Below are 53,297 nucleotides of genomic sequence, written 5' to 3'. Positions count from 1 at the left end.
AATTTGCTAACATTCTTGATCTTTGTTTTACCTCTAACCCCTCTCACTAGTCATACTCAATTTTTGCCCCCTTAGGGTCTTCTGATCACAACCTTATTTCTATTAAATCAAACTGGGCACGTCCACCTCCCCCACCCCCTATCGGTGGGCACTATCAGAGGGCAAGCAGGCAATCCTTGCGAGAATTCTTCACCGACTTTCCTTGGGATGAATGTTGCTTTTCCACTCGGGATGCCTCGGTATGTGCTGACAACATTGCTTGGGTTATGCAGGGCGGTATGAGTGCATTTATCCCATCTTCTACCAAAACTTTCACATTACAATCATGGTTTGATCGCTCCTGCTCTCTTGCTTGCAGGGTGAGAGATAGGGCATATCGGGCTATGAAACTATCTCCTTCTCCCATGACCCACACCTCTCTCATTACTTCTAGGAATCGGTGTAAGGCTATTCTTCGTAGGGCCAAGCGGAATTTTATTAAAAGAAAGACCGCTGTCCTGACTAATTCTAACTCTAGTAAATCCTTTTGGTCCATAACTAAACACATCTGTAGCAACTTCTGCACTCCCTCTTTCCTCCTCTCTTCCAACCTGATGACTCTATAGCCAACTCTCCCCCTGACAAAGCCAACCTCTTTGGCACCTTATTCTCCTTTAATTCCACCTTAGACGATTCCCACTCTATCCCTTCTACCCCTGCTCCTCCTACTGAACCTATGCACTTTCCTATAATCTCCACTCGCAGGGTTGCCGGTGTATTATCCAGGTTGGATGTGAGTAAGGCGCATGGACCGGACGGAATACCCCCTCGTGTTCTGAGGGAGTATGCTGAAGCCCTGGCCCCGGTGCTTGCTCGCCTCTGTCTCAAAACCCAAACTTTTCCTTCTTCTTGGAAGCATGCCTTGGTTCAGCCCATCCCGAAGAAGGGTGACCTTTCTAATCCCTCTAATTATTGCCTCATTGCCTCTCTAAGATTTTCTTAACTATCTTAAACTCCCATTTTCTCCGTCACCTTGAACGGATCACCAGTATGGCCTTCGCCAGGCGAGATCTACTGGTGATCTGCTCTCCTATTGCACGGTCATCCTCTCTTAGGGATTATGGGGAAACTTTTGTCGTAGCCCTCGACATCTCCAAAGCATTTGACGGGTATGGTACAAGTCTTTGCTATCTAAACTTCCCTCTTTTGATTTCTCTCCCCCTCTTTGTTTTCTCATCTTTAGCTTCCTTGAGAACCGATCCATGCAGTTGTTGTCGAGGGTTCGATCTCTCATTCTTTCTCTACCAGTAGTGGTGTCCCACAGGGTTCTGTTCTTTCACCTACTTTTCACCCGAGCGGAGAGTCAAGCGTCAATTTGTTCGTCAGGAAAAAGACCACCAACCAGCTGTCCAGGTTGGTGGAGAAGTCTGTGCACGAGACCGAGAGCAGCAGCACCAGTGAGGGAGACGACAAAGACCATGACGTGGAGGACGAATTGTTCCAGGCCTTGTACGAGACCCCCATAGGAATGAAAAACACTGACCTTTTCAAGCGTTTCCTGGGGGGAAAAGCCTTCGAAAAATTTTTTTCACTAGGACACCTTCCCCAACAAGGCCATGAGGGAGTTGTTCATCAAATAAAACACCCCCATCCCCTCTAGTGCTGCCGTGGAGCGCATGTTCTCCATGGGCAAGGATGTCTTGAGGCCCAAGCGCAGCAGAATGAGCGACAAGCATTTTGAGATGCAAGTATTCTTGCGGGGTACCAAATGAATAATTAAAATTATATAATATAAATCATAATAAATGATTAAAAATTAATTAATATTTTTTTATTTTGCATGTTACTCCCATACACAGGAGAATACGCGTTTCGGGGCTGCATTTGACGTCACTGAAAATTCGTTGACGCTGACGGCATCAATTTATGAAACCGTTTACGCCGACCCTGATGGCATCAAATTTCTCGGCCGTTTACGCTGACGCTGGCGGAGCCACTTTTTTTCGTTGACGTGTACAACACTGTTCATAGGTGTATCACTAATATAAAGACATCATTAACCTTAAAATTGAGGTTAGGTTCTGAAATAGGTTTCTTCAACAAGGTGACCATTAACCTACCAAGATGTAAACCAGAATTGTTGTATTATTGCTACAGTATCCTTCAATATTGTGAATGTAATAATATTAATGACATTTTTAAAAAGAGGAGATGGAGAGACCATGGGATTTTGGGAATACTGTATGAAAATTCATGCTGCGGTGGCAAAACCAAAATATTATGAGGCCAAAGCTAAGTTGTAGGAGGGTTGACTTTACTTTAAACAAGATTACAGTACAGTACTGTACAGTGTGTCAGATACTGTAGTCAATCTCTTCATAACATTATACTGTAAAGCCATCCAATAAGACAAAAAAAAACGAAAAAATAAATACCCAGTAAATAAGTAAAACATCCACAGTAGGAAGTGACAATAAAGACATGAGTAATATTAGTTTATTTTGGTTTGTAGATTTATACATGGTAATTTAATGTAAAATTACTCGGGAAAGGCTACAGTACTGTAAATGCTTCCCTATAAAGTTGACTAACAGATCTCAAACTGTAATGAATGATATACACAACTCAGTACAGTCCATTTAGAGAGAAAAGTTGTGGTCTGGTATTTGGTTACTGCTTGCCACAACACCTCTTAGGGAACGATCCTAGAAAAGAAAGAACACATTACCAAAACAATAACTACTTTCCTGTAAGAAAAGTATAGAAGTGTATAGCATCTAATTTTTTTTTAATTTCCAAACATTTCACGATTGTAGGTACTGAAAAGACTATATAGAATTTAGTGAATGAAGAAAATATTTTCAGTAGTACCCTCTGTTAGGTAGCTCCTCATAACACTGACTACAAAAGGAGGCATCGTTTGTCCTCAAACAGTCTGATCATTCAGCCACGATGAAGTATTAACTCAATGGGGTCACCCATCAGCTAAACTGAGGCGATCAGATGAAACAGGTGCCCTTTGGGTGGGCAGGATACCCTATATAGGTCCTCTGTGACCATCATCTCACTTCTCTTCATGATAATGGCTCTGCCATCTTGTTTGAAAACCAATCTACTATTTTCTATTTAGTACCTAACTAAATGCAATCAAAATAGACACATACTGACTGATTCTCCCTCAGGTGACTCGCATACTGTTTAAGTAATACAAAAAGCAAAGGGCCCTACTCATATTGTGACACATCAGAGATCACAGCTGGAACTATTAAAACTCCCTATGATCATTGTCATACTGTAAGCTGACAGTACAGTACGTACTGTATAACCACTCTTTCTGAGTTGGAGGTAGTTGGGCACCTCACTGCCTAGTTAGCATAGTACCTCAGTCCAAATTCGTATTTTATTTTTGACTCCGAGACAAAGGGTATTGCCTTCATAAGATTGATCCTGATGTGAGGCGTCTAGTGGCTTCGAGAAAACCATACACAGATTGCTGGTTTAGGGGACTCGGTGAATGACTAAGTTTGCGGGAAGGCAAATCCACAAGATAATACTGTATTCCTTTCCTTATTCATGAAAGATTTCATTTGCTTACAAATGCTCAGAATAAAATCTGTGGCTATTATTTATGTTTGGTTTGGTCAGGAAGTACTTCTGATTGGAGATCAACTCTCTTAAGGAATTTAGGATTGAATTTGTCTAGCTGGTTTTGGATTTACAAGAAGCCACCAAATGGATGGGGTTTGCCAGATTCATATATCCCTCTTTCTGGCAGAGCCCACAGCAAGGCCACCTGGACACACACTGTCCTCCCTGGGGTTTACTGGCTTGGTCAGCTAGATATTTAAAGCTTGCATAGCCATGTTATGGTGAGAGGTGTGTTGATTGGTCAGACAAGGCCTCTAGAAGGTCTCTGCCTCCAAAGGGAAACTATTGTATTTTATCTTCTCTAATCAGGGCTGATAGATTTGACATAAAGGTGGAAGCGATTTCAGATGAATGATTAGGAATTGTCTGAGGACTTAGAATGCCCCCATTTAGCAAGGAGATATCTGGAACTGAGATCGGCCAGAAAAGATGGGTTTAGATATAAATCTAACATTTATTTTGTACCCACTTCTTAAATAAGATGCAAAACAACATTACAGGTATATTAGAATAAAAAGTCAAATACACTTATTTTGGATGATTATGTTAGTGAGAAAGCACAAGCATCAGCTAGTGTATAGAATATTATGATATCAGTGATATAGTATATGTGATGGTACTTGAACAGGTGAAGAGGTTAATCATGATTCAAGAAACATATATTGTACAGTATACTGTCAACTGCATACTTCAGAATTTTTAGAACTTGGAATTTATAACGCTAAAACACACTTGTAATAATGCTCGAGGGACTGATTCAGTTAAAATTTTCAGTGATCTTGCACAACCATCTAATGCACTAGTAATAAAAAGGCTTGCTGCACAACTGTCACTTGTCATGCTTAAATAAAAATTAGGTACCCTTTTTATGATCAGTGGCTAGTGAATGGTCTGGCATACTCAGCATAGCTGTATCAGGGATAGCCACCCAATCCTGTTTGAATGCAGCAGCTAAACAACCTATAATGGTAGCCACTTTTTATCCTCATAGTTAGATCACAATTCTAAAAGGAAAGGGTTTGTTAAGAAGATAAGAGTCGTCTCCCCTGAATAATTATCAGCCTCACACTGGTCGTACAAAACATGACTGGATCCATTATTTATTTATTTATTTATATTTTTTTTAAATCTTACTCACCCCTCAGTTTGAATGATCCTATTCCTAAATCAAGTGAGCAAGAGAAACCATTTCCTCACCATTGATGATGATTGATCCTGAAATCTTGTTCTGGCAGATCTTCTAATACAGGGAGACTTATTATGGGATTGTTGGGACCTTGGGCTAGACTCCTAAATGGCAGCCTGGGTTAATCTTTATCCTCTTATGGTAAATAAACTGACCAAATTTGCCAAAGAACAGTTTTAATAGAGCCACAAACTACCTAATTCAGCAGCCACTCACCTATTGCCATAACTCTACCCTCCTATGAAATTGACCTTGGAATCAAACAGACCCGGGCTGAGACAAACTGTCAATGTTCAATTCCAGTAAATTAAGTTCCAACCTGTGGAAGGCTGAAGGGATCTGAGCCACAAAGCTTTGGGTCAATCAGAATATAGATTACAGGATAAAACTTTAATTTCTGGCTAACAGTCCTTAAGCCAGACAGCTCTTACAATGCAAAGCCAACTTAAACAATTAAGAGGAAGTGGTGTTATAAAAGTTCCACAACTGGATAGCCACACACACCCTACAAGAACTAGCCCATTTTCGTTTTTCAATTGGGTTGATTAATTCGTTCTCCTAAATTTTTTTATGAACAGGTTATTCAGGACCTTCCTGTACAATTCATTGGAAACTTAAAGTCCCCAAACTATAGCAGTTAATTGTCTTGTCAAAGGAAATTCAAAACTGCTCCTGAGAAGTAACTGTGTGCTTTCAAAATACAGGTCAGAAATGATAACTATAGCTAAAGTTCAGAGAAAAAGGGAGACTATCCAAGATCATTTTAACAGCATTAATTCACTCAATACTTAATCATCGAACTAAACATTGACTTTAAAGGCAGTAGGTAGGAGGCAGCTACCAAACAGGGAGGTACTACCGCCTGGGAAGATATTGGAAGCATAATGTGTTGTCTAATGGTAGACCCTGCTGCTATATGGCTTTGCAAAAATTGTGACCAAGTCCCAGGTTGCTGATCTGATTTTCTGCCTCATTTACACACAATTGCAGGGTCTCAATTGTTTCTCTTGCTATTGACAACACAACATACATATATCGTTTCTCACTAATGAACTTTTTTTCAATTCTTTATGGTTCCTTATTATTATTATTATTATTATTATTATTATTATTATTATTATTATTATTATTATAGCAGTGTTTTCAGTATTATAATTATCATTATTATTTTATTTTTATTTTTGTATTTTTTATTATAAATTTTACTAATCTGAATTATTATTACGTTTTCGCCCCCCGGACCCTGATGTGGGTCGGTGACCTGTGTCCGGGTGGGCTAATACCCGTAAAAAGATACCCAGGATACACTCGACTAGAAACTGAACTGAGGAAGGGATTAGAAAGTTTCCTCCTCCCTAACTTGCAAATTAAATCTGAGAAAAATGAAGATTCAGAAGAGAGAGAGAGACAGAGGTTCTCTACTACTGTACTCATAGTAATAATATGGATACTGTATAGCACTCACAGGAGTATAACCTCCAAAACATACTTTCCCAGCCATAAAACCAAGTACAATTTGTCTAGGAACCCATACAGTCAAGTCAATTGGACTTGACCCAGGAATGGGATATCTATCCCAAGGACAGGAGATAAGCTTTAATCTCTTTTAATGTCCCAAGTCCAAACAGTAATGTTATGTTTCTTATGGTTTATGTAATCCCTTCTTTCTTTTACCTCTCTTTGGATTGTCTTTGTTGTGGACAGAGAGGTCTTAAACTACTGTACTGTACTGCAACAATGATAAATGCTGAAAATGGAATGGATTTAGGGTACTGTACTCAGTATTTAGATTGTATCTAAATACATATTTAAGTAATTATTTCGTATTTAATTCCACCCCCATTATATTTAGTACTGTACTGTATTTAAATACTTTTAAAGTATTTATTCCCTTCTCTGTCAGGAGAGAGGTTATGAGCTAGGACCATCAACATAACTGTTAGCCTGGAACAAAATAGAAAAGGCAACTTCGTCATGGAATTGATGATAGTGATCAGTAAGCATGACAGCATCTCCTACACAACATTAATTCTCTTTCATAAAGGCTAAATGGAAAGTTGATTGGTGTATCCAAAAGGATAACCACATTAACCCTGTTTGACAATAATGGGAGCTGGAATGTAGAAAACTAGAAATACCAGAGCAATGAAGTCCCATTAGACATAACTACGAGTGGACTCGGAAAACACAGGTTAGATCCCGTACAATTTTCTGTGCGTGGGCAAAAGAAAAGGACAGTCAGAGGAGACCATTTTGGTTGTCATATTTTAGTATTAAAAAATATTCTGTACAGTATATTCTTATGAGACAGTTTAGCAGCTTTAATCAAACATTATAAGGTGGATGTCATGGATACAGTTTAGCTGAATTTACCAGACCATGCCATAGAAATAAACTGTCAAAGCTAAAGGTCCATAAGAGTCCCGGCCCTGACATGGTGCATCCCAGAGTGCTAAGAGAGTTATGCAAGGAGCTTGCCGAGCCCCTGAAGATCCTATTCTGTTAATGCCTGGATGAACAAAAGGTCCCCAGTGATTAGAAAATGGCTTATGTGAATCCTATCTTTAAGAAGGGCGATCATCACTCCACGAACAACTATAGACCGGTGAGCCTGACCAGCATAATATGTAAAGAATTTGAGAGTATTATCAGAGATGCCGCAATGGAATATCCACTATGAAACAACCTTGTAAAGGATTGCCAACACGGTTTTATGCCGGGGCGCTCCTGCTTAACACAATTGCTCGAAGTATTGGATATTTGGACCCCTATTATGGAACGGGGTGGTAATATCGACAATGTATACCTAGATTTGGCCAAGGCTTTCGACAGTGTATCCCACGAAAGGCTGAAAATCAAACTGGAAAGGTACAAAATTCGGGGAAATGTCCTTGCGTGGATAGAAGACTTTCTACATGACTGCAAGTAGTGTGTGGTGGTTAATGGCACGAAATCATCATCTGTACCTGTCACAAGCAGGGTACCACAGGGCAGTGGGCCCGCTGATGTTTGTTTGTTTCATAAATGACATGCCTGACGTTGTACACTCCTCCATACAAATGTTTGCGGATGACGCCAAGTTATTTCGGGAAACCAAGAACCAAGCGAAATGTGAAGAGCTGCAGCAGGATCTCTGAGCTCCAAGAATGGTCGAAGAAATAGCTGCTGAGATTCAATGTCACGAAGTGTATGAGGATGTACTTGGAGCGTACCAATGATAAGGAGGCGTATCATATGTCCCAAAGGGATGAAGAAACTGCACTATTTGAGACAATGTGAGAAGGACCTAGGTGTGTATGTTGACAATGAGCTGAAGTTCTCAGGCCATTGCGAGAAGGTAAATCGGGCAAATAAATTATTAAGTCATATAAGGTCGTTCAGATATCTAGATGGTCTGTCCCTCGTAATGATCTTTAAGAGTGAAGTGCTTCCCCATCTGGAGTACTGTCACCCCGTCTGGTCCCCGAGATATACTAGGGACTGTCAGTTGGTTGAAAATGTTAAACTACCCTGAGAGATTGGAGCGCCTGAACTTGCCTAGCTTATACTACTACGGAGGTGTATGAGCATCTCAAGGGCCACTACTCAGTCGAGTGTCCTTACTTGGAGCTGCCGGATGCTCGCCCCACAAGGGGTCACAGCTCAAGATTGAAGAAGCCGCAGGTCCAGAAAACTGTGAGGGCAAACTTTTTCGGAGTGAGAGTTGTAAACTCTTGGACAACTCTGCCAGAAAGTGTTGTGACAGCACCAAGTGTATGCTCTTTCAAGACCAGACTTGACCAATACTGGAGCAGGTTCAGGTACATTCAGGAGCCGGTGCATGTCCAGTACTTGCCAACAGTGCGTAACAGAGACGTGACCGATCGCCCAAGCAGCTAACGAGCCGATCATTGGTGACGAGGATAAAAGAAAAGATACACCTAGATAATTCAATATAAAATAGTTAGTATCTTATGCAAATTAGAGGCAGTCCACGATTTACAAAGATCCGGTTTACGAAAATCCAAAGTTACCAAAAACAATTGCCCCAAGTTTAATTTTTTTAAGAAAAATCCCAAGTTTCGATTTGTTTTTGTAATATTTTGCAGCATTGAAAAATGCTGAGGTGCTGACACAGGCATCTCTGGGCTTCCCATACTGGACCTGGTCACTTTATAAAGATGAACTAAATGCATCATACATTATTGTATTGTACAGGTATACCTCACTATGTCAGACACATGTTCCTGAAAAGTGCGACATTAAGGGAAACAACATACAGCGAATAAAAGTTTACTATAAACCTAATGACATAAAGAAGGGTTAAGTTCCTGGGGTAAATTTTTCGTCAAAATTTTCTCACTAGAATATGAACTAAATAGGTCAATTATATTATCATGATTATTATTATGTGTTAAACATATTTTTTATATAAAACATACAGTATACTGTATCAATAAGATAACAATTACCCAAGATGTCTAAGGAAACTTTATATTAAAGGCCAGCAATGGTGAAATTGTCGAGATAAAGCTGCAGGATTGCCTGCCTCTTCACCTAAGGATGGACAAATAAAATTTTTTACCAAAAACATCTTGACAACTTTCTTCTTATTCTGTACAGAAACTTGTAGCAGTTAATAACAATTGTTATTGACTTGTTAACTGTACTATAGATGGGAGGTAGGCCAAGTACCCTGGTGATGTCAACAGCTTATTTGCCAGGGTCAAAACACCTAAACTATCTTGTTTGACCTCTATACAATGAGGTACGAATATCATTTGCTAGGTATATTCCACTCATTTTAAAGGGCTTGGTAAGGTTTTATTCAATGTAAAGAGAGACAATCATGTCGTGGCAAAATGGATACTAAGTTGGGAAGGGGACGCATCAGAGGAATTAGGTGGTTGTTTGGTGTTCTCAGGCTACCCAAAGTACAGTGTAAATGTACACTGTTAACTTTAATATTGTTCATTCACCTCGCTTATAAAGTTTGAGCACATCCATCTTAATCTAAATGGTGATGGCCTTATGCTTCTTAGCATGATGCAAGGGGTAAAACACATGCAATATACTGTAATATAGTAGAACGTCGATATAACACGAGATACGTTCCAAGAGAGGTAGCTTTAAACCGAATTCACACTAAATTGAAGTGTTGTTTCAAGGGAATAATTTAGTTGGGTACTTGAGAGAAACACAAAATACTAAAAAGGCTGAGTCTACCCAGATGCACCTCAGTCCATCTCCTAGAATAAACAAAACATTGTTTTTTGTAGTATTATGTTAATAGAAACACTCATAAATCAACACGGCTAAAATTAAGGGACGCAAAATGGTCTGTTTACTAGTGATCAGCTGACGTGAGAGGGTGTTTGCACTGGTGCCACTCACTACTCGCCTGACTCACTCAGCACTCACTTTCCTCTCAACTTATTTTTTAATTACTATATGCCATCAAAAATAGATTTTCACTCAACTTTAGTTAGGCAATTCATCCTCTAACGATGCCCGAGCCCAACTCGACCAGCTCATCATCCACATCACTGTCGAGTGGTGTGGCTGTGGATGCATCTGACATGCGTGAAACACCATTTCTACGCTGCAGTTCTTCCAGCACCTTGTTTTTCTGCTCCAGTGTAATTGCTTGCCTTGATTTCTTGGCCTTTGGGGTAGTTAATGATATAGTAGCTGGCCTCTTGGACATAGTGGCGATGGTTGATGCACGTGGTAGGAGGAGATAGTGTCACACAATATGTCCGTTCATTTCAGCGTCAGTGCGAGAACCGAGTACAGTATGTGGGAGGGTGTGAGAGGGTGGCGGGTAGCCGTGTTACGTGCCCAGAGAAGCGTCTGGTGGGAAACATTAGGCGCGAAATTTAAAATAGGACATGCCAGATTGACACGCGCAAAATAGGAAAGATTTGCTTTAAATTAAAATATTTCTCCTTAATTGTGGGTGTTGCTTGAAATAAATAATCTTAAGTTGAATCACTTTAAATCGACGTTCTACTGTATACAGCATAATGTAGCACTCCGTGACTATAGACTGTATCCACACACTGAGGACTGCAAGATAGGAAGCTGTATACACGTGCCGCGCATATCCGCACTTCTTGTATGGTGCTGGCAATATGTGTGCACACCACCATGCTTCCAACCCAATGATGATGTTTGTCTTTGGTAGCATTATTCCAAAAATAAACCCACGTAAAATCGCATAAAACAAACATGCGTAAATTAAGAAGTGCCTTAAAATCATTACTGTACTGCATGCATTTTGCTTAGTATTTTTATTAATGACCTATAATCATTATGTGCACTAAAAAATTTTCACTAAAAACATGTACTCGTACAGCATTTTAAGAGGTTTTGGGGAAACAATTTTTTCATATGAACGTATCACAGGGACTCTGGAAAAATGGGATCAAGTTTATGAAAAATCAATTCATGAAAGGTTTTTCAGGAATGGTACCCTTTTGTAAATTGGGGATTGCCTGTATATCTATATGTTAACTGATGACCACATACCATACTTACTTACCTGTAATTTTTTTTTTGTAAGTACCACTCCATACAACTGGTAATTAATTTCCTTTACGAGAAGACTTAGGCATTGGTTTTTAAGTTTACAGAGAAAGTAACACCACAATAATTTTAAAAACAAAATTAAAATTTTTGCTTAGTGCTAGAGTAAGATATAAATGGTAAAACTTCTATTTTCAAATTCTATTCCTTGCATTTCAACTAACTGTTGTATAGGACCAATAAATTTACCTTAAATGGCTGAGAATCAGCCATTTCTCAAGATGTTCTCTTTTTCTTTAGCTATTGTACTTTCAAGAAAGTCATGTGTCATATTCATAACTTAAATACTCTTGTAGTGTGATGGTTATTTGTGACCCAGGATCTTGCAGCTCACCACTAATTGGCTAGCTAGGTACCAAAGCGTGTGTATTCTGCTCTTCTCATGCTGTGTCCCACCACTCTCTCTCTCTGTTATTATACAAACTTAATTGGCAATTTATTTATATTTTTCATAATGTGTGAAATAACCATTGAACCATGCCTATAAAGTGCCAATTTGGGGTGGAAAACTGAAGATGTGGTTGAAAGTGAGACACTAGAAAAAAATGGATAAACTAGTCGAGCTCTTGCGTGCGGTGTTGACACTTATGACACTTCAACAATAACTTTATATTGTTTTGTCATAAATCTGAGTGTGAACACTGTTAAACCATGCCTTAACTGCCTATACCATGCCTCCATAAATTGAAAAAAAAAAGTGGTAAAAACTGAAAATAACCTTGACAGCTGCACTGTTCAAGGATTTGCAATGGTTATGAACACTACAACCTCTGACGAGTATAATGGAGATGCAACAATTCAGGGGTTAGGTACCAGAAGACATGAATTATCAAATCGTGAATTACTGTATAGTTTACTTGATTTAAATAAAAACATTTAGTTTGGATCAAGAGGCCAAGAAATAGCCTTAAACTGTTCCAAAACTGCTTAAATAGAAACTAATCATCATACATAATACTGTACATAGAAAAATACAGTAACACACAGATATTGTACAAAAAGTGGTTCTAAATTACATAAACAGCTCCTTCCCGTCTCATAATTTTGTGTGGTTTATGCCAATACACCAACATGGAAATAGCCAAGCTGTAACCACACTATGAACAAAGAACTAGGAAGTCAATACCACACAATAATTCATGTGGGGTCGAGAGTGGGATTTTTTATTAATATTTTTATCTATTACTTTACGATACTGTTTTATAATATCGATACCAAATGAACCTAAATAATACGTGAATTATGGATAAATTGCACAATGTTATATTAAGGAGGTCAGAGGGGCGTGCTCGGCTTGGGAATGGGGGAGGCGACCCTCAGTCCACTAACCAACTGCCTTTCCTCCATCAAATAATGCTCTAACTACTTCACATTTCTCTATTTCATAGTTCTGTATTATATTTTTCTGTATTTATTTCGAAGTCACATTTCAGTATTGAAGTGAAACTAGAGCAATGAAATAAAATTACCAAAATTTTTATGGTTTATGAAAATATAACTACAGCAGCCAGCACTCAGACACAATTATAAATATTTGACAGCGAAATTAAAAAAATCTAGTAATAGTTGTACCCATGAATTTAAGATTGTGAATTTGTACTTCACGCACTATCGAGACTCCACTGTACAGCACTTTACTATACAGTACTGTGTTAATCTTCCATGCCACCTTCACTGGGAGATTAATCCTAAAACCCATTGTATAATTTATAGAGTGTAATTAAAACCTATAATTGTCAGCTCATTTTCCAGAAACTTGGCCCAGTTGTTACTTACATATTAAAGATATACCTGTACATGATAATACATTAATTTTTTTTTCAATATGCAGATTGTGAACTTATATTTTACTAGTTGTAGAACATGCCAAACACTGTAAAAGCTAGTTTTATATATATATATATATATATATATACACAACTCCTATGCTAGCAATCTCTGGGAATATTAATTTCAATAAAGGAAGGGGGTGGTCCTTCAGTCCTACTTGTACAATCTAAAGTTCTTTGATTCATCTTTGGTCACTCCCTCACTTGTATATCAGATGATCAATCTGCACTTTCTATTTTCTACTGTCATTTCCGTGTATTGATTCCATTCTCCATCCTATCACTTCTACTCCATGGAAGAACCAACTGCCTTTAACTGAAATTCATCATTATTTACCTTCCTTAATTACTCACACTTTTTGACTACAGTATACAACTTCCTTCCCTCTAACATTTTTCAATAAATTTACAGTTCTTTAAGTAATGGACGGATCCCTGTACTCACTTCTTATCAAACATATTTTCATCTTTATCCATGGTGTACTGTACTTGGCAAACCTAACTTGAATATAGGTCACTGACAGGTTGTGGAAGAAAAATTAAAGAAAAAAATGAGAAAAGAAGAAAGAGCAAGAGTCGAGTAAACATTGAAATTTTCAATATAAAGTAACCTGTATCTTCTCATGGTACATGTTTTTTTTACTCTTTATGGTCACATTTCCCATAACTAGTGGCAATAGGCATTGTCAGTCCTTCTCAAATGGTGACCACACTTGCAAAATTTTGGTTATGTAGATAATTGTGTACCTACTAGACTGTACTTGTGATCGTATACTGGACAGTATATGATTATTATGTTATTTACCCTCGGTAGTCTATCATTTCCCCATTTCATTAGCTCGTTTCCAATTCCAGTCACTATATACAGTAGTATATATAGCAGCCATCAACCAGAGCAGCCTTTGACTTTCAAAACCAGGGGGCTTGCCTTCTAGATACTGTACAGTATCTTACACTACTAAGACAAATTTGATATTAAACCAATATACTGAAGTAAGGTAAAGAAGGGGAATTTCATGCATTTCTAGAGATAAAAGACAATTATGTAGCATTCATCTCTTTAATTATGGTTTTAGCACTTAAACATATGAATAATGCACGTCAAGCAATGGTTATTTTTGTCCCTTAAAAAAGCTGGTGTACTTGTATGTACTTCAAGCATGATCTTGGTACTTGGCTAAGATGACTACCCAGTACTTTATTTTTTTATAGTACAGGTTGACAACCCCTTATCCGAAATTCCGAAAACCGAAAGTTTTTTTTTTTTTTTTTTTTTTTAAACATGGATTAGCCCACCCAGGCATAGATCAACCTGTATTATCATCATGGGAACAATACAAAAATTCATATGACGAGTGCATTTTTCAAATCACTCCTGAGAATCTAACATAAAAATACAATTTACCAAGTTTATATGAAGGAACTTTCCTGATCCCATATCCATCCTACAATACAAGGTGCTTTACAGCATCCAATAAATACATCTGGCTAACAGTAGATCTACATAGGAACTACAGCAACAATAAGTTCTTCACCCACATTCAGCTGTGACAAAGACATCCTTTTTGGTCTACTGCTACTCCCATAACACAAGGAAAAGTTTTCTTATATTAATGCAACGCAGCTGTCCATCTGCACTTTCCATACTCGCATGCACATAATACTGGAGAAAATTAACATATACACCTGGTCTTAAATCACCTCTACCTCACTGATTCACATTTACTGTGCTATGTTGCTAACCTTGAGAGCTCAAGCACACTAATACTGAATTAATGTCATGTACAGTATATAAACATACATATAAAATATGTGTGTGTGTGTGTGTGTGTGTGTGTGTGTGTGTGTGTGTGTGTGTTTCAGATATATATCTTGTACATGCATGGATTAGTTCATATTTTTCCCTTGACCCCAATAACTGCTAAACAAAAAACAATGACTTATACATACAGAATTAGTTACCATTTTCAGCAAAAACAATGCGAGTATTTCATGGTATGGTATAATGGAACCAATGTATGACATACATGTTGACTGTTAGCATACAGTATTACATTTCATTTAGAAGCATTAAATAATGCAAAATGCCAAAAATAACAAAAGCAGGAAATGAAGTATTCCAGGAATATTAGCGGAATACACAAGTATGCTACAGACTCTGTGGAAGCTCAGAGAAGCAGAACTGAAGTCACGAGCTTATTCAACTAAAAAGCCATCATTAAGAATGACATTCCATAACAAAAAATAAATCTTAAAAATATTCAATCAATTACATTCATAGAATCAATTTCATACCAAGAAAAAAAAAAAAAAATAGATTCAAAATCAAGAAGCATGCAGTGATATATGAATTATCATGTGAGTGAGAATAAAATATTGAATAATTAATCAACTGTATTCCACTCCACAAAACTCTGTCTTAATATTTTGCAGATTTAATAATGGACACATACACCTGTATCTATATATTTATGTACTGTACTGTACTTTAATTCATCTTAAACTAATAATATCGTACCTAAGTCTTCGGCAGCATTTTAAAGCAAAGTCTCACTAAATACATTCGGTCACCATTGAACATCACACCTATGGATTCCCATTGTAGTTCTTTTTGCTGGAAGGCTGTATCATGTTTCAATCAGTCAAGCTGTTTGTTAGCATACATACTACCTGTACTCACAATGAAATATTGTATGGTAATATTTGTAGTATCAATAACCTATATTAGGTGCACAGCTTGAAATAAAGCATTATTTATGCGAGGCCAATAATTTGTTGTCACCATCTAGTACCCCACATCAGCATTAAAACGTGTCTCCATATCACCCAAACATATCAGAAGCAGCCCTTGGAGTTTATAAGCAACAAATTACTTTACGTACAAAACACGCATGGTATTGGTAAAGCCGGCTCCCTTCTGCCAGCCAGTGACCACCACCACAGGGTCTCCAGATTTGACGAAGTCACGCTCCTTGCCGTACCCAACGGCATAATCAACTCGGGCATTTACATCATCCATCCAATCCTCCAAACGTTCAGCTGGAAAGATAAAAAGAATTAATACAAATGTTCTCGAGCAGTTCCAGGAAATAGCTTTTTTTCTTACAAAACCCCTAAGTACAATTACACACTAACTATCCTTAGCCTATTTACATAATCATCTGTAAAATCCAAACAGATACATAGTCTGAAGACTAAAAAACAGTATAAAACAATAAATTACTGTACCCTTAAGCTCCTTGTTGATCATTATAGATACTAGACTTATGATACTGTGATTCACTTTAGTATGAATTTCTTTAAATAATACTATAATAAAGTAAAGAATACTGGAAACTTTTAAAACACACATATTTATGAAAAGCAATTAAGTGTAATACTGTACTGTCCGTCCATTCATGAGTACAGTAGTTTTAGATTCATCATCAAATTACTCAACCTCTGCATCTTGCATTTGCTAATATCCATTCTGGTGTACACAAGAGTACAGGAGGATTTCTTGAGACATGATCACTAGGTCCATTCACACACTGATTCAGGGAAGCTTGGCCAATGAATTTAAAATTACATTTTTGATGCAGTAATAATGTAGAAGCAGACACACTGTGTTAGAAACCGAAAGGACTTTAATTCATTTGTTATATTAATGCAAATAACATCATATCAAAATGTGTAATAAAGAGGGTTTACTGTATTTGTATGTGGAGCACTTGACCCAAAATCTTTAATTATAATTGAATAAGGGAAACTAATTACAGTATTCTTATTATCTAATCTATGACTTGAAAATTACTATGTACATCACAAAGAACATTAGTCAAACGTCAAATAGCTACTGTACCAGTATTTGAAGCAAGTTATATTGAAAACTTAACAAACCTGATTGACTTAACCCCACTGTTCAACAATGTCTGGCATTAATTTTTATTGCCAGTGCTAATGTGGATAATTCAACCCCTAAACACAGCTCTTTTTTGTTCTTTTCAAGAACAACTCCTACTTGAGAGATGAGGAAAAGACAGGTATGTACATTTCACTCGTGTAAAATGCTGATAACGTTTTCAAAACTGATCTTAAAAACGTATCATATGGTAAAATTACAGTCAAATTCAAATCAGACGTAAAAAAAAAAATTAGGTTTAAAAATTAGCATACAGTACTTTGAACTAACTACTGAACTTACAGCAGGGTTAAGCATACAGCACACAGAAAGCAGACTATGTATACACTCTTAATCACTGGCAGTAAACCATAACGTTAATCAAGTTGTAAATAAAATTCTTACAACAAATGAACTACTGTATGATGGTTTAGACTCGGAGTGATGTCCCTTAAACAGAACTTTTGGTTTTCGTTGTGTTAGTGAATTTTGTATATTCTATGTATCAAGCTATTATCACTAGCAGGTAGCTGAACAAGGATGAGGAATGCTCATGTTAAAATATACCAAACACTTTGTAATGAATTATGCCATTTCAAGATTATTACAGTACAGTACTGCATTTGCAATAAAGCTATTGATTTATATTGCATGAAGTTTAAGTTTGTTAAGCATATTCAAATAACATGTCAACCCCTTATTAAAGATATATAAAATTACATTTACTGTACAGTAACACACAAAAAAGACAAAGTTCCATCTCAAGTAGTCAGCATTTAATATTAATTTAAATTCTATAATAAGAAACGCATCATAAAAGAAGGGTTTCAATAACACTCCTGTGACATCGGTGATACCTCGGTATAGTAAATCACCATAAAAAATTAACTAAGTGCGGGAAATAATAAATATTGAATAATAGAGAGAGAATGAGTACATACAGTAAGTGTGGAGAGAATGGTTGACTGAAAAGTAGGTTCAATAAGTGAAGCACAAATGTCAGTTATAATTTGTAAAACAAAAAATGTGTTGACAAAAATCAAGGACAAGGAATATTGTATGTCAATGTTTGCACACAGAATGATGCAGTGCAAACAAACATGAATATACTTATCTACTTCATAGTAAAACCACTACAGTATATCCTCCACGAATGCAAAACTTGTGGAAACTATGTGGGAAGAGTACCGAGTAAATTTAAGGTTTTAGATCTCTTAAATGTTATACAGTACAATTATAAACTTGAAATGATTTCTTAGTGGAGCACTGGGATGTTGTGTGTATGTAATGATGGGATTACTTTTTTTTTGTCTGGGGTTGCCAGAAAGGGTGAAGGGGTCTATCTTGGATGGTCCACTACACCACTTAGGTGACCCATATAGTTGTCCTGCATTACCACACTCCATAAACTATTTCCTACGATTCCTTAACACCAAAACATATTATTATTATTTTTATTTATTTTTGCTTAGGGTGAGGGACACTGGGGGAAATTTGTGTTACATAGGAGTTATATGTCGTGTGTTGCAGTGTAATTACAAGGCAGTGTGTTTAGTATTTTGTGGTGTGGTGGTAAGTGTCTTGTATGATGGTCAATTCCACCCAGGTCAGGTCTGTCTGTTCGTTTACATTTTCACACCTATTTTCTTAATCTTATCAATTCTATACCCTATTCATCCGACATGTTAGTAGTGTTCATGCCTCTCAATTATTTCTTCACCTTGCATCCATTACCCTTGCTTTATGCTCATATTTACTACAGGTACAGTACAGTATATGATTCCCCACATATACCCATCTTTGCCTTCTTTAACAGGATTTCTTTCCATAAACTTCTCAGAGCATCTATTACCTTTTTCTTCTGCTACTGTGATTCATAAGTTCAGTCAATGTTTCACTTGCTAACACATTCACATTGCACATCCTACACTTTATTTCCATTCAAACCAAAATATATTTCTGTCTCCCTTCACCCATTATTTTCATCATTTCTTTTGTACACACTAATTACACTTTCCTAATACAAACACATACACCAACTCATTTAATGACAGCTACATCCACCAGTATAATGTTACAAGAAAACAGGAGCTGACTTGTCTCACATTTGCATCCATACCCTTATACACAAAATATGCACATCTTTCCATTACACTTGTTTTAATTTTTCTTACTATCCTATCCATGACATTGTCTGTCAATCACTGGAAATCAGTTTCCCTCTTCCAAACACACAATAACATGCTTTCCTCTCCCTGTAAGAACTCTGAGTGGCATTCAGAAATTTTCTATTTACCCAAAACACTTCAGAAATAGATAATATTACTGAGTTCCTAGGAAGACCATGAAGGATAGAAAAATGAAGTGAAGAAAATGTAAGACGTGAAGATGATCATCCAAAACGCAGCAATGTGTTTAAGTTATTGGAGAGCATGGCACTGAATGATTTTGGGGGAGGACATGCTACTGAAGGGTGATGCTGGTTTGTGTGAAGTAACAGAACTATACCAGTTTTGGGACCTCGTAAAAGAGGAGTACTATAACAGGATACAGCACAACAGTTACAAAGTAAAAGTGATTGACTGATATGAGAATGTGTGTGCATGTGAAGCTGCTACTGATTCTAGCTACCCTACATCAAGTGGTCAAAAAAGCATGAAAAATAAAGATTTAACCAAATATTCACTCAACATTAAAGGCAGTGAACAAAAGCACATTCAACGATGTGAAGATGCAAACGTAATAAATAACTTAAAACTAAGCATGGCAATTTAACCGACAATACATGAAGACGAACAGTGCTTTACACATACCGTCTTCATCCTCTGCATGCAAAAAAGCAAAATAGGGAAATAGTTATACTAAAACACATTTCATTCTCTGTAAATATGCAGCTCATAATAAAGATGTAACACCCAATTCTTATTATATACAGTATATATATTACTTTCTCACCAATCCAGTAACATTAACACAAATTCTCTACAATTGTAACTTGTGTAACACATGGACTGAGATTTAGAAAATTTCATACAAATAACTACCACTGCATACAATAGTAAATGTATAGTATTTAACTTGGAGATTTTCAAATTTCATGTCTTAGTCATCCAATGAAACTACCATAGGAGAGGTAACACAAAAGTTACTATTTTGCCTTTCATTATTTTCTTTTAATGTTTTGCTTTCAATAAACACATTCACATTATTATTTTTTATATAATATATTCCCATTCATAAATATGCTACAAGTGTATTATGCAAACTTGTCCCTTACCAAGTTATCATACAGTGGTCCCTCGGTTAACGAAATTTCGGTTAACGAATTACCTTCCATCAGAATATTCAATTCGGTTAACGAACAAAAATTCGGTTAACAAAATTCTTAAGAAAGTGTCTCGACATGCTTTGGCTTGCTCACCAGCTGGAAGATTAGTCCGCCAATACAGAAATCGGTTCTAGTGCTTACATTTGTTAAAATTGGAGTAAATATCAAGAAGGTTGTACTATTCAGTAATTTTCCAAGTTTTATATTAAAATTTTTAGTCATTTTATCACTTATTTAACATAATTGCAGTACAGGGAACTAGTCTTTGGTGCACCCAACAGCCACTTCACTCACCCACCAAGGCTTCAGTTTGTATCTCTGTTCAGTGAAGGAAACATCTTGCTCATGGGTCTCTTGAACACACTGTTTTTACAGTGCAATTATTGGTCATTCTGAAATTTATTTAACATATTGACAATATATAGTGCAGTGCAGTGTTGATTTAAAGAAAATAATCTTGAATTACACCTAGTGAACTTAAAATTTTATGGGTGAAATGACGGCATGAAGCATGGGGTGATTTCTCTTCCACCCCCACTGCCTTCTTTTCTCCCTTTTCCTTCACCCCCACGTCTAATTCCCATCATCTTCAACCAGGAGCCTTCTACATACACACCTCAAAGTAAGTGTACTTTACTGCATTTTTTTTTTTTTACTTTGTATGTAATTTTCGGTGAGCTGGAACCAATTACCCAAAATACCATTGAAACAATGGTTTCGGTTAACGAAATTTTCAGTTAATGAACGACCTTCTGGAACGAATTGTGTTTGTTAACCGAGGGACCACTGTATTTATCCAAATATCTTTTCCATTTTTCTGAATATAAAGTGTGAACTGTACTGTAAATAAATCCAGTACATTTTACAAAGTTACTTCATGAAACACCTCACATAAGGCAAAATTAGTAAAAGATAGAAGCATAATACAGTACTCATGTAATATAGAGGGTTAGGTCACAGTACAAGTACACTCGTTACATAAAATTCTGCCAAAATTTTTGCTAGACATGACAACGGACGACGGATTTTAATGACCCTACCAAGACAACCAGAATCACAATGTTCATTTTGACATCCATCGGACCCCACCCTGCAGATACTTTCTGTAGCAAGTGTACAATATATAAGAGAAGATAAGAGATTTCCAGCAACTGGACTCTCAGCCAAAATAATTATGTTTACAATGGGTTGTGGAATGTAGTGGGACAACTGGGTGGAAAACTAGCCGAGTTGACTGGCGAAGGAGCACGCATGGAGTCATATGGTGAACAGGTGCAAGATCAGTCAAATCAGGTAATGTCCAGGGGTTTGTCAAATCAACAAATGCTATGAATGTTCCTGTGCCCTGATGGTTATGCGAGGTCAATTCACATAATGCAGAGTTGTGTAAAGCAGCCTGATGATAGTGATAGAGGAGTGTGCTGGTTGGTGGGATTCATGGCAGAAATGGTTGGTTGTTGTGTTACAGATGGTTCATGGTGTGGGTGGTGTTGACCATAGGCCAGCTACCTACTGGATCCCCCCCATTATGCAGGGTCTTGTGACATGCATTTTTTTTTAATATACAATGTTAATGATATGCATGACTTGTGCTTTGTGCAAGGTATTTTATGCCATTTCATTAAGTTCAAATAATGGCCCTTAAATAAATTGCAACAGTAATAGTTAAGCACCTTAGAACTATCTGTTAAATTTGGGAAAAAGTAAAATAAAATAAAAAAATTACTTGCAAAATAAGCAATCACTCAAAGACAAGGGTACAAGTAAGAGTAGTACAAGGTTACCAGAAAAATAACTTCAAAAGGAAGTAAAAAAAAAAAACAGTTATTTACAATAAAAGCTCACACACAAGGAGTTGTCTAGCAATGTTGCAACATTAAACCCAAGCAGAAAAGCATCTATTAATTTTTTTTTAATTTATCCCTGACTCTCCAAGCAATAAATAACCTAATAGTATATCCTGTGCAACACCACTATAATTGTCTTGTTTCTCCATAATTTAACACATATGAAAACACAAGAAAACTGTTTCTCTATATCTACTACAATTAAATATTTTCAAAACACTTTTATTTAGATTTTGAAAAATTTAGCAGATGTGAGGGAATCAAGAATATACAGGGGTCAACACAAGCATTGGTGCTTTGTTAAATAAAGCAAGGCAGCCTCATTGCCGAGTAGTGCTCACTAAATATGCAAAACATTAAAAGTTATTTCAACTGTTACACAAGGAACAAGAGTTAATATCACAATACAGTAATACCATGTTATCATTTGAATAACAAGCAAATGAAAAAAAAAAAAAAGAGCACAGTTCAGAAACTCATACTCTACATCTCACTCAAACTAACATACCCTTCTGAGGCACTGGAATATAGACCAAGAAAGATAGAAAAAAAAGTAAATAAATTATATACAGTAATATATATATATATATATATATATATATATATATATATATATATATATATATATATATATATATATATATATATATATATATATATATATATATATATATATATATATATATATATATATATATATATATATATATATATATATATATATATATAGCAGGGCTTTGCAATAACCTTAGTTTACTCATCTGAGATGAGTACAACCTCAGTTCAGTTGGGGAAAAATACAAATTACTTGCCCAGCTAAATGAGTAGAATTTGTAATTTAACAAAATAATATCAGAAAACATTATTATTAATAGTTGTATTCTGTTATTTTAAATAATATAAACAATAAAAAACACCAAGTGGCAAGTACAGTACAGTACTATTACTTCCAGTAAGATCCCATACATGTCCAGGCTTTGGTAACTATGCTTGGTTATGAGTTCACAAATGATTGATTCCCTGTGTAGTACCTCAGAAAGCTCAGTTTTGAAACAGAGGATACAATAGTTGGTGGTAGCATGGGTCTAAAGAGGAGGCACATTAATTTTGATAATAATATAGGTACTGACAAGGTCTTCCCAACCTACAACCTTGAAAAGAGTTGTTTTCACACAATCAACCAATTACAACCAGCTTCCCTCATCTATTAGTTAACTTTAAAGTATATTATAATATACTCTTAAATCACATTTTAATAATGTTTTATATCTTACTATAGTCTGAGATGCCATGGTATACAGATCAAGTTCAAACAGTAAAGTACAGTAATATCCCCGTTACTCGGAATCTTCGATTCCAGAACTCGCCAATAGTCGATTTTTTATTTTTATTTTTTTTAGCCTTCCAAGAAATTCCAGGAAAAATCTTTTCAGGCATGGGAGCAAGTTTCCAAGGATGGAATAATGTGCATTTCCAGAAAATTTGAGAATATCTCTCCATTCTAGATATGGGAAGTAATTTTCCGGGAGATCCGAGAGATTGCATCGTGTTTGCGATGTAGGGACGAGTGCCGGGAGTGTGGCTGGTTAGGTTCAGTGTTCATGAGCTACAATTGGCCACTACTGTCATATGACTGTATGGGATGCCTATGATTGATTCATTGATGTATCTCGCAGCCTATCTCCTCAAACTCTTTGTTCATTGTCTGCTGCCATTGTACAAGCTTGTTTGCTCGTTCACTGTAGGCTTTGCATACAATCTGTGTTTTGCAGTACTGTACCAGCATATAATCAGCCAAGAATACCATTAAAGATGTAAAAGGTGATTATAGTAAGATGTACTGTACATTCATTGTGAAACTGTGAAAGTACCATATGTACATAGAGTGAACAGTGTATGCCTATTGTAAGCTAGAGTGTAGAGGGTGTATGTACTGTACAGTATACAGTGTGTACAATCCCTCCCCTTCATGGAAGGGAGAGGAAAGTGACACCTGATACATGAGATGGTAATAGGACAAATGCCTGTCTGCATCACAAGCTCAAGACAACAGCATCTGCTGGAGAGTACAATAGTGTATACTGTACAAAAGTAAATTTAGTTTATTTACAATATAATGCAATTGTACAGTGGTGTTTGCATAAATAAATATAGTTCTGTGTCTGTCTGTGCGAGAGGCAAAATTTAGACTTTCAGAAAATTGTCCCCATTACCCAGAAAATTTCCAGGGATGTGCAATTTTGTCTGGGGACCATAAAATCTGTCTCCATACTCGGAAACCTATTATTCCAGGAAATGCTCTGCACCAATTATTCCAGCTAATGGGGATAACATTGCACTACCCGTTTAAAAAGCATAAAAATATCTTGTACTGTACAGTATATTATGCATACATACTGAATTAATATTTGTTTCTGATTGCTTACAATTAGTTGATATCATTTCATATTTGCTTTCATGGCTGTGTGGAAACTTTTTACACAATACTTTCAGTACTTAGAAGGATATAGCAACCTTATTTATACCTAGTTTGTGTGTGATGATAACCTAGCAGCGGTTCCTAACCTCAGGTCGCGACCCAAATCTAATATGATATATTCTTTGGTTGCTATAACTATTTGGTGGGTTACATTTTAAAATTAAATAAGAGTTCATATAAATGTCTAGTTTATCATATTTCAGACAATATATTAATTAATGGAAACATTTACACAAATAGTTTGGGCTTGTGGAAATTGAGTTCAGACAAATATTACTTATACTTTTTTGTCCAACTGGAAGAGTGAAACAAAGTTAATGCAAAGCCCAGCCTAAACATTTAGACACGAATAAATTTACAATATTCTTTATGTTTAGAAATACAGGTAAAGTAATTATTTTTAACAATGATACACAATCCTCCTCTCAAAAGTGTGATTTTCAAGAAAAATTACATACTATAGCTAATTAGATTAATCAACACAAAACATAGATAAAATTAAACTTACCAGTGTAGTGAATGGGAATAATGCCTCGGTAGAGGTGGCACTGTCTAGCCACTTGAGGGAAGCGTGTCACGGCCATGATAGGGCAGCGGGGTTTATATTGTGAGACAAGTTGAGCAGAGCGACCAGTGGTGGTAATGACAATAATGGAAGATGCCATGGCTTTGAAAGAGGCTTCAACAGCTGCAATCGCTGTTGTGTGCGTAGAATCTGTTGGCAAACGAGCCTGGAAAGAATAATAGGGGGAGACAAAAGTTGATTACTGTAGTCAAAAAAACTCCTCTTGCAAAACCTTTTCTAACAAATTGTAGGGAGGCCAAAATCTAGAGCAAAGAGACTCTTCCTTACTAGCTGTTAATAGATGCATTCCGTTATGGTCTTCCTCTTTCATAATAAGGTTTACTCGGCATCTAATACAAATTACAATCACACCTCACATGCAACTTCATCCTCATAAACCACTAGACATTTGCTTTTTTGTTAATCACTCACACGATAACCTCCCAAGTGATGATGTCCTTCCCTTCTTTTAGAAATATACTTCCACATCGATGTAGTATTTCTATATAAAAGTAAGGGTCACATGGTTAGACTTCATATTCTCATGGTTTCCTTGGGTACTGCAATAACATGTTGCTGGACTGAAGAAAAGAATTGAAGGACACTGAATTAAATGGATAGTCTGAGATTTTGTTTTAGGGGATGGAGGTGCCACTGATGTGTGATGCTGGGCTGTAGGTGAAATGGCCAAATGGAATTCATGAGGCCTTGTTGTGGTGGCAGAACTCAACAGCAGAACAAGTTACAGCAGTGAGAATGGATAAAAACAGTGAGAATGTGTGTTACTTTTGATTCTGGCCATCCTGTGCTAGTCATTGTTAAAGGATATATATTGTAAGCTCTCTATATCTTTTCGTGCAGTTGTGTGTATCAATGATCAAATATTTAAAAGATCAACATTATCTATTTGAAAATACAGTAAAACACCCATTACTTGGCATCCAATTACAGTAGTCGGAATTTGTGATGAGTCGGCATGGCATCAGGTAGCAGTTATATTTTTTGAGTAGTTGGCAGAAGCCAAGTCTCTCGCGAGAACTTGGCAAGCCAACCCAGGTGTGGCACCCTGAGTCAGTCCAGGGAGCATCAATTTATGCACGTCTCCTGTCTTGGGTAGAACTGCACTCATGCAAGTTGACCTACAAAGCAGTTATTTCACCGTTCTGTGGATTTAATAAACATGCCCGACTCTGCAACATCCTCTAAGAAAGCCTCTACCACCAGGAAAGGCAAGTAGCTGAAGATGCTGGTGTATCCATGTGTAACAAGTTTAAAATCTCTTCCTCCACCTTCTATGACATCAAGAAGAGAAGGAAAAGCTTTGTGCCTTTGGCTTTCAGCAAGAAGATATGGAGAACTTGTTCAAGTCTAAGAAAACGATGAAGCAACCAAAGTGTAAGAAGCTGGAGAAGGCCATCTTCAAGTAGTACAAACAGAAGGTCTGAACATACAAAATGATGCTTTCCATTTTGCCGAGTACCTTAAACATTCAAGATTTCAAGTTGGCTCTACAAATTCAGAAATTGGCACTGTTTATGTGATAGGAAGGTTGTTGGTGAAGTGCTTAGTGTTGATCTTGGCAGCATACAGCCAGCCATTCAGGGAGACCTTCGCTGCTCTCATGAAGGACAGTGGCCTGTTGCTGGTCCAGATGTACAATGGGGTTGAAACAGGCCTTTACTGAAGTTCTGTCCCTATTTAACCCAAGCAGAAAAGAGGGAAACCTCCACTCCAGGTTGCAAAATATCCAAGGAGCATCTGTTTGCTCGTCTGTGCAAATGCAGACAGGAGTCATCGCTGTAAGCCAATGGTTTTGTGTGTGTGTGTGTGTGGGGGTCCAAGAACCCACGAGCCATCAAGAACATCATGGACAAGTTTCCCGTCCGCTACACTGCTAACAAAAGTGTGTGGTTCACCCGTGAAATCGTTTACACTTGATTCCACAAACACTTTGTGTCCAAGGTGAAGAAATTCCAAGTGGTGCAGCTGAAGACTGACCCTGTAAATGTGAAGGCTCCACTACTTTTTTACAATGCTCCAGCCCATCCTGCTGTAAGGAACTAGGCAGCAAGAAGGGGAAGATTAAAAAAATTATTTTGCCTCCCAACACAATGTCAGTGATACAATCCAAGGACCAGGGGGTGATTGTGAGCTATAAGAGGCATTACAGAAACAAATAGATGAAATGGTGTTTGACAATGAGAGTGACATGGAAAAAGACTGTGCTTGCAGTTTAGAAAACACGAAAAAGTATAACAGAAGAAATGTGTTGTTTAACTGGGCTGAGGCATGGGGACAGGTGACTAGCCTCACCTTGTTCAATGCCTGGGGCAAACTGCTGCATGACAAAAATGTAGAGGTTAATTTTCAGGGTTGTAGTCAAGATTTCCTTCATGCACTTCACAAGAATGGTGAGACAGAGTCAACCGGGGAAAACAAATTGGAGTGGCTAGAATATGATGCTGAGGATCCAGGTTAGCATATTGAGAGTGAGGAAGAAATTGTGACTAGTGTGACAGTGCCGAGTGAAGAAGCAGAACACCGTGATGATGATGATGATATAGGTGTTTGGACAATGTGTTGGATTGACTTCAGGGTGAGGAGCAGGAGATACAGAAACACTACTCCCGTTAGCATGCCCACTTCAAACAGCCCAAGATCCACAAATTTTTCAAGCATTATCTTGTAAAAAGATGCAAAAAACCACTACAAGCTGCGACTCTTTCTGGCTCGTTATTGCAGTGGCTGACACCTCAGACACTGATATATCGTTGCCCCTCACCAGTGGCTATGTTTGTCCCTCCAACTCAGACTCAAAAGAGCACAGTTTTACACCACAATCAGTGACACCTGAGTTGCCTGAACACTTATGTCTTCTGACAGTGATTAAGTGCTTGTGAAGTGTTACTGTACAAATATTCTTAAGTTTGTCAGAACAATTATTTACAATGCCTGTAAAGTGTTAATGTTACGTATAAAGTGCATAGTATTTTAAGTTCGACAGAACAATTTACTGTACTGAACAGGCACCGTACAGTTCATCTGCCTCTTACAAGCTCATCAAGAAATCACCTCTTGCTGTTGTAAGTACCAAATTCAACTCTTCCTTATATTTTATCATATACACAAAGTATATAATATATGCTCATTACCAATAAGTTGACAAATTCGATTACTTGGCAAGGCCTCAACCCCATATGTGCCGAGTCCTGGGGGATTTTACTCGGCACATGTTACAAATCCTAGAATACTTCTTTAAATAGTCAAACTTGATCAGATGTTATAAACTTATGATTATTATGTTAAACAAGTTGGTGCAATACCTGCTGAGAAAGTTCAATGAAGAGTTGCTTGTGCCACAAGGCAGCTTCAGCTTCTCGAGCAATGTTTGCCATTGTTCTTACACACACGAGAGGGTAATCTCCCTTGGCTGTCTCTCCAGACAACATGACACAGTCGGCTCCATCCATGATAGCATTGCCCACGTCCGATACTTCAGCGCGGGTTGGTCTTGGCTTCTTTACCATGGACTCCAACATCTGAGTGGCACAGATGACTGGCTTTCCCACCTACAGTAAAAATAAAGTCAGTCAAGTCCACTTTTTTTTATTACTAGGACAAGCAAAAGTTGTTTATCAATGGAGATTTGCATAAAGAAAAAATCAACATATTCCACTCTTTTCTATACTATGGAGCTTACTAATTAAATTCGTGGTTTAAACCAACAATTCTTAGAGGATATAACTGTAAATACAATAACCCATTATATAATTGTCATACTCAATTAGCTTCACTATTCATATAAAAAAAATAACTTAGTCTTGTGGCTTGGGTTCAGTGACTGTTACATTCACATGCCATCCCAGACTTACCACAAGAAAAGAATTTCAGTCACCTTTTCAACCAAATACCTAAACCCTTTCACTCCTATGAAAAGTACTATGAACGTATATTTTTGAAGAATGGATGACTGGTGTTGCCATTGGTGCACAAGCTGTTTGTTGCACAACAACAATACATGTACAGTCAACCCTCGCTTTACGCGGTCCCACTTTACGCGGTACCCTGCCGAACACGGAATGCTCACTTTCCGCGGTGTGTGTACCCTTTTACGCAGAGAGCAACGCAAGCAGGGTGCGCACAAGGTAGCCCAGTCATCAAAACATTACCGAGTTCTTCACCCGCCACCCACCACAGCCGGCCCAAGTCAGTGATAGTGAGGATATGGCCTTATATGGACTTTTGAGGGGTTTGACAAAGAGGCCCTGCAAGCCTCTGTGGTGGATAGTGATACAAGTGATACAGGTGAGGGCCAATAATCTGCCCTCTGCCTCGGAACCAACCCCCCATCCCCGTGTGCCCAGCCATCTTTTCTACTAATGTAAGTGTTAAAAAACCTAATATTATTGATATTTCTCTTAATTATTAATTGTGTGTGCATACCATAATAAAATTAAGAAGTTATTTTTACTACAACGTAGGTATTGTGTCTGAAAAAGTGGAGTTTGGGGGTCGGCCCAGTCTCTATTTCAATTAATCCCATATGTTATGTTGTTCACTTTAAACGGGCCGCCGTGGGTTCAATTGACCGTGTAAAGTGAGGGTTCACTGTATCTGAAAATGAAGGCCCGTACCAACTGTCTACCTTCTATCTCGTCATAAATCATGAAATATAACTTTGGCTTTCAAAAATTACCTTGTTGCACTTGGCTAGCATCTGCTTTTGTGCTATGAAGACCTTCTCAGCAGGAATTTCTATACCCAAATCGCCACGGGCAATCATGATGCCATCTCCTTCTTCAATAATTTCATCAATGTTCTTACAACCTTGATGATTCTCAATCTTGCTTATGATCAAGATGTTCTTTCCTTCCTCTCCTGTAAGAGAAACGCAAATCATTTCAGCTAATACAGTACCGGGTAATGACCAATGGTATGAATTACAAACTTGCTCATCTCCAGGTCACTTTAAACATTGAAATATTATAAACTTTTATGTACGGTACTAAGTATACATAATGTCTAGACACTTCAAAACAGGAAAAAATTTTATGAAAAATTAAATAGAAATGTTATACCGTACGGTGCAGTTATTCGCGGATGACACCCTAGATGTACCCAAGAATGTCTGTGGGTAGTTATAAAGTTGCCAGCATTTTAGTGGCTGGGACAGGGAGCCGTTCGTTCTAGAGATAGTAATTTCCTTTACCTGTACAGTATTGTAAATGTGGGTGTAGACACACACACACAAAACACATACAAATTGGAAAACCCTCACAAATACCTATAATCAGAAACAAATTTAATAAAAATGTGACAGTCTACCCTCTAGTCAGGCTCTATTACAGAACTTTATTAATAGAGCACAGGCTTGAGTAGAATGTCACATTTTTAATAAATTTGTTTGATTATTTGTGAGGATTTTCCAATTATTATTTATTTGTACGTGTTTTGTGTGTGTGTCTACACACATACAATACTACAGGAAAATAAATAATTTTACTTAGGGTAAACACGAAGGGAATATACATTTCTTTGTACACAAGTAAAAATGTAAACCCCCCGTCCGCAAATGTTATTCGCGGATTTGGCAATTCGCGGCCATTTTGAGAACCTAACTCCCGCGAATTTGGGGCCCCCCATGTATATAGTACAGTACCTAATTTGAAGGTTTTCTCCTGCGCACCTCAAATAATACACTGTACAGTAAGCTCTAGTGTTTCGCAAGTAATAAAGACTGGAAAAATTGCGCCAAATTCAAATTCGCCAAATGCAAATACATAAACTAATGGGAAAAATAACAATATAGACTGGCCACTCTACATCAACCTCCAATTTTCCCATTTATAACCTCCAAATGATACAAATTCTGCCTTTATTGACCTGATTGTGCTTCCCAGAAACTAGTTTTTAGGCCTTCCTCAAGTAACTTAATCACACGCTGCTTATCCTGCATCGAGTACTTGGCAAACGTAACTCCCTTATGATAGTCCTGCTTCTCCTTTTCCTTATTTGGCTGCTTAGGTGGGTCTGTCCCACCTGCACCAGTAGGACTCCCAGTAGAAGTAGAGGCCATTATCTTGACTCAACAGGTGGTAGCACCATCCAAAAAAGCACACAATAGCAGCCCGGGCAGTTGCTAGAATGGCAGGGGCTACAACACGATAGTTGCATTCTTGTAAACCTCTTATGTTCACCACCAGCAATTCGATCACCAGAACGCTTCTTGGAAACATTCTTCTTACCTTGTCTTTCCATATTCATCGCTAACACAAAAAAATTGGAGAAAACAAAAATCATGGAGCAATCAACAGAAACCGCAAGATTCAACTGATCACGTGATGTAAACCGTTATTAGTCCTCACTGCGAAAGTCTTTTTACTTATTCTTTTCACACAGTATTTATGGATAACAGCTAAATTTTCACAAAAATAAAAAGGAACAAAATTTACAGAGTACCCCTCAAAAAACACTTCACAAACAAAAGACAAGAATCAATTGAACATGTGATGTCGAACGTAAACTGTAAACATTGCATAACCCCGCACCACGCTTAAAACGTTGAGGATGGAATCGGGCGATAGCCAACATTCGTATGCAAAAGTTCGCGTTTTACAAACAGCGTTCCCCCCTTCATCAATCGCGTTACAATAAATTCCCATTGACAAAAAACGCGTTGTAGCAGAATTGACTAACTGGTATGAGGGCTGTGATGTCATTCAAGATGGTGGCCAGCATTCAGCTTACTGGATCTCGTGAAACTCACGATATTTTACACCAAATATAAGACTTGGTTACATTAGGTAGTGCTTGCAAAATTAAAAAATGCAAAATATGAGAGCTTACTGTAGTTCTCATCTGCCATGAAACTTAAAGGTCTTAAATAGCACTAATTATAAAACAGCACTAATAATAATTAAAACAAAAACATACCCAAGACATTTCTGATCTCCCTCACTCCTGCAGCATTACGGATGAAGGAAGCAAATACCATGTCTACGTCCATCTTAACACCCAGCAACAGATCACTCTTGTCCTTCTCTGACACTGCTGGCAAATCCACTGGAACTCCTGGCAGGTTTACACCTTTCTTGCTTCCCAGCATACCTCCATTCTCAACTTCACATACGATGAAGTTGTCACCTTTTGTAATATAGAGAAATGGGGGTCATATATTAGTCTGATAATGCAGAATTAAGTGCTACTGAAAATAAATTTTTGGAAATAAAGCAGTAGATTATGTTTTATACAAGCATAATTTACAGTATGTGACCATTAGTTTTCCCTAAACTCATTTTCTTACTTTCAGAATTAACATCCACTGCTCCCTCTTTGTACTCTGGGAAAATTTTTTCACCTTTCATAACTTAGATGTGAGTGAATCATGAAAATACTTATACATATTTTTTTAAACAGTGGTAATGTATTGTCAAATGGTAGACCCTGTTGCCATATAGCATCATGAAAATTGTGACCAAGACCCAGGTTGCTAATCTGACTTTCTGCCCCATTAACACACAATTGCAGGGTCTCAATTGTTTCTCTTACTATTGACAACACAACATACATATATTGTTTCTCACTTTTGAACTTTTTTATTTTTATTATTATTAATATATTATATATATAATATATATATATATATATATATATATATATATATATATATATATATATATATATATATATATATATATATATATATATATATATATATATATATATATATATATATATACTGTACTGTATATACAGTATGGCATAGATGAGAATACCCCCCTGCACTATGGTAGAGAAAGGGTAAAAATAAATTAACAAATTGCTCTATTACAAACCTATTTCTTTGGCAATGAGAGAGATGAGCCCATCATCAATGAAGATACGGTTCTTTGGCTTGACAACTTTGGTGATGTTGACATAATCAAGGTATATGCAGTCTACTGAACACTTCTCATACCATTCCTTATCAGTTGTCAACTTCACCTGAGCACCAATCTTTAACTCAATTTCAGCACTTGCTCCCTGTAAATAAATGAACATCAAACATAAATTCTCATATCAATCTTTGCACGCACACGCACGCACACACACACTAAAAAGCTAGTGGTTCTTTTCTTCTTTGAGACTAATGGCATATATTAATAAATCTGCCAAAAACTACCGAAATGATTCAAATCAGATATCAGTGATAACTTATTTGAATCATTTTAGCTGTAGCTGGAAGAAAAATCATGTTTCATAAACTGGTCAAATAATTTTTCTTAAATCTGAATTATAATTATTATAACTTACCATAATAATAATTCAGATTAAAGAAAAATTTACCATTTTATGAAACATGATTCTTCGTTACCGCTACAGTACTATGATAAACAATCCCTATTGTTATCCTGAGCTTAAAATTAACAAGAAATACATTTGCCCATTTGTTAATCTTATGTTCGACACCTCACTCCAGGGAGCTTCCACCATAGAGGGGTTACCACAACACAAGTGCCTCCATGCAGCAGTTCACTACATACCTACTTTGCCTTCTCTATTCCCCTGTTCTCTCCTGTACATATTGTTCTGCCTTTCCTTCCCCCACAATATAGGTGATCAACCAAGACACCTGGCTACACTGCCCCTATACACCCTCCTTATGTTCCTCTCCAGCTGCATCCTTCTCACCTTTCCCATTTACAGCCTCTGCCATTCCAATATCCAACACACCTCACTATTTTCCACCCCCTCTAATCTGCTAATCCCACATCCATGCCTTCAAGCAATCCATCTCTGTAGCTTGAATTTTACACCATTCTGCCCCATTCCATGTCTTATGTTTTATTGTCCTAAGATACAGAAAGACATTTTATATGGTCTGTAAGTTCCTTCTTTACCTTCATGCTTACACTCCTACCTTTGATACTTCCTACTGTACCTTCCCGCTCAATTTGTTAATCTATTAACCCTTAAATGGTGGCCAGCATTGGTGGTAGTTAGCTGTAGGGATAGCAGCCAGCATCTGTAGAAGTTGTGTTCCCTACATTCCAATTTTGAGCATATAGAAAAGGAGTATGAATCCTTAGACCCACTTAAGAGTTAACTACATCCCGTTCTAAACAAAGCATCAAGAAAAAGCTCAAAAAGACTCGTAAGAAGACACACAAGAGTACAATATCATAAAAAAACCTTCAGTGGAAATTATGTAGTCCAGAAGTTAGCTCATGTTGCACATACATAATTATCAGCCACCAAGTAACATTTAACAACTTTTATTGTCATTAAAAAAAAGAATAAGTGAACATTATTTAACTTCCAAAATTTATAATAGATACTTACACCTTCCAACAGACCAGTGCGAATTTCTGGCCCCTTTGTGTCGAGAGCAATTGCTACAGGATAGGAATAACCTATTTTCTTTGAGTAATTTTCAGCAGCTATACGGACATTATTCATAGTCTCAGAATGGTACTCGTGAGTGCCGTGTGAGAAATTCATGCGTGCGATGTTCATACCAGCTTCCATCATTTGCTCTAGCATTTCCACTGACCGGGAAACAGGACCTGTAATTTCAGAATAATTAGGACTCATTTATTCTACTAAAGAGATCTCTGTAGAAAGATACTAGTTTCAAATGTGCAAGTTTTAAACTCATACTTCAGCATAATCTACAGAAACTTACATTATATAAACATTGTATGTTTTAAATAATACATTACTAGCATAATAAAACACTTGAGTCTTTAACATAGCAAACACTCAAGACAAAATCTAAAAACTGACATGCGTATTTAACACTGGCCATAGAACACCCTATTTATGTGTGTCTTAACATAAGAGAAAATACTAGTATTCTGTAAGGTCAGAGCTGAGGCAAAACATCTCTGTTGTACAGTGGGTGAACAAGATCTAAAGGAGTTCACCTGGTTTGAGTGCTTTAAAACACTCAATGTCAATACTGTACATAATACACTACAATATTATTTACTAAGTGTTGAAGACAGTTGTGGTAAACACTAACCTTCTTGAGCAATTGACAGCAGAGATGCATAAGAGAAGGAGAGCATTGGTAACACTGATCAGAGGGAGGGCGAGGATGGTTAGCTGTTCGAGCTTTGTAAACAAGGACCGGGAATTTGATAAAATGCAATAGCTCATCTAGGGTTGGGTCTGATTTTTTTTTTTCGGGAAAATTTTTTATTTTATGACAATACAGTACAGTATATTATTAACCAGGCACCAAATGAACATAAATAATACGAGAATCATGGTGGAACTGTTGTGTAAACGGGGTCAAGATGGGAGTTATCCAGCCACTCACCCACCCTACCTCCCGTCTATCCTACACACAATTCACTTCCCACTCTTAAATTTTCGTATTTTACACCTAATATTTTTTCTAGGTCGCATTAGAGCATTGAAATGACTTTTCCCACAACTTTTATACTGTATTTTCTCATATGTAACAATGACACATGTACAACCTTCTTACAACTAACTAGTGCTCTTGTGTTATGGTTATATCTAGACTCAATATTCTCCCACACTCAATATACCCCAACACCATTTTTTTTTCTTATTTAATATCATTACATTACTGTACAGTATACAATATTTTCTTTATTCATAAGGCACACTAGCACACTGAAATGATATTTTCACAAATTCTGTGGTTACTTGCACATAATGGCATTAGTGCTCAGTCCTGTGAAAGGTACCTGGCATATTATTGCATGGTAGAATCTTAACACCAGTAGGGTACTCTTATTACTTATTATGGTTATTTTTACATTATATTACAGTACTGGGGTCCCCGACTTACAAACTCCAGCCGGTACAAACGTGATTAAGCTTTAAATTTACTGTAATTTATTTATCTGATGATTTTTTTACTTTAATTTACAGTATTTTGTCATGCTATTTCTTCTTTTCTCCTAAATTAAGTGATTTTAGATGTATATAAGGACTTAGGCTATGATATAGTAGGATTTTAAACATTGTTTTCGAAGTACGGTATGCACATAGCATGTGTTTCGACTTATGTACATTTCCGACTTAAGAACGTCCTCAGGAACGGAACCCCTTCGTAACCCGGGGACCCCGCTGTATGTGCTTTTAACACTATTTATAAGTTGTATCCTGGAAGAGAGATTTTTAGTAAACAATGGATGATGCAGATAATGCTTATGTGAAACAATTGACGTACAGTATTGTATAATGAAAATTTCTTCCTACATTAGCTAGCAATGTATATGTGAAATGAATTACACCAGTATAAAATTTAGCGTGGACCCCTTGTATACACTTGGATGCAATTCACAACATATTGTTACAAAAGAGAACCCAAAGACCAAACTGAACAAACTTATTATAACGAACATTCTTATAACTTCCTGTAAATTTAATAAGTAGATTAAGAATAATCCTGGCAAATTCTGATAGAAATATAAAAGTAGATGGATAGAGGACAGATGAAGCATCCAGGCCATCCTATACAGTACTGACTTTGCCCTTCAACCATGAGCTACAGGTATTATTAAACTCAAGAAGGGGATGGGATATAACATCACAGATTTTCAATAAAGAGCACAAGAACAGTCCTGTTTAGCTTAATGAAACTACACAAATCTTACATATCATATAGGTACAGTATTTTCGTTTGTTAACAAATGCCATCAAGTATAGAAAATACCATACCAATGGTACAAATAATGCTGGAGAGCCGCTGGGAGAAGGGGCGAGAGTCAATGTCCAGGGCACACATGTGGTCAACCTGTGTATTGGCATTGGCTGCATCAAGCTGCATTGGTGGTACCTTCGACATCTGCAATGTAAATAAGGAATGATTAGGCTCCTTGGCAATTTGTGTAATTAACTACAGTAGTTTCATAAAAACACTTATAACACAGAAGAGAAATTGTGCCTAAAAGCAAAATTTGTTTAGATAGATATCTTATTCCCATTAGATATTCCACTAAGGGGAGGCCACATGGACTTCTCCCAAAACATTTCAGTCTAATGAAAATATAGGGGGTGGAAAGAAACCAAGGAGACAGCAGGAGCTGTTTATTAGTCTGATGTTTCTACCACACAGGGTCGTCTTCAGAGTAAATTACAGAAGATGAGGATGTGACCTTATATACAACTCAAGACACTCACCTTGCAGTGAAGCCTTATCTGAGTTTGAAACAGATACATACATGTACCTCTCACTTTTATCAATGATATTTACATTATTCTCCCTTTTCCTTCTTAGTATGCAGAAGGCTTTATTCCTAAGTTTTATCAGCAGTCCCTGAGGGTAACACACTTTCTTGAATGAGCCAATTATATTTATTTTCTATTTTTGTATTTTTTTTACGAGGATTAGCCCACCAGCGCACAGTTCACTGACCTACATTGGGGCCTAGGGGGCGATAATAATAATAATAATAATAATAATAATAATAATAATAATAATAATAGTAATAATAATAATAATAGTAATAATAATAGTAATAATAATAATAATAATAATAATAATAATAAAGAAAAAAAAATGAAAAAAAATCAAGAGTGGGAAACAATATTTGTATGTTGTGCAATTGTGTGTAAATGAGGCAGAAACTCAGATCAGTAGCCTGGGACTTGGTTACAATTTTCGTGATGCCATATGGCAGCAGGGTCTACCATTAGACAATACATTATGCTTCCTTCTCTAAGAATTCCTTACTGCATATCCTACATGCCCTTAAGAAAAATTTTATCACTACTATTGATTTCGTTGTTTCACTGTGGGCCAAAAGGTAGTGGATGAAATCATCTTTGATTATAGGCTCATGGTAGACTGAATATTTTAAACAATTAATTTGGAGAACAATAGCCAAATTGGTAGGATGCCATGATTATACATAAGGGGATAAGAAAGGCCATAGAAGCAGCATATATTTGTGGAAATGAAGTAACAAACAACAGGGAAGATCTTAGGTGCTGGTCAGTGAATGCCACAGACCTAGCATTGATGCCACCCAGTAAGGTAGACAGTATGGGGTCAGTAAATGGCAGTCAATCAGTCTGCAACATGACAAGGCATCCTGAGAGGCAAGATGCACCAGTGGTATACGAGTATAAATCTCCGACTTCCTCCACTTGATATATTCTCTCTAAAGATGGGTTCTGTGAAGCCCAAAACATTAGAGAAATAAAGAAACTTAATTCTTTCCTGTGTTTCCCTCCCACCCATCAAATCCACCTGTCGTCATGGATCGATCACAACCATAAGATATATTCACAGCGTGACTGTGCAGTTCTTAAATTAATATATGTACAGTAATGTGTTAAATTGAATGTTTACCACCATGTACTTTTTCATACTATAGTACTGTTCACAACTACCTATGTGGTCTGAAAATGCCTCAGTTCTAGTTACATAGTGACTGAGTACAGGTTTAATTATAATAATCAGTGGAAAGGTGAGAAAAGCTCTTAAAGACACCTCCATCGTCAATATTTACAAGAACAAGGGAGACCGGTCAGACTGTGCCAATTACACCGGGATCTCGCTGCTGTCCGTAGGTGGCAAGATTATCGCCCGAGTCCTAAACAGACTTCTTCCTAAGGCGGAAAACTTCCTCCCAGAATCTCAATGTGGCTTTAGACCATCACTTGGCACCACTGACAATCTTTCCTGCCCGCCAGATACAGGAAAAGTGCAGAGAACAGCGTCGTAACCTGTATATGGCTTTCATCGACCTAGCCAAGGCCTTCAACTCGGTCAACAGAGAAGCCCTCTGGTGGACCCTCGGCCGTTTTGGCTGCCCACCAAAATTCATCGCCATTGTGAGGCAAATCCATGATAGCATGAACGGCAGTGTCCATCCAAACGGTTAAACAAGGGAGTGTACTGGCACCAACTCTCCCACCTGTCCGCCACCACAGACATCGATGAAGAGATTCAACATTGGATCAGACATGCATCTCAAGCCTTTGGCAGACTCCACAACCGTGTCTTCAGTTGTAGGGAGCTGAAATTATCTACAAAGTTACACGTATATCAAGCAGTGGTCCTCCCCACCCTGCTAAATGGCAGCGAGACATGGGTCACATACAGGAGGCACCTCAAGGCACTTGAAAACTTTCACCAACATAGTCTACGCTCCATCCTCCAAGTTCGCTGGGAAGACGAGAACAAATGCCAGTACCATATTCTTGCTGATACCAACTGTAGGAGCATCGAAGCTACCATTATCCATGAACAACTACGCTGGAATGGCCAGGTTACCCGCACGGACGACAGTAGACTGCCAAAGCAGCTATTTTACAGTAACCTAACGAATAGTAAACGTAACGCTGGCAGGCAACTGAAAAGGTATAAGGATAGTCTTAAGACAAACCTGAAAAAGTGCCAAGTCAACTCCCTCACCTGGGAGACTATTACTCCACACCCTAACGCTTGGATGAGTACCATACAAAAAGGTGTCAATACCTTCAAGTTAGCCCAATTGCAAAACGAGGCAGACAAGAGCCAACACCGGAAAGACGGTGCCACCTCCCCTCCCGCACTAGATTTAGCCCCCACATGTGCAACATCTGTGAACGACCCTATTGGTCCCGTATTGGCCTCTTTAGTCACCACAGAACTCGCCAACAAAGGTGACATCCCTAATAACTCGTACCATTTTATCATAGCTGGATGATCGTCTTACTCAATTCTGGGTGACAGCAAAGTAGTAGTAGTGCTTGGTATATATTTTTATATACTGTACTACGGTACTTCATATTATTCTTATAATTTTTTGGGGGGTTGCATACCAGTAGAGATTAGCTGCTTGTGGTTGATGTCTCAGTGTGGAGAGTGGCTGCATGCTTTTGACAATCTTTTGGTAACACTGATCAGCATGTGAATATGTGCTTCTTCAAAATGTTTTCCAAGTTCATTTCAATTACTGTACAATACTTCTATTTCCCCAAGGGTCTTTCATCATAAGGCACTCTTGTCACCTGTAGCTCACTTTGCACTCATGATTGTAAGGGGTACTGCAAGTAAATCATGAAACAGCAAAGTTTACCAAGTCAATATGACGTGCTTATGAGGTGAATGGTGGCTGGGGTAAATTTAGGTACCTGTACTGTACAGAACTGAACTAAAGTGGAAAGTCTGAAGTTGTGAAGAAACTTTGTCCAGGAAATCCAGAACATGTTCATCTATTTTGGGGAAAAGTTTTCCCCTACTCAATGAAGTGTAGAAATGAAAGTCTTGTGTGTATGCATAATAACAGAAGAATATCAGCACAGTCTGTATTGGTAGTTGTCGGAGTAGAATATCTATGCTGATTGTGGTTGGTCTAGCATCGTTGGTTTAGAAAAAGTCTACAAGTGCACTTGATAAGCTCTCCCTCCCTGATAAAGCATGATTATCACCAACCACTAACACCATTACCAGCCTCATACATTTAAACTAATTTTACAGTTAATTTTGCTTAGGTATTCTGCACATCAAAATTTGGTAATATATTTCATTTAGATTCACTTCTTTTTGTGGCTGTTGATGGAAAACTCACAAAATTGTGGCAATGACATTCTCTCACACTAGCTAACACTACCACTTCCTACCAAATACAGTTTTTTGTTTAATTACTTTATTTATATACTGTACTATTCTTGTACTTATCATTTTTATTGTGATAATTATTTTGTTTGGGCATGCTTTAATATTGTAGCTAAAAACCAAGCTGGAATTACTGTAAACACATATATGTTTGCAAGTTACAGGTACTGTACAGTACTATAATGTGTGTACTGGTGTACGTTAAGATGCACACCATTGGTACAGGATGAATGAAGTTTAATTAAACAATACACTAATACCAATTTGGTTATTTCCTCTCAGACAACATGAGTAGAAAATTTAATTAAAATGAGGTCAGTTCATTTTCTTTAAAAGAACAAACAATAAAAGGACTGTATGTATAAATTGAATTTGTATACCCTTAAACACAGATTGTTCAGTTAAATTATCATTTATTGGCTCTTGTTAAGCAGAACTTCACTGTACCTTTGTCTCACTAAAACCCTCACATCTTCTGTATTTCTATCCTCCTAAACACTTCTATTACTGTAGTTTCTATTCCTTCCCCACCTTCATGAAATCACCTCAAATTCCATGCTCATCAGTTAGTTCAAAGGTTCATTATACTGTAGTTGGTTCACCTTAGTTTTTATTACCGTAATATGTTCCTTGTTACCCTCTTGCTGTAGCCTGGAGACATAGGATCCTAGCTGCTGATAATCATGAAAACCCTATAGCACTTCAGTTGTTTAACCCATTCAGTGCTTTCCACACTTAGGATTTTATTCTGGCAACAGTCAAGACGATTTCATTTAGCTTTGAGAAAACATCCAGCACTGAGAGGGTTAATAAACCAAATATAACAGGCAAGACTCGATGCACCATAAACAAATCTTTAGTAATCATTCATATGCTTACTGCCACCAATTTGACTTATTTAAGTGCTGTATACTGTATGCAGTTAGCCAGCAAACAACAAAAGCACACACAAAACATGTTCTCACTCGAAAGGGGAGAGGAGTGATGGTTGTAAAATTCTCTTCTAAAGATGGAGAGGGGTCATGATGTGGCGCCGAGACACAGTGACCCATAGCTTCACTAAATGGTGCCTGCTGACCATTACACAAATTGAAAGTAGTTCATGTTAACAATCAAACCTCTTGGTGTAGTAGGGAGAGGATGACTAATGGAGTCCGAGTAAAGATTTGTGAATCTTCAGCCATAGAAAGTTCATAAACTCAATATTCACCTTCATAGCACCAGTACAGCTGAGCAGCAGATCAAGGGGAAGAAACCTGGGTTTGGGTCATTTCTATATTCCTGTCTTACCCTAAACAGAGAAATGGGGTAAAAAAAATCCAGCTTTATGGTCTAGGAGACAAACAGATGCACCACGTGACATAGCATGCCATGGCCTGGATGGCATGCAGTGCTCAACAGTCAAATTCTAATCCACATTAATCTGGTGGTTTCAGGGATCAGTGGAGATAAGTAGATCACTCTCAACTCAGCAATTCATTCAAGTGAATCTCACTCTGACCATGTAGGGAGATGATGAACCAACCCCCAAACAACTGTCATTTAGGACATTGACAACTCATGTTTTTCACTGGTCTCCTTCACCATTACGGTACGTAGGATTTCATATTACAATACATCACAACAGACCTGTGTACTGAACTTAAAACAAATTCTTGGAAAAGGGGAAGATGTGATCACAAGTTCAAGAAATATCTGTAAAGCATCTAAAATGAGAAAGTAGCCAATAAATTACCTTATACTTCATAAAGCCACACAGCAGGGAAATGCATCATCTTCTATTGCATCTCAAAATAATTTAAGAAAAATCAATCATGTCTAATTCAAGAGTTGGCTTCTTTATTAGCTGCCACTCCTCTAATATTACTTCACCCCTTCACTATGAGGATACCAATTTTAATATTTTATTTGGCTAAAGCCACACTATTTTATTCAGCTCAAAGGGGAATACCCATATACAAAGTGTTAACTTCTCCCTGGCCAACTCCTAAGTCTGACACATGAACACTACAAAGAATTTGTTCTGGATAAAGACAGAGCTCTGTATCAATATCTGATTCTTGATACCCTGTTCGTTCTTCAACAAGCTCATCACTAATTACCGAAAGTCTAGTACCAATAGACCATGGTAAATACAATCAGGCCAAGAATCTGGGCCTTTTAATTAAATCCTGCCCATTGGGTATTGGTAACTACAGATAGTATACTTGCAACAGGAACAATCTTCAGAAGACATGAAATTTAAAACTGAACCAGTCACAATTACAAAATCTTAAAGACCACCACCAAAATTTATTAGCAAATTGAGGGGCAGGAAATACATTTGTGAGTTGTTTATGTCTGCATAAGGGCGACATCACAAAAATTCTATACTGTTCAGCAATAACCAAAAGACAGGATTCACATCAGGCAAATTCATCATTTGTAAAAACAAATTACAAAACATGTGATTTTTTTATGGGTAAGAGGAGCTTGCTTTTATAATCTTACAATGCCTCTAGCAACAATTTTGAAGGCAAGCTCGAACTCTGCATGCTTCCCTGTTGGGCGCTGTAAATGCTTTGGCTTACACAGGACGCAAGCGGATGCCCAATAAACTACAGACCCCTCATGGGACAAATCTTAATCTAACCATCATCCTTGTACAGAGTTCAGGACTAAGGTACATGGGTGGACAATTTAAATCAGTTACAATGTTTCTCATGTGACTAATCACTCTGCAGATCCATAACAGACAGGAACAAGCATATTCAACAGACCATGAGAACAATGATGTGAGGAGAAGCACCTTGAGGAAGTTTATGATTTTCTCTCTAAAGCTGAAGAAATATGGATAGCATGATGGATTAAAGAAGCTTTCTTAGCCAACTGACAACTCCTGGCTCACAATTCAGCCACTCCACATATTTAGTTCCATATCCACCTGCATCAGATGGTATGGCTGACACAAAACTGGTTGTCAACACAGTCAGCTGGTTTGATGATCACTAGATATCACCAAGTGAAAGTATGAGGCGGTTTCTCAGAATCACTCCTACCTGAAATCCTGTACCAGCCATAAAAACATTTAACTGTACAGAACTTCTTCATAAATATATGAAGAATAAAGAAGGAAATTCCACTACACGCTAAAAGTATCTTCTCACACCCACAGTCTACCAACACAGCACAGTAATCAATATGACCCACCTCAGGAATGTCACTAACACTACACCTCAAACTCCTCCAAGCCCTCTAGTTTCACACTGATATTAACTATTAGTCTCACTAATTTCACACTGCTATTAATTATTAGTCTCTGACATTACCATAACTATTAGTCTCACTGGTATTAACTATGTCTCACACAGATATTAACTATTAGTCACACTGATATTACAGCAACTATTAGTCTCACACTGGTCAACTATTAGTCTCACATTGATATTAACTACTTGTCTCACTGATATTAACTATTAGTCTCACTGGTATTAAGTCTGATATCTTATTATTTTATCTTATCAATATAATTTTCAGCTTTAGTTTACACATGACTAATTTTATATTTACTTTAACTCATTCACTCACCCTTCCTCCCTCCAACCTCACTCACTCATCCATCCATCCTCTTTCCAAGCTCACTCACTCACCCACCCACCCTCCCTCCACCGCATAAATCTAACATCTCCCTCGACCAGATACAGTACTGTACAGTATATCCAATTCTCCTTTTATCATACAAGTTCAACACTCTTCCCTCCACAACTTAAAACTCACCATTCTTTAAATCAATCAGTCCCTCCTTCACCTAACCCATTAAGGGCATGTGCCTTTAATTTTGAAAATGCACAGTTATCAAGAAAAGCATGAAAATTGGAAAGCAGCACAGATTTTAATTGCTCCTTTAGCAATGGATCACATTGCAGGTCAATAAGCTTAAGTGAAAATCAACTCTGGCTTCATCAATATCAAATGAAGAGGAAGTGGTAACCAAGGATATGTAATTTTCAATCAGTTTGAAATTGGTGAGTAAATCTGGTACGATACTGAAAGTCATGTAAAATAAAGAATAATTTTGGGGGAAGTTTGTCACAACAGAACTGCAATCTGCTAAATGGTTACAAAATGGGCTACAGGTACCAGTAATTGCTTCTTTCCTTCCTGATGGGATAAAAAAAAGTTACTTTATCATAAATGCCCTGATATTGTAATTGTAATACTGTACTGTACAGGTATAACTCTTGAACTAAAGATCCTGTTCCTCAAAGTTCTGAATTCAATTTACTGTATTCATGTGGCCCAGGATGTGAATAGAAAATGCAAAATCAGAAAGCCAAGTCACATCATTCAGCTAAGGGATATCCAAAACTTTTTTGTTTGGTGTCCAAAAACAAATCAATCTCTGTTCCCACACTCTTTTCAGGACCTTTGCCAAACTGAGCCATACTATCTTCATGTAAAACTGTACTGTAAAGAACACCCAAGTTTCAAATTCATTAAGCAGGGTTACAAAATGACTGGTTTAAATCCTCCTTCTCAAATGTAATGTACGGTAGTTGATCACTTTTGCACGTGTCCACAACATTCAATAGGTTTAGATAATTTACAGAGGACTTCATGGTGGATGATGCTGTGTAGAAAAACATTATTCTGTTCAGTTTTTGTTTCTTTGACTTTTTTTTTGCCAACCCAACATTTTTACCCATCAGATTTTGAATTCCATCGGTGGTCAACCTTCATTATTTACTGCTTCCAATAAATCTTCTCCAGTTGCTGCATCTTTCATTGATTTCAATGATGTCAGTTCTTCTGTGAGCTCAAAATTCTTGGATACACTGTACCTTGAACACAGTAATGATGATTGACTGGGTTGTGTCTGACATCACATCTCACAGTGAATACTAGTGAAATCACACACGAATGCAGTCCTTTATATCTTAGACACAGATACTGTACAGGTTCTTACTGATATCTTCGACACATCTCACGATAGTTAACCTTGACAAACTAATTTTCTTGAACTGGTTCTTCTTGTCTGAACATAAAATAGGGGCAGTCTCAATCGTGCATTCCTTTACAAACTCCCTTCAGAGAATTGTTTACTGCTCTTGGTAATTTTGTGTGCCATCATGTAAATGACTGATTATATAATCCTGGGATACACCTTGTTTCGTGAAAATAATTATCTACATTTGAATACAGTACCTGTACAGTAATCATTTCATCAGCCTTTTTGTTTCACCTGAAAAGTTCCAATATTTCCCTGCATGTTTACTCTTAACTCCTTCACAACGCGGACTATGGCATGTCTCAGGTTTTGGCGATCATATTAAGTACACTGAGGTGCTGCTATGACTGCCCAATTCCCAATCCAGTTTAGGACATAAAATTATTTATTTCTGGAATTGGAAAGTTTAAACCTGTACTTTTTCTAAAATTCCTAGACACTTTGGCAGGCTGGTTAAAATCACTTGGAGGGTCAGATGTGGGCCATGGGCCATATTTTTGCCCACCCCTAATGTACAGTAGAGGCTGTCATCAGCATTATAACTAAAGTGCAGTATATCCTGAGTTACGACCCTGTATTAGCCAGTGTCAAGGAATAACCCATGAAGACCAGACAAATTACCAGTTGCATTAACTGACCATTACCCAAGAAATATATGTAATATGTTAACATTCAGGTTCCAAATTACTGTTGGGTTGATCAAGGAAAAGGGCCGAAAGAAACTTGTAATACTGTACAGTACAGAATACTTGGTTAAGAAGTCATTACTATTAAATGAAGAAAATCCCCCTTGAAAGCATTTTGAATTTTTAGAAATTAAACTCGCAATAATACACAATAAATAGACCTCAACAGTGTGCACATAATGGTTTACTGTTAATGAGTACATACTGCCACTACAGTACAAGATTTTCAGCCCAAAGGTTAAGTACTTTCAAAGAAGATGCATTTGAAACATGACCTCGGACAGATAGATTGACTAACAAATGAATAACATGTTTAAGACCCCTTCTAAGCCAAGGAGATAAAATCATCAGTATTTTGAGTAGTTCAGCAAATATTTGGAAGATTAGCTACAAGACCTTAACACAAACATGGATTGTATTAACTAACCTGATCCATCTTGAAGGAAAAGCCGCCAATTCCTATCCTCAATAAAGAGCACGAAGTCCAGGTATGAGCACAAAGTGAGTAGAGACCACAGGACAGACAACTCTCACACCCCTTGCACTGCCCTCTACTGAGGAGAATAAAGTCACCCAAATGCTGCAGAGGACACCAAGCGACCTTGTGAAAGTCAGCCTTAGAGCCTTGCCAAGAACACTTCAATGCAGGAAAGGATGAGACCAACGTCACATACCTTAAACCGTTAAAGACATTTTTTAAAATCTTGTACATTTGCAGTTTATCTGCTATCAATGTAACAAAAACTGCAAGATAATGTGCTTAACTCCCTCTTTAAGTTAACATGGTACAACTGTTGTCTCAGTGAGCAATGGCATAGGTCACAACCTGTGAGAGCATGTAGGTCTTCCCTCCTGGCAATGCGCCACTACTCTTCAATACTGTTTAGACTTCCTTTATAAACTGTTACACAACCTAAATAAAATATATACTGTATACATAAAACACTGATGATACCTAAATAAAATCCCTTAGGTACTCAAATCATATGAAAATTTTAACAAATTATAAATCTTAAGTTGATAAACAAGTACACTGGCAACTGTGTATTTAGGTGCCAAGCCTAACTATAGCATCTCCGGTAAAGATTAAGCAACAACAAATACATTTGGCCTAAGTGCCACTATTATAATATCAGTAGAAGTTTAACGCTGTGTACTAATGGTAATACGTATTGTTCTGAAAACAAATCTCAATCTAAAGGTACTTCACCAGGGCAATAGGATGGAAGTAGAAATACTACAAAAGGGTCTCACTGACACAGAAGTTCTGTACCTAAATAAAAAGTACAGTACTCCATTGTTTTTATGATTTCTTCAATTAAACCATTCATTAAAAGTTTCATGTTATTATAAGATGTGCCAATACTTTTTGTAGTAGCCAACAGATTACTCCAAGAAGACTTGGCATGCGGTCAATTGTCAAGACCAGTGTGGCTTACTATAGCACTTCCTCTTAGCAACATTCCTACCATCACATTCTTCTATGGTTACTTTGGTAAATTTGCATTGTCACACCGTTCACTTTTAGCAAGTAAAAAATATTTTTTTCCAGTGTATTTGTGTGTGTTTAGACCAAATATGACCTTCATTTTTGGCGAAAATTAGCCGGGGGGTTTTTTTGCGATTTTTTTCATTTGAAGTTTTCCGAAAAAAAGTGGGTTAGCGACAAAAAAAACAAGAAAAACAAAAACCTGACCTAACCTAACTGACTCTCACCATATGATGGAATCACCTATTTCTTACCTTATTGGCCTGGTTCTTGTTCGTCGTTGCATTCTGGGATTCTTACACAACGCCACATATGTTGGTCTTTGCGATATTTACATTCAGGCTTGCTCTTAGTACACTTTACTGAGGTTGGAAGAACACCATGCGATCGAAAAAATGCTGTAGTTTCTACGTTTTTTTCCCCAAAACTCGCAACCAGCTCCATATACTTTAAGTGACATACATCGCAGACTTCAATGGTCGGAACTGAACTTGAATTTCAAAATATGACCCAAAATAAAACTCGATTTTGATTGGGCCAAATATACTCTGAATTAATCCCCAAATCATTTTAATTAGTTCCAAAAGCAAAAACGCTTTTGATTGGCCGCGTAGCGTGTATGGAAACGCATGCGCGTGACGATTTATGAAGGAGACACGAGAGACACGCAGTGTTGGGCGAGAGGCAGACGATGATGGCTGGAGGTTAATGGAAGAAAATAGGATTTTTTTTTTTTTTTTACTTTTATCCTCTTCGCCACTGACCAGCTTGTTAGCCGCTTGGGCGATCAGTCACGTCTCTAATTACTTTTCCTTTTCATTTATCTTCTTCACCAAAAGATCGGCTCGCTAGCCGCCCGGGCGATCGGTCACATTTTTGTCACGCACTGTTGGCAAATACTGGGCATGCACCAGCTCCTGAATGTACCTGAACCCGCTCCAGTGTTGGTCAAGTCTTGTCTTGAAAGAGCTCACACTCGGTGCAGTCACAACACTCTCTGGTAGATTGTTCCAAGAGTTTACAACCCTCACTCCGAAAAAGTTTGCCCTCACAGCTTTTTGGACTTGCGGCTTCTTCAATCTTGAGCTGTGACCCCTTGTGGGGCGAGCATCCGCCAGCTCCAAGTAAGGACACTCAACTGAGTAGTGCCCCCTGAGATGCTTATACACCTCAACTAGGTCCCCCCTTGCCCGTCTGTAGTATAAGCTAGGCAAGTTATTATACATTTCCGCCGGTAATGTAATTGATGAAAATTAACTTATAATTAGACGTCTTATTCAAATATGATAATAGATTCGTGGTAGGAATAAACGGTGTGTAAACGCAATAATACCGTTACTTTTTTAATTGAAACAATATTAATAGTATTACCCATAATAATAATTCTGTACTGTAATACAAATAATAATAATAATAAAAGCATATACATAATACAATAAACCCTATCAATAATGGATATTCCCAATAAAAGAATCTTTTTGCCTGGTATAATTAGCAGGTTCAGCCAGTAAGATCCAGTACCTGTATTAGGATCAATGTCCTCTACTGACCAAGTGGTCAGATAGTGCAAGTTGGAATTTGCTAGGATCTGCACACCTGTGTTGACAATGTTCACAAGATGAAATCAAACAACACACTGAGCTTATGTACAGTATGTTTAATGCACTCATATTTCTTCTATGCAAATTTTATTTTTAAAAATTGTTACAGTAACATATTTCATACATTACCGATTCCATTATCAGTTCTGTAGTTTGTTTTACCGCCACACCTCCTGTCGAACACTATACAGTACTGTAGAGTGGTGTTCTTCGCAACTAAAGATCTTTAAAACTATGGTTGCTAACACAATGACCCCCAACGATGGAAAGGGGTGTTTAAAACTTTGTGGGTAACCTATTCACAATGGGGATGCCAATTTTAATATTTTATTTGGCTAACCAGACAATTTTATTCAGTACAGAGGGGAACCCATACACAAGGGGTTAGTAGAGTATCTCCACTAACCCTTCACAATAATTTCACTACACGTGGGACATGGGAGACTGGAGCAGCTGAGATCCCCAACGCTGATCCCTCCTCCTCCTCCTCCTCCTCCTCCTCCCACGATCCGTGCGCTAACTGTCGTGCATTTAATTAATGATGTGGAGACCCATAAATTCATAAGTTTACCCCCACATTTTCCCTCTACTTCAAGGCCCTGGCTACGTTGAACAACTAATATTGTGGGTAATTTTTTCGGTTAAAATACTTGATAAATATAAATTTCCAACAGAAACGCCATAGAATATTGATTTTTTCCCCTTTCACCCCTATATAAAACAATATATAAGTAACGGTTGGCAAATTCTAAATATTAACCGAGTTTTCTTATTGCTGGGGAACCAAATCCTATTGTTTGCTATTTGTTCTGCTATTTGATATGAAAATTCACTTAATGAATGGTTTTCCAGGAACTAACCAATTCGTTAAGCGAGGGATACCTGTACTATTACATGAAAGTAATTGAGGAGAAATTATACAATCAGGCAATTTGTTGAGAGATTGTACCTGGTGGCAATGAGTCTACTTGTCTTCGGGTGAATTTGGTGAGTAAATGAAAGGGTGATTGTAGAAGCATGATGCCACAATGACAGCTCTCACTGTTCAACCAAGTTAGGTTACAATCTTTATACTACATGTAATATATTAAATTTCAATTTCTGACACGTTATTCATACTACTTAGAAGGTAATGCGGTAAATTTGCACTTCCACCTCCCCATGTTAGAAAGTCAAAAATATATTTTTCTAGTGTATTTGTGTTTGTTTAAACCGAATATGACCTTCATTTCCTTCGGAGATTGACCGTTTTTTTTTCAAAAAAATTTTCGTGGGACGTTTTTCGTAAAAAATTAATGGCTAAGCGAATAAAAAATACACAAAACACACTAGAAAAACAAAATCCTAACCTAACTGACTCTCACCATATGATGGAATCACCTATTTCTTACCATAGGTTTAGTTTGGTTTGGTTTTTCAAGTGTGTTTTGTGTATTTTTTATTCGCTTAGCCATTATTTTTTTTTCGAAAAACGTCCCACGAAAAAAAAAAATCGGTAAAAAAACGGTCAATTTCCGACGGAAATGAAGGTCATATTCGGTCTAACCCAACACAAATACACTAGAAAAATATATTTTTTACTTTCTAACAGACGTGGAGGTGGAAGTGCAAATTTGCCGGTAATACACAACTAAAAGTGAACACATAATTCCTAAATAAAATAAGGAAAAACAAAAGACCATTGAAATTCACAAGGTGAAAATGCCTATTCTCAATAATTAAAAGGAACTAATACAATAAAAGCCTCTAGAACAGCTAATTTAGGTGACCTGAAACTGTTAATACAGTAAACACCATTTTTAATACCAATCAATGTGTTATATCACAGATTGGAAGACTTACTGCTACAATGTCTTCACCTTTTACAATCTTTTACTGTATTTATTAACCTGCCTTACAATCTTTAGGTAATTACTAGCTTGTCTTTATAAATTTGCCTCTCAGTACTGACACGACTTATACCCGCTTGGGGTGGCTGTGAGGAGGATGTTATCCAGTGTGACACCATCGACCTCCTCATGTTTTACCAGAGAACAACACTTTCCTCCTGTAATAATACTGCTTGTACAGGGGTACCTAGTGACAGCACTAGGATCCCGCTTCCTCTATCAAGGAATAAACAATTGAAATTGAATTGAATAATACTGCACTTCAAGATGGCCTTCATTAGACCCCGACGTCCCAAAAAGACAGCTCCCGATAAGTAACAACTAACACTCCTGTAATGGCAAGTGACAGGATTACAGCCAGACAGCGCCTACTTTACTTACAGCTGATCATGTCATTTATCTTACCATATACTTTGTACTGTTATAACGTCTTTGATACCAGTTCATGTGATAAGAATGCAATTCGTGTTCAGTACTTACCTTGTTTATTTTAATTTTATTTCAAGTTCAATAAAATGCAGTCGTTAGAAGTGTTGGACCTGTAATGTCAACTTCAATAGGCGTTGACTAAGGTATTACTGCAGCTCTTGTGTCCTGTAATGACTGGTTAGGACTGGTTGTTAAGACTGTCCTTCACCCACTAGTGTCCTTCAGTGATCAGCGGCTACCGGCGGATCCCTGGGCCTGTGACGCAGTACCATGACTCATGACTTGGCAACTCGCCATTAACATGTGTAAAGATAACTTACACGAGTTCATAAGAATATTTTAAAATATTCTTCCTATCTTATATAATATTTTAAGTAATGCAGATTCTTAAGTAAGACCAATGCTACAAGATTAAAAGGTTAAAATACTTTGGGAATATATATCAAGGGTTTCGGACGACGTGATCTTCAGCATTAGTTCAGGACGTGACCGCTGGAGGCGACCATCAGCCCCTAGCCCAGCCCCGGTAAATTCAAATAGCATCTTCCTCTTTTACTTGTCTTCGTATAGCTTCCAAAGATTGATTGATAAATGTTTTTTTTATATTAACTTCATTACACACGATCATATTGACTCAGCACGAACATGGAAAATACTGGTGTGTAAATATTGATCCTATTAAGAAAATATCCCCAAGAATGTCATTAAAATCTTGTTTCCATTGATCTTTTCTTGGGCTATCCAGGATCACTCTATTGTTCAAGGGCCAATTCCATACCGGATGTGTTATCCACAGTGACTACCAAATATCACAGGTATTTCCGGGTGCCAGTGGCTTTTGTAGGATCCTCCATTGTTCTAGAATTCTAGATACGTTGTCTTGTCAACTTCAATTTATCAACCCAAATTACTGTTCTTGATGCCATAGCTTGAGCTGGTAGGCTATTCCATAAGTCTACCACCCTTGGTGTGAAAAAGTATTTCCTATTGCATTCGTCCAGCAAGCTTGAAGTTATTTTCCTGGTGTTAATGGTACATGACATGATAAAAATGGCCTGGGTTCATGTTTTCCACCCCCTTCAAGATTCTGGATGTCTCTGAGATGTGCCCTGTTGTCTTGTCTGATGGATTAGTCCTATGGCCTTCAGTCTACAGTACTTGGAAAATCGAGATGATATCGTTCATAAATCATAATCTTAGTGATGGACCTTTTCTTGGGATACTAAAGTCTTTCTGGAGGTAAGGTTTCCATGCCTGCATACGGTATACAGTAAGAAACTTATTTAAAATAAAATATGCAATGATCCATTAACTCCTGAAGCAGAAGAAACCTCAGTAAG

General features: G+C 37.4%; 1 protein-coding gene across 5 annotated transcripts; it reads right to left on the bottom strand.

Moving 5' to 3' along the window:
* Positions 1-2,461: 2,461 nt before the first annotated feature.
* LOC121871265 (pyruvate kinase-like) lies at positions 2,462-52,223 on the bottom strand. 5 transcript variants are annotated; one of them, XM_042373487.1, is made up of 12 exons: positions 52,009-52,223; positions 36,988-37,114; positions 34,630-34,853; positions 33,144-33,330; positions 32,242-32,451; positions 30,005-30,186; positions 28,632-28,877; positions 25,252-25,474; positions 22,773-22,784; positions 19,903-19,914; positions 16,092-16,248; positions 2,462-2,684 (listed from the first exon to the last, which is right to left on the bottom strand). In XM_042373487.1, the coding sequence occupies exons 2-12, from the start codon at positions 37,112-37,114 to the stop codon at positions 2,672-2,674; spliced, it is 1,593 nt and encodes a 530-aa protein (XP_042229421.1). In that variant the 5' UTR covers positions 52,009-52,223; the 3' UTR covers positions 2,462-2,671. The 5 variants fall into 5 exon arrangements, with proteins under 5 accessions (XP_042229421.1, XP_042229417.1, XP_042229418.1 ...); XM_042373483.1 differs by lacking the exon at positions 52,009-52,223 and adding an exon at positions 46,977-47,121; XM_042373484.1 differs by lacking the exons at positions 19,903-19,914; positions 52,009-52,223 and adding an exon at positions 46,977-47,120.
* Between the last annotated feature and the right edge of the window lie 1,074 nt (positions 52,224-53,297).

Source organism: Homarus americanus, unplaced genomic scaffold (assembly GCF_018991925.1).
Source record: "Homarus americanus isolate GMGI-L3 unplaced genomic scaffold, GMGI_Hamer_2.0 scaffold46973, whole genome shotgun sequence".
NCBI lineage: Eukaryota > Metazoa > Arthropoda > Malacostraca > Decapoda > Nephropidae > Homarus > Homarus americanus.
The sequence above is the reverse complement of the archived record's forward strand: the minus strand, read 5'-3'. Positions and strand labels throughout refer to the sequence as shown.

Excerpts from the sequence above, each read along its gene's own strand:
- LOC121871265 (XM_042373483.1), bottom strand. Across the intron at positions 32,452-33,143 it reads TCTCATTGCCAAAGAAATAG|GTGACAACTTCATCGTATGT; the intron begins GTTTGTAATAGA and ends ATATTACAAAAG. Across the intron at positions 28,878-30,004 it reads TGCTAGCCAAGTGCAACAAG|GTGGGAAAGCCAGTCATCTG; the intron begins GTAATTTTTGAA and ends TTTTTACTGTAG.